The sequence below is a fragment of the Heptranchias perlo genome, chromosome 29 (assembly GCF_035084215.1).
Source record: "Heptranchias perlo isolate sHepPer1 chromosome 29, sHepPer1.hap1, whole genome shotgun sequence".
Taxonomy (NCBI): domain Eukaryota; kingdom Metazoa; phylum Chordata; class Chondrichthyes; order Hexanchiformes; family Hexanchidae; genus Heptranchias; species Heptranchias perlo.
The window spans coordinates 37,740,572-37,803,234 of NC_090353.1; the positions used below are offsets into that span (position 1 = coordinate 37,740,572).

Consider the following 62,663-nt stretch of genomic DNA (forward strand, 5'->3'; position numbering starts at 1 on the left):
CACTGGGGTACGGGGTTCCACGGGCACTGACTCTCACTGGGGTACGGGTTCCACGGACACTGACTCTCACTGGGGTACGGGTTCCACGGGCACTGTCTCCCACTGGGGTACGGGTTCCATGGGCACTGACTCTCACTGGTCGGGTTCCAGCTGCCCTCTGGTACCTCAGGAATGGAAATCCTGGCTGATTTTTCCCTCCTAACTAAAGGGGAATAGCAAATGTACCAAAGATCAGTTGATGCACAGACTGAGTATCGAACTTGCTGCTCTGTGTGGGTCGGTAACCGACTGCATTCTCCAATGTGGAGGAATCTAGCTGGCTGATCTGAGTCAGCGATTTTGGCAGAGCAGAGCAGGGCCTGATGGTGCTCGATGTGGTCCAACCAGCTCTGGCGATGAATGGCTAAACCAGTTTTGCACCAGATTCGCTCACGTCTGTGCCCTTAACTTGAGGGAGTGAAGATGGGACCGTACCAGGGAGAATGACTAGGGGGGGGGAGAGAGTAATGGTTTCACTGGGGACAAGAGCATTAAAGGTGAAGGTGGGGGAATGATTGAGCAGATCGACAGCTGTAGAAGTATCGTGACGAATGGAGGGCCAAAGGCTAGACGGTTGGTTGCTTGAAAATGGCTTTGCAAGTGACTTTGGGGAGAGATTTTCCCAGGGATGGATGCAGAAAAGAGTGGGATTGGGAGGGGGAAGGGGTATGTGAGTGGGGAGGGATACAAGGAAGTGATCAAAGATGGCCTTATCAGTGATTGACACAATGGGAGTAGAGAGGCCACGTGAGTTGGCAAGGTCGAGGGGGCGGCTGTGACTATGCGTAGGGGAGTTTATATAGAGTGAGAGATTAAGGAAGGATAGGAGGGCAGTGAACTCAGAGGAGAGAGAACATGATGAGTTGCGATGGAGGTTGAAATCACTGAGGATGAGAAGTCGCTCGGCGCAGAGGCTGAGGGAGGAAAGCAGAGAAAATATCGCGGTGAGAAGCTTGGCGTGGTACTTGGGTGGGCGGTGGAGAACGAGGATTTTAAAGGAGAGGTGAGAGGGGTGGAACAAGGCGAGATGCTCAAAGGAGGAGAAGGTGCCAGAGGAGTAGGGGGACAGACCAAGGTGTGGTTTGGTGATAAGGGCCACACCGTCACCGCGGCGGGCTGGGCGGGGCAAACGGTGGAAGATATAGCCAGGCGGGGAGGGTTCATTAAGGGGGAAGGTGCCACTAACCGTGAGCCAAGTATCTGCCAAAGCCAAGAGGTTAATGCAATCATCTAGAATAAGATCATGGACAATACGGGTCTTATTCACCACGGCGGCCCCAGGCTCGATACCTGATTGGTGCTGAGTTGTAGCAACATTAAACTTTGAAAGCCACATTTGGTCAGACAATTCTGGGTCAGGGAGCGGGGGAAGAATCAGCTGGGGTCCCCCCTCTGGTCACTGTTCAGTGACCCACGCACCCAGTGTGTGTGCATACTGAGTAAGGACGGGCTGGGGAGCAGCTCTGCTGTCTCAGGTCCAATAACCACTGACACTGTTATTGACCAGGCAAAGACAGGTCAGATTATGGTGTTCTGCCTGAGGGTGTTGTATAAATGCAAACCCTTCTTTCACCTGAACTAGAACCTTTTCTCTTTCCAGCTACTGACGTACCAGCATTTTCTGTTTTTTATTCCAGGTTCTCGTCGGTGCAGGAAGGGCTCGTGTGTCCTCAGGCTGAAGTTTTATACAAAGTGCAACGAATATTGTAACAGCTGCTTGGCAGAGAGTGGACCACGTGTGATAGTTTAACGCCTCAGTGCGAGATGTTACTACAGGAGCTGGAACCATCCTGAGCACAGCAAACCGGGCCTGACCCCAGGGGACTGAGCGTAGGCAGACTGAGCATCTCCCAGATCACTCAGGGTGAGCACCATTTCTCCTTGTCTTGTTGCATTTTCCTTTTCTTTGTCTCCCCTCCTCTCCTGACGACATTAACTCCTTGCTGGGATACGGGCTCCGCACAATTGGCTGTTCTGCACATTGTGCCTAGGCAGTGAGCTTCAGTGGTTATTTGACTGTAGGAGGCATCACATCGGAGCCCGATCCTGTCCTCAACTAACGCACACACACACACCCCCACACACACCCCCACACACACCTACACACACACCCCCACACACACATACACACACCTACACACACACCTACACACACACATACACACACCCCCACACACCCCCACACACACATACACACACCCCCACACACACATACACACACACCTACACACACACCCCCACACACACATACACACACCTACACACACACCTACACACACACATACACACACACCTACACACACATACACACACCCCCACACACACATACACACACCTACACACACACCTACACACACACATACACACACACCCCCACACACACATACACACACCCCCACACACACATACACACACACCTACACACACACATACACACACACCTACACACACACACCCCCACACACACATACACACACACCTACACACACACATACACACACACCTACACACACACACCCCCACACACCCCCACACACACATACACACACACCTACACACACACCCCAACACACACCTACACACACACCCCCACACACACATGCACATACACCCCCCCCCCCCCTACACCGACACCCACCCCCCACACACACACACACACCAACCCCCCCACACACACACACAATCGCATATACACACACCCAAACACACACACCTACCCAGGAGTTCTGAAATTCACCCCAGGTTCCTATCATTGTGTAATAGTGAAAGAAAAATGGGAAAAGGAACAAAGGAGAAGTTTTGAAGGTAAACAACGTGTGGCCCTGTTCTGCTTGCCTGAAGCAAAGTAGCAGGTGTTTATCTAATCCTTTATTGTGACTGACTCACCAACAACATTTACAGCCGGTACAGAGTTTAGTTTATATTGTGAGAAAGAAGGTTAACTCTTAATATACTGTTAATTAACAGTCACTTTTTATTCAGCAGGGTAAGGGTCACTCACTGTGTAACTGTACAGAGTCACTGTTTATTCAGGGTGAGGGTCACTCACTGTGTAACTGTACAGGGTCACTGTTTATTCAGGGTAAGGGTCACTCACTGTGTAACTGTACAGAGTTACTGTTTATTCAGGGTAAGGGTCACTCACTGTGTAACTGTACAGAGTCCCTGTTTATTCAGGGTAAGGGTCACTCACTGTGTAACTGTACAGGGTCACTGTTTATTCAGGGTAAGGGTCACTCACTGTGTAACTGTACAGAGTCACTGTTTATTCAGGGTAAGGGTCACTCACTGTGTAACTGTACAGATGTAAACAATTTTACAACACCAAGTTATAGTCCAGCAATTTTATTTTAAATTCACAAGCTTTCGGAGATTTTCTCCTTCCTCAGGCAAATGTTCCACATCATAACTGTACAGAGTCACTGTTTATTCTCCTGGCCGGCCTCCCATTTTCTGCCCAACTGAACCAATGTCCAGACCAGGCAGCCAGTCGCCACTGAGAGGCCACCAGCTTATACCAAGGTGTCCGGCAAACAGGGAACCCTGGAAAACTAGATATTATAATACAGGCCCTGTGAGTGGAACAAACAATCTGATGCAGCATGAGATTCCAAAACACATCCCTTTTGTTAGAGTGCAGACTGCTCCTCAATATCGCATGTACAATATGCAGCAAAATCCCTGTGGAGGGGGTGAAACCGCTGGTTACTGAGCAATCTGAATGATATACGGTCACTTGTGTACCTGAGTGAGTTGTGCTGGCACCAAAAGCCATCACTAATTTCTGTACTGGAACCAAAGCCAGAATATTCAAGTTACAGGTACTGACCGAGACCCAGCCCACTGTCCTTGAAATCTCTGACTATTAACAGAAACAGTTTCATCATAGACATGGAGACTGACCAGTGACAACAAATGTGTAACCGTCAGAAAATGTGGAATTATTTTGTCCTGAAATGCTACATGTCACTCATCCTCATTGGAGTAACAATGTAAACAAGGCAAGACCATAGGGCAGAGAGAACCCTAACCCTGAATAAACAGGGACTCTGTACAGTTACACAGTGAGTGACCCTTACCTTGAATAAATAGTCATGATGTGGAGATGCCGGTGATGGACTGGGGTTAACAATTGTAAACAATTTTACAACACCAAGTTATAGTCCAACGATTTTATTTTTAATCCCACAAGCTTTCGGGGGCTTTCCCCTTCCTCAGGCGGTGTGGAAGTGACAATTTCGAATCCTTCGCATTTTAAGATCACATAACAAAGCCTGGTGATTACTGCCCGTTGCCAAGGCAATCACAGTGAGCAGACAGAAAGGTGTCATCTAAAAGGCCACTGAATATACAACCCCCCAAAAAAAAAGGGAAAAAAAAGGAAAAAAAGAGAAAAAAGAAAAAAAAAGAGACAGAACGAAGACAGTCAATGACCCGTTATATTAAAAACAGATAACATTTGTTCGCTGGTGGGGTTACGTGTAGTGTGACATGAACCCAAGATCCCGGTTGAGGCCGTCCTCATGGGTGCGGAACTTGGCTATTAATTTCTGCTCGACGATTTTGCGTTGCCGTGTGTCTCGAAGGCCGCCTTGGAGTATGTTTACCCGAAGGTCGGTGGCTGAATGTCCATCACTGCTGAAGTGTTCCCCGACAGGGAGAGAACCCTCCAGCGACGCTGCGACAACGGATGAACGGACACCGCGCAACAATCGCCAAACAGGAGGGTTCTCTCCCTGTCGGGGAACACTTCAGCAGTCATGGACATTCAGCCACCGACCTTCGGGTAAACATACTCCAAGGCGGCCTTCGAGACACACGGCAACGCAAAATCGTCGAGCAGAAATTAATAGCCAAGTTCCGCACCCATGAGGACGGCCTCAACCGGGATCTTGGGTTCATGTCACACTACACGTAACCCCACCAGCGAACAAATGTTATCTGTTTTTAATATAACGGGTCATTGACTGTCTTCGTTCTGTCTCTTTTTTTTTCTTTTTTCTCTTTTTTTCCTTTTTTTTCCCTTTTTTTTTGGGGGGTTGTATATTCAGTGGCCTTTTAGATGACACCTTTCTGTCTGCTCACTGTGATTGCCTTGGCAACGGGCAGTAATCACCAGGCTTTGTTATGTGATCTTAAAATGCGAAGGATTCGAAATTGTCACTTCCACACCGCCTGAGGAAGGGGAAAGCCCCCGAAAGCTTGTGGGATTAAAAATAAAATCGTTGGACTATAACTTGGTGTTGTAAAATTGTTTACAATTGAATAAATAGTGACACTGTACAGTTACACAGTGAGTGACCCTTACCCTGAATAAACAGGGACTCTGTACAGTTATGCAGTGAGTGACCCTTACCTTGAATAAATAGTGACACTGTACAGTTACACAGTGAGTGACCCTTACCTTGAATAAACAGTGACTCTGTACAGTTACACAGTGAGTGACCCTTACCTTGAATAAACAGTGACTCTGTACAGTTACACAGTGAGTAACCCTCACCCTGAATAAATAGTGACACTGTACAGTTACACAGTGAGTGACCCAACAACAACTTGCATTTATTCAGCATCTTTAACTTAGTAAAATGTCCAAGGCACTACACTGGAGCGATTATGAAATAAAATTTAACACCGAGCCACATAAGGAGATATTAGGACAGGTGACCAAAAGCTTGGTCAAAGAGGTAGGTTTTAAGGAGCGTCTCAAAGGAGGAGAGAGAGGCGGAGAGGTTTAGGGAGGGAATTCCAGAGCTTAGGGCCGAGGCAGCTGAAGGCACGGCCGCCAATGGTGGGGTGATTAAAATCGGGGATGCGCAAGAGGCCGGAATTGGAGGAGCGCAGAGATCTCGGAGGGTTGTAGGGCTGGAGGAGGTTACAGAGATAGGGAGGGGCGAGGCCATGGAGGGATTTGAAAACAAGGATGAGAATTTTAAAATTGAGGTATTGCTGGACTGGGAGTCAATGTAGGTCAGTGAACACAAGGTGATGGGTGAACAGGACTTGGTGTGAGTTAGGATATGGGCAGCAGAGTTTTGGATGAGCTGAAGTTTACAGAGAGTGGAAGATGGGAGACCGGCCAGGAGAGCATTGGAATAGTCGAGTCTGGAGGTAGCAAAGGCACGGATGAGGGTTTCAGATGAGCTGAGGCCGGGGCGGAGACGGGCAATGTTACTGTTACACTCCCACTGTTTGCTCCTCTCTCCAATAAAAAGCCTCTATATTACACCTGTGTGTTGGCTGTAACTGGGCTCGTGTGCAGGCCCTGTTTACTGTCATTGGAAATTGCACAGGAGCTGATTGCTTCAGCCAGCAGTCTGTGGGAGAGAGAATCAGGATCAAACAGTCAGTGCAGCAGGTATCTGATCTGTGACCCGAGTGAGAGGAAGCTGCTTGTTTTGTGAGTGGGTCAGGCTGAAGCTTTGGCTCGTTCTGGTGGTCATCTCGAGATTGCCGTTTGTTTTTGGGGCTTGCGTGATGTCATTGTGCTAAGCTGACATGAGGAAGCACTTGCTGAAAGTTCACCTGAAGCCAAGCGAGGTCAGTGGAAGTGACCCTGCCCAACACTGACCACCTGTCAGGACACTCCCTCAGGACCCGGTCATTGGCTGCTCATCCCTCACCCCTCACCCCTCACTCTCAAAACTGCCCTTTAATGTGCTGCTACTAACCCAGCATCTTAGTCTTCGGAATGTCGGCTGTGGCTCAGTGGGTCGCACTCTCGTCTCTGAGTGAGAAGGTCCTGGGTTCGAGCCCCACTCCAGAGACTTGAGCCTCATAATCCAGGCTGACACTCCCAGTGCAGTACTGAGAGAGTGCTGCACAGTCGGAGGGTCAGTACTGAGGGAGCGCTGCACAGTCGGAGGGTCAGTACTGAGGGAGCGCTGCACTGTCAGAGGGTCAGTACTGAGGGAGCGCTGCACTGTCGGAGGGTCAGTACTGAGGGAGCGCTGCACAGTTGGAGGGTCAGTACTGAGGGAGCGCTGCACAGTCGGAGGGTCAGTACTGAGGGAGCGCTGCACAGTCGGAGGGTCAGTACTGAGGGAGCGCTGCAAAGTTGGAGGGTCAGTACTGAGGGAGCGCTGCACTGTCAGAGGGTCAGTACTGAGGGAGTGCTGCACAGTTGGAGGGTCAGTACTGAGGGAGCGCTGCACAGTTGGAGGGTCAGTACTGAGGGAGCGCTGCACTGTCGGAGGGTCAGTACTGAGAGAGTGCTGCACTGTTGGAGGGTCAGTACTGAGGGAGCGCTGCACTGTCGGAGGGTCAGTACTGAGAGAGCGCTGCACTGTCGGAGGGTCAGTACTGAGGGAGCGTTGCACTCTCGGAGGGTCAGTACTGAGAGAGTGCTGCACTGTCGGAGGGTCAGTACTGAGGGAGTGCTGCACTGTCGGAGGGTCAGTACTGAGGGAGCGCTGCACTGTCAGAGGGTCAGTACTGAGGGAGCGCTGCACTGTCAGAGGGTCAGTACTGAGGGAGCGCTGCACTGTCGGAGGGTCAGTACTGAGGGAGCGCTGCACTGTCAGAGGGTCAGTACTGAGGGAGCGCTGCACTGTCGGAAGTACCATTTGGATGAGGCGTTAAACCGAGGCCCCGTCTGCCTCTCGGGTGGATGTAAAAGATCCCACGGCCACTGTTTCGAAGAAGAGCAGTGGGGGGGGGAGTTCTCCCCGGTGTCCTGGGGCTAATATTTATCCCTCAACCAACATCACTAAAAAACAGATTATCTGGTCATTATCACATTGCTGTTTGTGGGATCTTGCTGTGCCCATTGTGGCTGCCATGATTCCTACATTACAACAGCGACCACACTTCAAATTCATTGACTGGGAAGCACTTTGGGACGTTGTGAGGCCATGTAAGAATGGCCACTGGGGTGAGGGACTGGAGGACACCTGGGAGAGATAAAACCCACCCCTCAGTGAGAGTTGTTGCCTGCGGTGAGGCGGTTGGGGTGAGACTGGCGTCTGACACAGGGTCTGAATGGCTTGGCTTTCTGCTGAGGTTGCCCTCTCCCTATTCGTTTAACTTCTGACTTAATCCTATCTGCTCAGGCCATAGGTTTACGTTGTCAGTTTTTTCTCCTGCTTTCCTGAAGCTCCTGACTGTCACTGGGTTCAGGCTTCCACAGGCGGCAGGATATTCCACCACAGAGGCAGCACAGTCCAACTCAATCTTGCCCTGACCTGGTGTCCACACACACTTCCCAGCAGGGACTGCTGAGTGACCACTGAGCGTTCAGGGTGGTAGAAGGCGAACTCGATGGACCTTGGTGATAGCAATTCCTATGTTTCTATTCTTCCCCTCTCCCTCACACTCCAACTTCCGTAAGAACTCCCCGGTTTGAGAAACTCATTGAGTGAGCTATGAAGTGTTAAACCCTGCTAGCCCAAGCCTTTAAATCCCTGACCCCGGAAATATCTCCTATCCAGTGACACATTTAGCCAGAGTCCCAGCTGTGCTCCCAGGGAACAGTCTCCGATTATGGTGACAGTGTCGACTATCACAACTCACAGGAGGGGCGCTGGGCCACAGCACATAGTGACAGAACCATTAGGAGCCCCTTACTGGAAGATATCAAATCAGTGGGGTCCCGGCCTCATGAAACATTTAACAGCAGATTCACTCCCTCCTTAGAATCATAGAATGTTACAGCACAGAAGGAGACCATTTGGCCCATCGTGCCTGTGCCGGCTCTTTGAAAGAGCTATCCAATTAGTCTCATTCCCCTGATCTTTCCCTGTAGCCCTGCAAATTTTCTCCTTTTCAAGTATTTATCCAATTCCCTTTTGAAAGTTATTATTGAATCTGCTTCCACCGCCCTTTCAGGCAGTGAATTCCAGATCAGAACAACTCGCTCCCTTCTCCTTCATCCCCATTAGTTGTCTCCCCTCCTCCCTCGAAATGCCGACTGTCGCTAGGAGACTGGTCCCCTTGGTGGGGACTGTCGCTGGGGGAGGGGTCCCCTGGGTGGGGACTGTCGCTGGGGGAGGGGTCCCCTGGGTGGGGACTGTCGCTGGGGGAGGAGTCCCCTGGCTTCTTGGTGCCCTCCACTATTTTGCCCAAGTGGCCATGGACAGTGAGCAGGATATTCTAACCTGGGAGCAGCATCAGAGCCGGCACAGAGGCCACCTGTATCACCCCGACCTCTGAACCCGCTCAGATTAACAAACTCAGCCCAGGCCTGGGATTGATCGGTTACACACTGCCTTTACACACTGCCTTTACACTCTCAGCAATCCTGAGAGAGATTGGGTCCAGATAACCTCACTTAGGGACTACGGATTGTTCTCTTGTTCATTACCCCCCCTTGCCCCTCGCCCCTTCCCCTTCCCCTATGTTCCTCCCCCTCCCCTCTCACCCCTCGCTTCTCACTTCTTGGCCCTTGGCCGTTCCCCCTCGCCCCTTCCCCCACACCCCTCACTCCTCGCTCCTCACCCCTCGCCCCACCAAGACGGTTCAGAGAGACATAATCATGGACACTGAATCAAAGGAGGGGATTTTAGGAGGAGTGAGCAGAAGTTTGGTCAAAGGGCTGGGTTTTTAGGAGGGTTTAAAAGGAGAAGAGAGAGTCAGAGAGGCGGAGAGGTTTAGGGAGGGAATTCTAGAGCGTGGGGCCTAGGCAGCTGAAGGCATGGCCGCCAATGGTGGGGCGAAGGGAGTGGGAGATGCAGAAGAAGCCAAAGTCAAACAAATGGAGCATTTGGGAGGGTTGTAAAGATCTCCGAAGGTTGTAGGGCTGGAGGAGGTTACAGAGATAGGGGGGGGCGAGGCCATGGAGGGATTTGAAAACAAGGATGAGAATTTTAAAATCGAGGCGTTCCCGGACTGGGAGCCAATGTAGGTCATCGAGCACGGTGGGGGGTGATGGGTGAACGGGACTTGGTGCGAGTTAGAATACGGGGCAGCAGAGTTTTGGATGAGCTGAAGTTTACAGAGGGTGGAAGATGAGAGGCCGGCCAGGAGAGTACTGGAATAGTCAATTCTGGAGGTAACAAAGGCCTGGTTTCAGCAACAGTTAGGACTGAGATAGGGGCAGAGACGGGCAATGTTATGGAGCTGGGAGTGGGCGGTCTGCAAAGCACCGGGGACTTGAAGCAGATATCAATCAAATTGGTGACAGTTTGTCGGCTGAAGGAAACCATTGACCATTAACTCAATAAAATACCCAGAGAAAACAGGTATAAATGGATAATTCTTCAAGATACGGAAGCAGTTTTGGTTTTCAAGTGTCATTTAATGAGATTATTATGGGGGGCCTGCTGGTAACCTGTTCACACTCACTCAGCCTGCTGACTCCGAATTTGTACGATAATCAGAGGATGATCTTTGTCTGATCCTGAGGCTTCAGATAGGGATTGTGTTTTGGGGAGAGGGAAACTCACCTCGAGAGGGTCAGGCCTTTCAGGGGAGAGTCTGTGATGCATTATTTTTTAGAAATAGCGTGCAGTGAGTACACGGCGCTGTGTGCGGTGGGCGCATGGCGCTGTGTGCAGTGGGCGCATTGTGCTGTGAGCGCATGGCGCTGTGTGCGGTGGGCGCATGGCGCTGTGTGCTGTGAGCGCATGGCGCTGTGAGCGCATGGCGCTGTGTGCGGTGGGCGCATTGTGCTGTGAGCGCATGGCGCTGTGTGCGGTGGGCGCATGGCGCTGTGAGCGCATGGCGCTGTGTGCGGTGGGCGCATGGCGCTGTGTGCGGTGAGCGCATGGCGCTGTGTGCGGTGGGTGCATGGCGCTGTGTGCGCATGGCGCTGTGTGCGGTGAGCGCATGGTGCTGTGTGCGGTGGGCGCATGGCGCTGTGTGCGGTGAGCGCATGGCGCTGTGAGCGCATGGCGCTGTGTGCGGTGGGCGCATGGCGCTGTGTGCTGTGAGCGCATGGCGCTGTGTGCGGTGGGCGCATGGCGCTGTGTGCGGTGGGCGCATGGCGCTGTGTGTGGTGGGTGCATGGTGCTGTGTGCGGTGGGCGCATGGCGCTGTGTGTGGTGGGCGCATGGCGCTGTGTGCGGTGGGCGCATGGCACGGTGGGCGCATGGCGCTGTGTGCGGTGGGCGCATGGCGCTGTGTGCGGTGGGCGCATGGCGCTGTGTGCAGTGAAGGAAAAAAAGAACTTGCATTTATTTAGCACCTTTCACAACCTCAGGATGTCCCAAAGCGCTTTACAGCCAATTAAGTAGTTTTGAAGTGTAGTCACTGATACGGCCACAGCTGGAGTATTGTGTCCGATTCTGGGCACTGCACTTTAGAAAAGATGTGAAGGCCTTAGAGAGGGTGCAGAAGAGATTTACTAGAATGGTTTCAGGGATGAGGGACTTCAGTTATGTGGATAGACTGGAGAAACTGGGGTTAATCTCCTTAGAGCAGAGAAGGTTAAGATGAGATTTGATAGAGGTGTTCAAAATCATGACGGGGTTTAGATAAAATAAATAAAGAGAAACTGTTCCCATTGGCGGAAGGGTCGAGAACCAGAGGACACAGATTTAAGGTGATTGGCAAAAGAACCAAAGGCGACATGAGGAAAAACTTTTTTACGCAGCGAGTGGTTAGGATCTGGAATGCACTGCCCGAGGGGGTGGTGGAGGCAGATTCAATCATGGCCTTCAAAAGGGAACTGGATAAGTACTTGAAAGAGAAAAAATTTGCAGGGCTACGGGGAAAGGATTAACTGGATTGCTCTTACAAAGAGCCGGTATGGGCTCGATGGGGCGAAGGGGCCTCCTCCTGTGCTGTAACCACTCAATGATCCTAAGTGTTGTCACTGTTGTAATGTAGGAAACGCAGCAGCCAATTTACACATAGCAAGCTCCCAAAAAGAGCACTGTGATAATGACCAACCTGTTTTAGTGATGTTGCTACTGGGATAAATATTGGCCAGGACACTGGGGAGAGTTCCTCTGTTCTTCGAAATAGTGCCATGGGATCTTTTAAGTCCACCTGATGGGGCCTTGGTTTAAAGTCTCATCGAAAGACAGCACCTCCGACAATGCGGCATTCCCTCAGTACTGACCCTCCGACAGTGCAGCGCTCCCTCAGTACCGACCCTCCGACATTGCAGCGCTCCCTCAGTACTGACCCTCCAACAGGGCAAGCTCCCTCAGTACTGACCCTCCGACAGGGCAAGCTCCCTCAGTACTGACCCTCCGACAGGGCAAGCTCCCTCAGTACTGACCCTCCGACAGGGCAAGCTCCCTCAGTACTGACCCTCCGACAGGGCAAGCTCCCTCAGTACTGACCCTCCGACAGGGCAAGCTCCCTCAGTACTGACCCTCCGACAGGGCAAGCTCCCTCAGTACTGACCCTCCGACAGGGCAAGCTCCCTCAGTTCTGCACTGAAGGGTCAGCCTGGATTATGGGCTAATTCCCTGGAGAGGCGAGAGTGCCAACACTGAGCCACGGCTGATGCTTATAACCCCAGTTGTTAAAACCTTAGTTCCACAGCGTTTCAAACCCAGTGTGAGTGTAGTAGATGGGAGGCTGTTTAGCACTGACAGATACACATGCACAGCTGTACAGACGGTTACGTACAGCTCTGTAGCTCGATATGGTAATGTGCCCAGCTGTTGTAGGACTATCGGGGGTAGAGAGATGGGAGGTCGAATTTCACACACTAATTCCCCACTTGTTGAAAAATATCCCCCCCAAAACTGCTTGCACCAGTTACGTGAATCTTAACCCCCCCCCCCGCTCTCGCAGCCAATCGCCAGCTTAAACAGCGAAGGCGGGCAGACTGTGAGCATTCTCATTGAACTACTTTAAGCGAGGGGTGGGCAGGAGTTGTCCCTTCTGTGCGGTGCCCACAGCTGTTTCAGATTTCACGACCAGAAATGAGTGTCTTGAAACTGCAGCTGTCTGAGACAGATGTCTGAGACAGAGCAGATGTGAAATTCCACCCGTGATGTAAGCAGCAGGAGTGAGAGGAGATAAGAGTCCAAAACACTTCAGAGACTCAATGTGACAAGTTAGAAATCCGGCACTGTGATCATAGCAGGGGGCAACTTTAAAATGATTTAAGGATTTGATCGGGTCAATAGAGAGAAACTATTTCCTCTGGTGGGGGGAGTCTAGAACAAGGGGGGCTCTCCGATCCGCAGTTACACCGACTGATGGATCAGGACAAGCAAATGAAAACAGAGACAAATAATAATGACAGCTTGCCTTTAATTCCTGATTAGTGCAACAGGACAACGCACACATTAAGTGTCTGCTCCAGATCATTTGCACCCTCCTCCTCCCCCTCTTCTCCTCCCCTCCCCCCTCCTTCCCCTCCCCCCTCCTTCCCCTCCCCCCTCCTCCCCCCCCCTCCCCCCCCCCTCCCCCCTCCTCCCCCCCCTTCCCCTCCCCCCTCCTTCCCCCGTCCCTCTCCTTCCCTCTCCTCTCTCCATCCCTTCCTTCTCTCCCTCTCCCTCTCTCTCTCCTTCTCTCTCCCTTCCTTCCTTCCCTCTCTCTCTCCCTCCCCCCCGGCCTCGGACTCTTTCGGTTGCCTGTCTGCTGGTTAATGGATGACTTAATTCCCCAAATGACATCAGCGGCTGTGGGAGAGCTGAGTTGAGCGGAGAGAATCAATCGAAGCACTTTAGGGAGCCCGGGCCAGGAGGACTTTGCTGATGAAGCCCAAGTATGACCGATTCAGGAGCGATTCGGTGACACCAGGAGCCGAGCTGGTGCAGAGCCTGACGATGAGCGGCAAGGTCGGAGCAACGCCGGTCGGCGCGGCCCCCTCGGTCGAAGAGCTGGAGGACCCCACCACTTTCTGCACGCTCATCCCCAAAATTCCCCACTGGAAATTCTCGCCCTCCTCCTCCGGCTTCCTGGGCGGCCGGAGCCCGGCCAAGGAGCTGTCTCCCCCGAGGGCAGCCCCTCCTGCCCCTCCTGCCGGCCTGGCCGCTGTCCTGGGATCCTGTGACTCGCTGTGCCCCGCTCCCTGTTCCCCACAGGCCACGGACAGACTGCGCGGAGGGGCCGGGAGGAAGGTCCGAGTGGACGGGGTCAGACTGGCCGGAGAGGAGTGGAATCGCAAAGGAAGTTTCATCAACAAACCCTCCCAGGGGTGGCTGCACCCGGAGGGGGACATTCTGGGATCCGGAATCTCCTACATCGTCCGGGTGAGTGCATCAAACCTCTGCTTACACCCTTAACCCTCTCCTGTCTCCAGCACAGTTCACCTGTCAGTCTGAAAATAGCCATCAGGTTACACGCTGCTCACTGAGCCTGAACATCCCCCGGTAGAGAGTGTGCCTCCCCTCCAGGACACCACACTCTGCAGCCTCTCACACTTTATACACTCCTTCCAGTCACTGTTACACACAACAAGCTGCATTATAGAATCTTACAGCACAGAAGGAGGCCATTAGGCCCGTCGTGCCTGTGCCAGCTCTTTCAAACAGCTGTCCAATTTAGTCCCACTCCCCAGTTTTTTCCCCCCATAACCTGCAAATTAATCCACTTCGAGTACTTGTCCAGTTGCGTTTTGAAAGTTCCTGTGGAATCTGCTTCCACCGCCCTTTCAGGAAGTGGGTTCCAGATCTTAACAAGCTTCTGTGTGGAAAAAATTTCTCCTAATTTCCCCTGTGGTTTTTTTGCCAATTATTTTAAATCTGTGTCCTCTGGTTACCGACCCAATTGCCTGTGGAAACACTTTCTCCCTACTTGCTCTATCAAAACCCCTCATGATTTTGAACACCTCTATTAAATCTCCCCTTAACCGTCTCTGCTCTAAGGAAAACAACCCCAGCTTCTCCAGTCTCTCCACATAACTGAAGTCCCTCATCCCTGGTACCGTTCTAGTAAATCTCCTCTGCACTCTCTCTAAGGCCTTCACATCCTTCCTAAAGTGCAGTGCCCAGAATTGGACACAATACTCCAGCTGAGGCCAGTGATTTGTAAAGGTTCAGCATAACTTCCTTGCTTTTGTATTCAATGGCTCTGTTTACAATCCCAAGTATCCCATACGCTTTCTTAATCACCTTATCAACCTGCCTTGCCACCTTCAATGATTTGTGAATATGCTCCCCCAGGTCCCTCTGCTCTTGCACCCCCTCAAAATACTACCATTTACATTATACGGCCTCTCCATGTTGCCCCTCCGAAAGTGCATCACTTCACACTTATCCACATTAAATTTCATCTGCCAAGTGTCTGCCAATTTCACCAGTCTGTCTATCTCCTCCTGAAGTCTGTTACTATCCTCCTCACTATTTACTACATTGCCAAGTTTTGTATCATCTGCAAACTTCGAAATTGTGCTCCCTGTACCCAAATCCAGGTCATTTATATATAACAAGAAAAGCAATGGTCCTAATACTGACCCCTGGGTGACCCCACTGCATACTTCACTCCAATCAGAAAAACATCCGTTCACCACTACTCTCTGCCTCCTATCCCTTAGCCAATTATGTTCCCTGTCCCTTTAATCCTATGTGCTTCTATTTTCCGAATAAGTCTGTTATGTGGCACTTTATCAAATACCTTTTGAAAGTCCATATATACAACATCTACTGCACTACCCTCATCAACCCTCTCTGATACTTCATCAAAGAACTCAATCAGGTTAGTCAGACACAATTTGCCTTTAACAAATCCGTGCTGGCTGTCCCTTAGTGTCCCAAGTAATAATTAATTTTGTCATTGACAATCGCCTCTAGTAGTTTTCCCACCACTGACGTTAGACTGATTGGCCTGTAGTTACCAGGTTAATCCCTCTCCCCTTTCTTGAACAGAGGTGTAACATTTGCAGTCCTCCAGTCCTCTGACACCATATCCAAGGAGGATTGAAAGATTGTGGTCAGAGCTTCTGCTATTTCCACCCTTGCTTCCCTCAGCAACCTCGGATGCATCCCACCTGGACTGGGTGACTTGTTAACTTGAATGATGCCAACCTATTTGGCACCTCCTTTCTATCTATTTTTATCCTATCCAATATCTCTACTCCCTCCTCCTCTTTTACTGTGACATTAACTTCATCCTCTTTAGTGAAGACAGATGCAAAGTCCTCATTCAGTCCCTCAGTCATGCCCTCTGCCTCCACGTGATTTCCTTTTTTATCCCTAATTGGCCCCACCATTCCTTTAACTATCCTTTTACTTTTCATATGTTTTAAAAACATTTTTGGGTACCCTTTTCTGTTACCCGCTAATCTTTTCTCAAATTCTCTCTCTGTCCTTCTTATATCTTTTTTCAATTTCCCCCTGCACTCTCTGTATTCTGCCTTGTTTTCGACTGTATTCTGTACCTGACATTTGTCATAAATCTCCCTTTTTAGTTTTATTTTAACCTCTATTTCCTATGTCCAGGGAGCTCTAACTTTGAATGCCCCATCTTTCCTCCTTTTGGGAATATATTTGGTTTGTACCCGAACAATCTCTGCCTTGAAGGCCCGCCATTGCTCAGATTTACTCCTCGTTCTCCTTCTCACTATTTGGGGGTCTGTAGTGAACACCCAGCAATGTAACAGCTCCTTTTCTGTTCCTTAACTCTAACCAAATAGATTCAGTCTTTGAACCTTCTTGTATATCATCCCTCTGTAGAACTGTAATATTATCCTTGATCAATACTACCCCCCTTATTCATGATCGATACTGCCCCCCCCCTTATTCATGATCAATACTGCCCCCCTTATTCTTGATCAATACTGCCCCCCTTATTCTTGATCAATACTGCCCCCCTTATTCTTGATCAATACTGCCCCCCTTATTCTTGATCAATACTGCCCCCCTTATTCTTGATCAATACTGCCCCCCTTATTCTTGATCAATACTGCCCCCCTTATTCTTGATCAATACTGCCCCCCTTATTCTTGATCAATACTGCCCCCCTTATTCTTGATCAATACTGCCCCCCTTATTCTTGATCAATACTGCCCCCCTTATTCTTGATCAATACTGCCCCCCTTATTCTTGATCAATACTGCCCCCCTTATTCTTGATCAATACTGCCCCCCTTATTCTTGATCAATACTGCCCCCTTATTCTTGATCAATACTGCCCCCCCCTTATTCTTGATCAATACTGCCCCCCCTTATTCTTGATCAATACTGCCCCCCCCTTATTCTTGATCAATACTGGCCCCCTTATTCATGATCAATACTGGTCCCCTTATTCATGATCAATACTGGCCCCCTTATTCATGATCAATACTGGCCCCCTTATTCATGATCAATACTGGCCCCCTTATTCATGATCAATACTGGCCCCCTTATTCTTGATCAATACTGGCCCCCTTATTCTTGATCAATACTGGCCCCCTTATTCTTGATCAATACTGGCCCCCTTATTCTTGATCAATACTGGCCCCCTTATTCTTGATCAATACTGGCCCCCTTATTCTTGATCAATACTGGCCCCCTTATTCTTGATCAATACTGGCCCCCTTATTCTTGATCAATACTGCCCCCCTTATTCATGATCAATACTGCCCCCCTTATTCTTGATCAATACTGCCCCCTTATTCTTGATCAATACTGCCCCCTTATTCTTGATCAATACTGCCCTCCTTATTCATGATCAATACTGCCCCCCTTATTCATGATCAATACTGGCCCCCTTATTCATGATCAATACTGGCCCCCTTATTCTTGATCAATACTGCCCCCCTTATTCTTGATCAATACTGCCCCCCTTATTCTTGATCAATACTGCCCCCTTATTCTTGATCAATACTGCCCCCCTTATTCTTGATTAATACTGCCCCCCTTATTCTTGATCAATACTGCCCCCCTTATTCTTGATCAATACTGCCCCCCTTATTCTTGATCAATACTGCCCTCCTTATTCATGATCAATACTGCCCTCCTTATTCATGATCAATACTGCCCCCCTTATTCTTGATCAATACTGCCCCCCTTATTCTTGATCAATACTGCCCCCCTTATTCATGATCAATACTGCCCCCCTTATTCTTGATCAATACTGGCCCCCTTATTCTTGATCAATACTGCCCCCCTTAATTCTTGATCAATACTGCCCCCCTTAATTCTTGATCAATACTGCCCCCCTTATTCTTGATCAATACTGCCCCCCCTTATTCTTGATCAATACTGCCCCCCCTTATTCTTGATCAATACTGCCCCCCTTATTCTTGATCAATACTGCCCCCCTTATTCTTGATCAATACTGCCCCCCTTATTCTTGATCAATACTGACCCCCTTATTCTTGATCAATACTGCCCCCCTTATCCCTGATCATTACTGCCCCCCCTTATCCCTGATCATTACTGCCCCCCTTATCCCTGATCATTACTGCCCCCCCTTATCCCTGATCATTACTGCCTCCCCTTATCCCTGATCATTACTGCCCCCCCTTATCCCTGATCATTACTGCCCCCCCTTATCCCTGATCATTACTGGCCCCCCTTATCCCTGATCATTACTGGCCCCCCTTATCCCTGATCATTACTGGCCCCCCTTATCCCTGTTCATTACTGCCCCCCCTTATCCCTGTTCATTACTGCCCCCCCTTATCCCTGATCATTACTGCCCCCCCTTATCCCTGATCATTACTGCCCCCCCTTATCCCTGATCATTACTGCCCCCCCTTATCCCTGATCATTACTGCCCCCCCTTATCCCTGATCATTACTGCCCCCCCTTATCCCTGATCATTACTGGCCCCCCTTATCCCTGATCATTACTGGCCCCCCTTATCCCTGATCATTACTGGCCCCCCTTATCCCTGATCATTACTGGCCCCCCTTATCCCTGATCATTACTGGCCCCCCTTATCCCTGATCATTACTGGCCCCCCTTATCCCTGATCATTACTGGCCCCCCTTATCCCTGATCATTACTGGCCCCCCTTATCCCTGATCATTACTGGCCCCCCTTATCCCTGATCATTACTGGCCCCCCTTATCCCTGATCATTACTGGCCCCCCTTATCCCTGATCATTACTGCCCCCCCTTATCCCTGATCATTACTGCCCCCCCTTATCCCTGATCATTACTGGCCCCCCTTATCCCTGATCATTACTGGCCCCCCTTATCCCTGATCATTACTGGCCCCCCTTATCCCTGATCATTACTGGCCCCCCTTATCCCTGATCATTACTGGCCCCCCTTATCCCTGATCATTACTGGCCCCCCTTATCCCTGATCATTACTGGCCCCCCTTATCCCTGATAATTACTGCCCCCCCTTATCCCTGATCATTACTGGCCCCCCTTATCCCTGATCATTACTGGCCCCCTGATCCCTGATCATTACTGGCCCGCCCACCTTGCTTATTTCCTTCCCTATTCCTCCTGGATATTGAAGCCAGGAATGTTTAGTTCCCATTCCTGCCCGTGTTTAAGCCCGGTTTCCGTTATTGCTGCTTTATCATTCACCGTGTGGCAACTTGTGCCTGTAGCTCACCAACCTTATGTGTAACACTCCTCGCATTAACACACATGCATTCCAACACCATGCAAGTCGGCTTTGCTTTTCTCCTTCACCTAATTCCTGCTCTTTCTACACTATTCTTTATTCTGTTGCTGTTTGTCCCTGCTTGTTTTCTATGCACCTTGTCTCTCCTCTCTGCTGCTGCATCCTGGAGCCGCTCCCCCTGACCAGTTAGTTTAAACCGTCCCCCATAGCACCAGTTAACCTTCCCGTGAGGACATTGGTCCCAGCCCTGTTCAGAAGCAACCCGTCCGGCTTGTACAGATCCCCCCTGCCCCAGAACTGGTCCCAGTGCCCCAGGAATCTGAAGCCCTCCCTCCACCATTTCTCCAGCCACGCATTCACCTGCATTATCTTGCTGTTCCTACACTCACTAGCACGTGGCACAGGGAATAATCCAGAGATTACCATCTTTGAGGTCCTGTTTTTCAATCTTTGTCCTAGCTCTTGAAATTCTGCCTGTAAGACCTCAGCACTTTTCCTATCTGTCATTGGTTCCAACATGGACCACACCTTCTGGCTGTTTCCCTTCCCGTTGCAGAATGACCTGTACCCATTCCGTAATATCCTTTATGTTGGAAACTGGGTTTATCAGAGTTAAACTGACTCATATTCATTCAAAAGGGCTTTAGAGGCTATTTGAGTTTGAGGAAAGTTTTTGTGAGAGATCTGCGACACAGACTGTATTACGGTGAGGGGTGTGCGACACAGACTGTATTACGGTGAGGGGTGTGCGACACAGACTGTATTACAATATATATCAATGACTTGGATGAAGGAACAGAGTGTCTTGTGGCCAAATTTGCTAATGATACAAAGATAGGTGGAAAAGCAAGTTGTGATGAGGACACAAAGTGTCTGCAAAGGGATATTGACAGGTTAAGCGAATGGGCAAAAATTTGGCAGATGAAATATAATGTGGGAAAATGTGAAGTCATCCACTTTGGGAGGAAAAATAAAAAAGCAAAATATTATTTGAATGGAGAAATACTACAAAATGCTGCGGTACAGAGGGATCTGGGTGTCCCCGTACATGAAACACAAAAAGTCAACATACAGGTGCAGCAGGTAATCCGGAAGGCAAACGGAATATTGGCCTTTATTTCTAGGGGGATGGAGTATAAAAGCAGGGAAGTCATGCTCCAACTGTACAGGGTGCTGGTGAGACCACACCTGGAGTACTGCGTACAGTTCTGGTGCCCTTATTTAAGGAAGGACATACTTGCATTGGAGGCAGTTCAGAGAAGGTTCACTCAGTTGATTCTGGGTATGGAAGGGTTGTCTTATGAGGAGAGATTGAACAGGTTGGGTCTATACTCATTGGAGTTTAGAAGAATGAGAGGAGATCTTATTGAAACATACAAGATTCTGAGGGGACTCGAAAGGGTAGATGCTGAGAGGATGTTACCCCTCATGGGGGAATCTAAAACTAGGGGGCATAGTCTCAGAATAAGGGGTCGCCCGTTTAAGACGGAAATGAGGAGGAATTTCTTCTCCCAGAGGGTCGTGAATCTTTGGAATTCTTTACCCCAAAAAACTGTGGAGGCTGAGTCATTGAATACACTCAAGGCTGAGTTAGACAAATTTTTGATCAGCAAGGGAATCAAAGGATATGGGGAAAGGGCGGGAATGTGGAGTTGAGGTAAAAATCAGATCAGCCATGATCTCATTAAATGGCGGAGCAGGCTCGAGGGGCCGAATGGCCTACTCCTGCTCCTATCTCTTATGGTCTTATGGTCTTATTACGGTGAGGGGTTGTAACACAGAGACCGTCTTGCGGTGGGGAGCATTGTGTGTCGGACAGTGTTCTATCAGGGACCTCTCTATCTCTCTCTCTGTTTGTTGCTGCGGAGAAATTAAATAAAAAAGAACAGTCCCAGTGATGGAACCGTATCCCTCCACGACATAAGACCAGGGAGCAGAGAGGAGATGAAATGAATGGGGGAATTGGGGGAACTGGGGTGGAACGATTCCTTCCTGTACTGGCAGAGTGCAGTTACACTAAAACTTCATCTCAGCAAAGTCTGCACAAAAACTAAACAAACAGAAGGAGCTGCATAAATTGGGCCACCTTTTAAAGTTCATTTCACTCAATCATTTTTTTGCCGATATTCTCACTCCCCCCAAGGGCGCTCCCACCCTCCCCCTGATATTCTCACTTCCCCCCCCCCGCCGATATTCTCACTCCCCCCCCCCCCCCCCCCGATATTCTCACTTCCCCCCCCCCCCGATATTCTCACTTCCCCCCCCCCCCCGATATTCTCACTTCCCCCCCCCCCCCGATATTCTCACTTCCCCCCCCCCCCCGATATTCTCACTTCCCCCCCTCCCCCGATATTCTCACTTCCCCCCCCCCCCCGATATTCTCACTTCCCCCCCCCCCCCCCGATATTCTCACTTCCCCCCCCGATATTCTCACTTCCCCCCCCACCCCGATATTCTCACTTCCCCCCCCACCCCGATATTCTCACTTCCCCCCCCACCCCGATATTCTCACTTCCCCCCCCACCCCGATATTCTCACTTCCCCCCCCCCCCGATATTCTCACTTCCCCCCCCCCCCCGATATTCTCACTCCCCCCCCCCCCCCCCCCGATATTCTCACTCCCCCCCCCCCCCCCGATATTCTCACTCCCCCCCCCCCCCCGATATTCTCACTCCCCCCCCCCCCCCGATATTCTCACTCCCCCCCCCCCCCCCCGATATTCTCACTCCCCCCCCCCCCCCCCCGATATTCTCACTCCCCCCCCCCCCCCGATATTCTCACTCCCCCCCCCCCCCCCGATATTCTCACTCCCCCCCCCCGATATTCTCACTCCCCCCCCCCGATATTCTCACTCCCCCCCCCCGATATTCTCACTCCCCCCCCCCGATATTCTCACTCCCCCCCCCCGATATTCTCACTCCCCCCCCCCGATATTCTCACTCCCCCCCCCCGATATTCTCACTCCCCCCCCCCGATATTCTCACTCCCCCCCCCCGATATTCTCACTCCCCCCCCCCGATATTCTCACTCCCCCCCCCCGATATTCTCACTCCCCCCCCCCCCCGATATTCTCACTCCCCCCCCCCCCCCGATATTCTCACTTCCCCCCCCGATATTCTCACTTCCCCCCCCGATATTCTCACTTCCCCCCCCGATATTCTCACTTCCCCCCCCGATATTCTCACTTCCCCCCCCGATATTCTCACTTCCCCCCCCGATATTCTCACTTCCCCCCCCCGATATTCTCACTTCCCCCCCCCCCGATATTCTCACTCCCCCCCCCCCCCCCCGATATTCTCACTCCCCCCCCCCCCCCGATATTCTCACTCCCCCCCCCCCCCCGATATTCTCACTCCCCCCCCCCCCCCGATATTCTCACTCCCCCCCCCCCCGATATTCTCACTCCCCCCCCCCCGATATTCTCACTTCCCCCCCCCCCCCGATATTCTCACTTCCCCCCCCCCCCCGATATTCTCACTTCCCCCCCCCCCCCGATATTCTCACTTCCCCCCCCCCCCCGATATTCTCACTTCCCCCCCCCCCCCGATATTCTCACTTCCCCCCCCGATATTCTCACTTCCCCCCCCGATATTCTCACTTCCCCCCCCGATATTCTCACTTCCCCCCCCGATATTCTCACTTCCCCCCCCGATATTCTCACTTCCCCCCCCGATATTCTCACTTCCCCCCCCGATATTCTCACTTCCCCCCCCGATATTCTCACTTCCCCCCCCGATATTCTCACTTCCCCCCCCGATATTCTCACTTCCCCCCCCGATATTCTCACTTCCCCCCCCGATATTCTCACTTCCCCCCCCGATATTCTCACTTCCCCCCCCGATATTCTCACTTCCCCCCCCGATATTCTCACTTCCCCCCCCGATATTCTCACTTCCCCCCCCGATATTCTCACTTCCCCCCCCGATATTCTCACTTCCCCCCCCGATATTCTCACTTCCCCCCCCGATATTCTCACTTCCCCCCCCGATATTCTCACTTCCCCCCCCGATATTCTCACTTCCCCCCCCGATATTCTCACTTCCCCCCCCGATATTCTCACTTCCCCCCCCGATATTCTCACTTCCCCCCCCCCGATATTCTCACTTCCCCCCCCCGATATTCTCACTTCCCCCCCCGATATTCTCACTTCCCCCCCCGATATTCTCACTTCCCCCCCCGATATTCTCACTTCCCCCCCCGATATTCTCACTTCCCCCCCCGATATTCTCACTTCCCCCCCCCGATATTCTCACTTCCCCCCCCCGATATTCTCACTTCCCCCCCCGATATTCTCACTTCCCCCCCCGATATTCTCACTTCCCCCCCCCCCGATATTCTCACTTCCCCCCCCCCCGATATTCTCACTTCCCCCCCCCCCGATATTCTCACTTCCCCCCCCCCCGATATTCTCACTTCCCCCCCCCCCGATATTCTCACTTCCCCCCCCCCCCGATATTCTCACTTCCCCCCCCCCCCCCCGATATTCTCACATCCCCCCCCGATATTCTCACATCCCCCCCCGATATTCTCACATCCCCCCCCGATATTCTCACATCCCCCCCCGATATTCTCACATCCCCCCCCGATATTCTCACATCCCCCCCCGATATTCTCACATCCCCCCCCGATATTCTCACTTCCCCCCCGATATTCTCACTTCCCCCCCCGATATTCTCACTTCCCCCCCCGATATTCTCACTTCCCCCCCCGATATTCTCACTTCCCCCCCCCGATATTCTCACTTCCCCCCCCCGATATTCTCACTTCCCCCCCCGATATTCTCACTTCCCCCCCCGATATTCTCACTTCCCCCCCCGATATTCTCACTTCCCCCCCCGATATTCTCACTTCCCCCCCCGATATTCTCACTTCCCCCCCCGATATTCTCACTTCCCCCCCCCGATATTCTCACTTCCCCCCCCGATATTCTCACTTCCCCCCCCCGATATTCTCACTTCCCCCCCCGATATTCTCACTTCCCCCCCCGATATTCTCACTTCCCCCCCCGATATTCTCACTTCCCCCCCCGATATTCTCACTCCCCCCCCCCCCCCCCCCCCTGATATTCTCACTCCCCCCCCCCCCCGATATTCTCACTCCTCCCCTCCCCCTCCCCGGGGATATAGGCTCATGGCCATCTGTTATGTTTACGCCGAGATGATGATCGTCAGCAGCCTATTTGACTAGGGAGGGCGTCGCAGTCGGTCCTGACCCAATGCACTCCCTGCTCGCACCTTCCGGTCAGAGTCACTGGACGGTGATCAAGAGCAGGAATCTTCTCCTTGCTAACACCACAGGCTGGGACTGAAAGTTATTCATAAAGAGAATATTTGATGTTGCAGCAGATCGACACGGCGCATGTGTCCCATAACCATGGCGCCAGGTATTCCCTACTCATACAGAGTCAGCATGACTACCCACTACATACAGTGCTGGTCTTGCACTTCTACAGAGAGTAAACGTGGTGAGATCAGTCTCCGGGGGATTGAGAAGTGAGAGCTGGAGCAGCTGGGGGGCAATGGGCAGAATCCTAAATGACTCAGCACTATCTCCCTTCCACTTCCCGGCATTAATGTGCCCTTAGTGACCTTGCCTGCTCGTGTGGTGCAGTGGGAGCTGTGATGAGCCACTTAAGAGACCAAAATGTAATTTAAGCAGCTGCGAAACTCTGTAACCAACCCTCCCCCAGCCAGGACACGTCCTCTCCTCAAGCCTCTCAGTCAGTGGGGATCAGTTATCCATAGCATTAACACTGGGAGATCTCCTCCCAGACACAGCCCCTCAGTGTTTGTGTGAAATGTGTCAGCTCTGTCTGTACAATGTATGTGTGGGTGTGTGTGTTTGTATTTATGTATGTGTGTGTATTTGCATATATGTGTACTAGTAATGTGGATTTGTGTGAGTGAGAGTATGTAGGAGTATAGAATCATAGAAAGGTTACAGCACGGAAGGATGCCATTCGGCCCATCGAGTCCGCGTGGCTCTATACATGAGCAATCCGGCTAGTCCCACTCCGCCGCCCTATCCCCGTAGCCCTGTAAATTTTTTCCTTTCAAGTACTTGTCCGTGTGTGTGTGAGGGTGGGTGTGTGTGAGGGTGGGTGTGTGTGAGGGTGGGTGTGTGTGAGGGTGGGTGTGTGTGAGGGTGGGTGTGTGAGGGTGGGTGTGTGTGGGTGGGTGTGTGTGAGGGTGGGTGTGTGTGAGGGTGGGTGTGTGTGAGGGTGGGTGTGTGTGAGGGTGGGTGTGTGTGAGGGTGGGTGTGTGTGAGGGTGTGTGTGTGTGAGGGTGGGTGTGTGTGTGTGAGGGTGGGTGTGTGTGTGTGAGGGTGGGTGTGTGTGTGTGAGGGTGGGTGTGTGTGTGTGAGGGTGGGTGTGTGTGTGTGAGGGTGGGTGTGTGTGTGTGAGGGTGGGTGTGTGTGTGTGAGGGTGGGTGTGTGTGTGTGAGGGTGGGTGTGTGTGTGTGAGGGTGGGTGTGTGTGTGTGAGGGTGGGTGTGTGTGTGTGAGGGTGGGTGTGTGTGTGTGAGGGTGGGTGTGTGTGTGTGAGGGTGGGTGTGTGTGTGTGAGGGTGGGTGTGTGTGTGTGAGGGTGGGTGTGTGTGTGTGAGGGTGGGTGTGTGTGTGTGAGGGTGGGTGTGTGTGTGTGAGGGTGGGTGTGTGTGTGTGAGGGTGGGTGTGTGTGTGTGAGGGTGGGTGTGTGTGTGTGAGGGTGGGTGTGTGTGTGTGAGGGTGTGTGTGTGTGAGGGTGAGGGTGTGTGTGAGGGTGAGGGTGTGTGTGTGTGTGAGGGTGTGTGTGAGGGTGAGGGTGTGTGTGAGGGTGTGTGTGTGTGTGAGGGTGTGTGTGAGGGTGAGGGTGTGTGTGTGAGGGTGAGGGTGTGTGTGAGGGTGAGGGTGTGTGTGTGAGGGTGAGGGTGTGTGTGTGAGGGTGAGGGTGTGTGTGTGAGGGTGAGGGTGTGTGTGTGAGGGTGAGGGTGTGTGTGTGAGGGTGAGGGTGTGTGTGTGAGGGTGAGGGTGTGTGTGTGAGGGTGTGTGTGTGAGGGTGTGTGTGTGTGTGTGAGGGTGTGTGTGTGTGTGTGAGGGTGAGGGTGTGTGTGTGAGGGTGAGGGTGTGTGTGTGAGGGTGAGGGTGTGTGTGTGAGGGTGTGAGGGTGTGAGGGTGTGAGGGTGTGAGGGTGTGAGGGTGTGAGGGTGTGAGGGTGTGAGGGTGTGAGGGTGTGAGGGTGTGAGGGTGTGAGGGTGTGAGTGTGTATATGTGTGCCCCCGTCCACTGTCTGAGGCGGAACCAGACTGTTCGCAACCTTGGCGTTCTATCTGACCCTGAGCTTCTGACCACATATCCTCTCCATCACCAAGACCGCCTACTTCCACCTCCATTACATCTCCCGACTCCGCCCCGGCCTCAGCTCATTTGCTGCTGAAACCCTCATCCGTGCCTTTGTTACCTCCAGACTCGACTATTCCAATGCTCTCCTGGCCGGTCTCCCACCTTCCACCCTCTGTAAACTTGAGCTCATCCAAAACTCTGCTGCCCCGTATCCTAACTCGCACCAAGTCCCGTTCACCCATCACCCCCTGTGCTCGCTGACCCACATTGGCTCCCGGTCCAGCAACTCTACGATTTTAAAATTCTCATCCTGGTTTTCAAATCCCTCCGTGGCCTCGCCCCTCCCTATCTCTGTAACCTCCTCCAGCCCTACAACCCTCCGAGATCTCTGCACTCTGGCCTCTTGCGCATCCCCGATTTTAATCGTTCCACCATTGGCGGCCGTGCCTTCAGCTGCCTGGGCCCTAAGCTCTGGAATTCCCTCCCTAAACCTCTCCGCCTCTCTCTCCTCCTTTAAGACGCTCCTTAAAACCTACCTCTGTGACCAAGGAGTCAAAGTTGGTGTTTTAATCACTCCTGTGAAGCACCTTGGGACATTTTACTACGTGAAGGCGCTATATAAATGGGCGTGTGTGTGTGTGTGTGTGTGTGTGTGTGTGTGTGTCGGCGGATGTATATTGTTTATTGACAGATATCGGGCTAGTTGAAATGGTTTAGTCACTTCCAGTTTGAAGAAAAAATACTTTCTTTATTTGTGTTTTTAATTTTTTTCTCTCCTGAAGACTCACTAAACCACACCCTTGATCAGTGACCCCACACACCCTAACCCAGGGGTCACTGGACAGTGATCAGGAGCAGGAACACTGGCTGATTTCCCCCTCTCTCTAACCCAGGGGTCACTGGACAGTGATCAGGAGCAGGAACACTGGCTGGTTTCCCCTCTCTCTAACCCAGGGGTCACTGGACAGTGATCAGGAGCAGGAACCCTGGCTGGTTTCCCCTCTCTCTAACCCAGGGGTCACTGGACAGTGATCGGGAGCAGGAACCCTGGCTGATTTCCCCCTCTCTCTAACCCAGGGGTCACTGGACAGTGATCAGGAGCAGGAACACTGGCTGGTTTCCCCTCTCTCTAACCCAGGGGTCACTGGACAGTGATCGGGAGCAGGAACCCTGGCTGGTTTCCCCTCTCTCTAACCCAGGGGTCACTGGACAGTGATCGGGAGCAGGAACCCTGGCTGATTTCCCCCTCCCTCTAACCCAGCACAAGAGAAGCTGGACATTAGTGCTTGGCACGGCTGTGACGCTGTCCATTGTCCATTGTCCAGTGTCCAGCTGACACACACTCTGTTTGCTCACAAGCAAAGTCAGGTACAGCTGGTGAACTTGGAACCCGTTTCCCAGCAACAGCCACCAACGCTGTCAGACGAGGGGGGATCGGCAGAAAATGGAGGGAGAGAGAAAATCGGTGAGGAAAGAGAGTTTGAGTACAATAGAGTGAAGTTAAAGGACATTTGGAATGGGAAAGAAAAGAGACTGATGAAGGGGATAAGCACAGAGCAAGTGTAGCGTTTTTCACTTAATTGTAAAATTATTTTTTAATTTATTCTAGTCGATCTCCCGGGTTCAAGGAAATCAAGTTCAAGGGTTGAGGTGAAGCGGAGATAGTGAGTGGAGGATAATTGGTCCCACCCCCGACCCCTCCTCTCCCGCCCCCGACCCCTCCTCTCCCGCCCCCGACCCCTCCTCTCCCGCCCCCGACCCCTCCTCTCCCGCCCCCGACCCCTCCTCTCCCGCCCCCGACCCCTCCTCTCCCGCCCCCGACCCCTCCTCTCCCGCCCCCGACCCCTCCTCTCCCGCTCCCGCCCCCGACCCCTCCTCTCCCGCCCCCGACCCCTCCTCTCCCGCCCCCGACCCCTCCTCTCCCGCCCCCGACCCCTCCTCTCCCGCCCCCGACCCCTCCTCTCCCGCCCCCGACCCCTCCTCTCCCGCCCCCGACCCCTCCTCTCCCGCCCCCGACCCCTTTCTTTAGGCCTACACATATAAGAGACAAGAGAGCCCTGCACAGATTAGTTCTTTATGTGAGGCTTTTCCTGTGTATGGATGTGACTGTGTGAATACAGGCAAGTGATTAATCTTGTTTGTTGCTTTGTTTGACCCTTTGTTCCAGTACATGGGCTGTATCGAAGTGGTAAAATCGATGAGATCCCTCGACTTCAACACTAGGACACAGGTCACAAGGTAAGATGAGGTCCTCCATTGTCTGTAACTTGCAGTGTCTCCTCCTTATAAACCTTGGACAGGATAAGCCACTTCATGGGGCTTAACCTGCACAAGGTCATTGACCTGTTACTTGATTAAAGAAGCTTGGAAAGAAACTGGTAGAAATGTAAATATAATCAATATGCAAATTTCACCCTCGTTTAGATGTCGTTCCTCAAAGATATTGTCCGCTTATTATTTCATTGGGTCAGAGAATCATTCCCACAATTCAGTCGTTCTCTGCAAATATCGACCTTTCCAGACACAACCTAGAAATATGACACAGATACGGAACCCCCCACTGAGGTGGGTGTGGAGTGGGACATTCGCTTTCTGTCTTTCTTTCTTTCTTTCTTTTTTTCTCACTCTCTCTTGGCTCAGAAGATCAAGATGTCAAATCAATTTGGGTGGAGGTAAGAAATAGCAAGTGAAAGAAATCAGTGGGAGTAGTATATAGGCCCCCTAACAGTAGCTACACTGTAGGGCAAAATATTAATCAGGAAATAAGGGGGGCTTGTAAAAAAGGTAATGCAATAATCATGGGCGATTTTAACTTTCACAGAGATTGGACAAATCAAATTGGCAAAAATAGCCCTGAGGAGGAGTTCATAGAGTGTATTAGGGACTGTTTCTTAGACCAATACGTCGGGGAACCAACCAGGGAACAGGCTATTTTGGATCTGGTAATGGGTAACGAAACACGATTAATTAATGATCTCAAAGTAAAGGATCCCTTGAGAAACAGTGATCATAACATGATAGAATTTCACATCCTGTTTGAGAGCGAGGATCTTGGGTCTGAAACTATTGTATTAAACTTAAATAAGGGCAATTATAAAGGAATGAGGGCGGAATTGGCTAAAGTGGACTGGGTAAACAGATTAGATGGGATGATGGTGGATAAGCAATGGCAAACATTTAAAAAGATATTTTATGACTCGCAACAAAAATATATCCCTGTGAGGAGGAAAGACTCCACAAAAAGGGTGAACCAACCATGGCTAACTAAGGAAGTCAAGGATGGTATCAGGTTAAAAGAAAAAACATACAACATGGCAAAGATTACTGGTAAGCCCGAAGATTGGGAAAACTTTAAAAACCAGCAAAGGATGACTAAAAGAATAATAATTGTAAACAATTTTACAACACCAAGTTATAGTCCAGCAATTTTATTTTAAATTCACAAGCTTTCGGAGGCTTCCTCCTTCCTCAGGTGAATGTTGTGGAAGGAGGAAGGAGGAAGCCTCCGAAAGCTTGTGAATTTAAAATAAAATTGCTGGACTATAACTTGGTGTTGTAAAATTGTTTACAATTGTCAACCCCAGTCCATCACCGGCATCTCCACATAAAAGAATAATAAAGAGGGAGAAAATAAATTATGAGAGTAAACTAGCAAGAAATATAAAAACTGACAGTAAAAGCTTCTACAAGTATATAAAAAGGAAGAGGGTAGCTAAAGTAAACATTGGTCCCTTGAGGATGAGACTGGGGAAATAATAATGGAAAACAAGGAAATGGCAGAGGAATTGAACAGATATTTTGTATCTGTCTTCACAGTAGAAGACACTAATAACATACTAATAATAGTAGAAAATCAAGGGGCAAAGGGGAGGGAGGAACTAAAAACAATCACTATCACTCGAGAAAAAGTACTGGGTAAACTAATGGGTCTAAAGGCTGACAAGTCCCCTGGACCTGATGGCTTGCATCCGAGGGTCTTAAAGGAAGTGGCTACAGAGATAGTGGATGCATTGGTTGTAATCTTCCAGAATTCACCAGATTCTGGAAAGGTCCCAGCGGATTGGAAAACCGCAAACGTAACACCCCTATTCAAGAAGAGAGTGAGACAGAAAGCAGGTAACTATAGACCAGTTAGCCTAACATCATTGGGAAAATGCTAGAATCCATTATTAAGGAAGTAGTAGCAGGACATTTGGAGACTCATAATACAATCCAGGAGAGTCAACATGGTTTTATGAAGGGGAAATCATGTCTGACAAATTTATTAGAGTTCTTTGAGGAAGTAACGGGCAGGGTGGATAAAGGGGAACCAATGGATGCAGTATATCTGGATTTCCAAAAGGCATTCGATAAGGTGCCACATAAAAGATTACTGCACAAGATAAGAGCTCATGGTGTTGGGGGTAATATACTGGCATGGATAGAGGATTGGCTAACAAACAGAAAACAAAGAGTTGGGATAAAAGGGTCATTTTCAAAATGGCAATCTGTAACTAGTGGGGTGCCGCAGGGCTCAGTGCTGGGGCCTCAACTATTTACAATATATATCAATGACTTGGATGAAGGAACAGAGTGTCTTGTGGCCAAATTTGCTAATGATGCAAAGTTAGGTGGAAAAGCAAGTTGTGATGAGGACACAAAGTGTCTGCAAAGGGATATTGACAGGTTAAGCGAATGGGCAAAAATTTGGCAGATGGAATATAATGTGGGAAAATGTGAAGTCATCCACTTTGGGAGGAAAAATAAAAAAGCAAAATATTATTTGAATGGAGAAATACTACAAAATGCTGCGGTACAGAGGGATCTGGGTGTCCTCGTACATGAAACACAAAAAGTCAACATACAGGTGCAGCAGGTAATCCGGAAGGCAAACAGAATATTGGCCTTTATTTCTAGGGGGATGGAGTATAAAAGCAGGGAAGTCATGCTCCAACTGTACAGGATGCTGGTGAGACCACACCTGGAGTACTGCGTACAGTTCTGGTGACTTTATTTAAGGAAGGACATGCATTGGAGGCAGTTCAGAGAAGGTTCACTAGGTTGATTCCAGGTATGGAAGGGTTGATTTATGAGGAAAGATTGAACAGGTTGGGTCTATACTCATTGGAGTTTAGAAGATTGAGAGGAGATCTTATTGAAACATGCAAGATTCTGAGGGGACCTGATAGGGTAGCTGCTGAGAGGATGTTACCCCTCATGGGGGAATCTGAAACTAGGGGACATAGTCTCAGAATAAGGGAAATGAGGATGAATTTCTTCTCCCAGAGGGTTGTGAATCTTTGGAATTCTTTACCCCAAAAAGCTGTGGAGGCTGAGTCATTGAATACATTCAAGGCTGAGTTAGACACATTTTTGATCAGCGAGGGAGTCAAAGGATATGGGGAAAAGGCGGGAAAGTTGAGTTGAGGTAAAAATCAGATCAGCGATGATCTCATTAAATGGCGGAGCAGACTCGAGGGGCCGAATGGCCTACTCCTGCTCCTATCTCTTATGGTCTTATGGTCTCTCTCTTTATTTCTCTCTCTTTCTCTCTCTACTTACTTTCTTTCTTTTTCTGATTTCTCTCTCCTTGTGTCTCAAGAATAAGGAGTTTACTGCAAGTGATTGGTGTTTGTGAGATGACTGCAGACAGGGCAGCCTCCTATGTGCTGACAGTGTTATATTTAATGGTTGCTTAGCTCCTCTGCAGTGATGTACACAGTAAAGAGTGTGGTGCTGAGAGTGGGGGTAGAAATAGCAGCACAGATCAATAGGGTAAAGTGAGGGCTGATTACAGCTCGAATCCATTATTGATGGTTCTCCTTAAAGAGCCAATCAAGTTCCTGTAAATCTGAGAATGTCCAGGGCTGGAAACAAAACACAGAGCAACTCACAACTGATCAATAAAATTTGCTGTGAAGTGAGGTCCTTGTCTTCTGAATTCTGAACAGGGGCTCGAATTATTTGTCGGGAAGAGAATAGTGAGGGGTGCAGCCCGGTACTTTGTGTCGAAACCCGAGGGTGTGTGGCCAATCTTCTCACTAGTCTCACTGTCTGTTAATTCTCTCCTCTCCTGAAGGTGCTGACTCTCACTGGGGTACAGGTCCCCCCCTCTCCTGAAGGTGCTGACTCTCCCTGGGGTACAGGTCCCCCCCTCTTCTGAAGGTGCTGACTCTCCCTGGGGTACAGGTCCCCTCCTCTCCTGAAGGTGCTGACTCTCCCTGGGGTACAGGTCCCTTCCTCTCCTGAAGGTGCTGACTCTCCCTGGGGTTCGGGTCCCCTCCTCTCCTGAAGGTGCTGACTCTCCCTGGGGTACAGGTCCCCTCCTCTCCTGAAGGTGCTGACTCTCACTGGGGTACAGGTCCCCTCCTCTCCTGAAGGTGCTGACTCTCACTGGGGGACAGGTCCCTTCCTCTCCTGAAGGTGCTGACTCTCCCTGGGGTACAGGTCCCCTCCTCTCCTGAAGGTGCTGACTCTCCCTGGGGTACAGGTCGCCCCCTCTCCTGAAGGTGCTGACTCTCACTGGGGTTCAGGTCCCCTCCTCTCCTGAAGGTGCTGACTCTCACTGGGGTACGGGTCCCCCCCTCTCCTGAAGGTGCTGACTCTCCCTGGGGTACAGGTCCCCCCCTCTCCTGAAGGTGCTGACTCTCCCTGGGGTACAGGTCCCCTCCTCTCCTGAAGGTGCTGACTCTCCCTGGGGTACAGGTCCCTTCCTCTCCTGAAGGTGCTGACTCTCCCTGGGGTACAGGTCCCCTCCTCTCCTGAAGGTGCTGACTCTCCCTGGGGTACAGGTCCCCCCCTCTCCTGAAGGTGCTGACTCTCCCTGGGGTACAGGTCCCCCCCTCTCCTGAAGGTGCTGACTCTCTTTGGGGAATGACTGCCTCACAGTACCTTACCCAAGTGGCCCCTTCTTCACCTGTGAGCTTGGACAGTGGGCGTTAGCAGGCTATGCTACCCTGGAGGGCATGGCAGCGAAACCCAATCTGTCCTCACTCAATGACCACACAGACATTGATTCCAGGACAGTTTTCAGGATGATAATCTGGCTGATGTTTCTCCTCTGAAAGCCAGGGCACTGAAGGCCAATTGGAGTGTTCTTACTGCTAGCTCAAGTGAGATGAGTTAACTCTGCAAACACCGGGGTGGGGTGTTCAGCTGCTGACTGGGTAAACTGGTTGGGGTATAGTAGTGTAGTGAGACTCGTAATCCAGAGAACGGGAGTTCAAATCCTACCCTGGCAGTTTGAGAATTGGAATTCAGTTTTTTTTAAATCTGGAAATAAAAAGCTGACATCAGTGAAGCTGTCGGATTGTCATAAAAACAAAGTGGATAAATTGAATCCTCCCAGGGTTAGAAACATTCCCGTTCCTCCAGCAGGATTCAGGTGATCCTGAATTATTTGTCAGTGTATTCCACTGATCTGGGTGTGTGTGTGGTGGGTTGGGGATCAGGCGAAGTAGCCGTGAGATGGCTCGACAGCATGAATCCACCGCGAGACTCGGTAACTGGTCACCTCTCACGGACTGCGATGGTTTAACTAGTCTCACGGCCCTTGGTGTCTTTATCCTCCAAGCCCCTGACTCCCGATTGGGGCCGGTTTTTGCTCAAGTACCCGCTCTTCACGTGTGAGATAGTCAGAGTCCAGGTCCTCAGCAACCCAGAGAGAGGATTGTAAACAAAATATTAAATTGTTTTGGACAAAGTAAATCCTGAACATTGCTTTAAAATAAAGTCGGCTAGTGCAGTCAGAGGTGAGAAATAGGAATGAATGAAAAAGGAATTTAGATCAGACACCAGGTTCAGTGGGTCGCACGCCCGCCTCTGAGTTTTTAAAAATTTGTTCACGGGATGTGGGCATCGCTGGCGAGGCCAGCATTTATTGCCCATCCCTAATTGCCCTTGAGAAGGTGGTGGTGAGCCGCCTTCTTGAACCGCTGCAGTCTGTGTGGTGACCGTTCTCCCACAGTGCTGTTAGGAAGGTTGTGGCTTCAAGTCCCCACTCCAGATCCAAGGACTTGAGCCCATAATCCAGGCCGACACTCTCGGGGCAGTGCTGAGGGAGCGCAACTGCCGGAGGGGCCGTCTTTCGGATGAGACTTTAAACTGAGGCCCAGTCTGCCCTCTCAGCTGGACATTATTTTGAAGAAGAGCAGGGGAGTTCTTCCTGGTGTCCTGGCCAATATTTATCCCTTAACTAACATCATCAAAACAGATGATCTGGTCATTATCACATTGCTGTTTGTGGGATCTTGCTGTGTGCAAATTGGTTGCTGCGTTTCCTACATTGCAACAGTGAGCACACTGTAAAAGTACTTCATTGGCTGTGAAGTGCTTTCGGACATCCTGAGCATGAAAGGCGCGATAGAAATGCAAGCTCGTTCTTTCTTAGTTGGGGATAATCAGCAAAGGAGCAGAAACAACAGTTTTTTGAACGAGTTAAAGCACAATTGGATGGTGGGCTGGAAGAATGAGAACATTAGAGGGATGATGGGCTGAATAGCCTTTCCTCACCCTACACCAACTCCTTCAATGGAGTGGTGACGATCTGCAGGGCAACACTGGGGGCAGTTACAGTGGGGCTCAGTACCCCAGGGCCACAGATGTTAATTGTATCCATATGATTTATATCAGTTAGTGTTAATTGTATTCAGGTGGTGCGTATCAATCGGGGACTCTCTTGTATCCGTTTATATGAGCACTGATCTAGTGTGTGGAGGGGGGGTAATGTGGAGCTCTGTGAATAGAGGCTTGGAAGCAACTGAAGATCAGGCTCTAGTATTCTATCCCTCACCACCGGGCGATCCAATTTATTATAAACAGAGGGGAAATTAGCCAGACAGGCATCTATTATTCTGGACTTATAACTCGAGTTTCTTTTCCTTTGTAGGGAAGCCATTAATCGGCTGCATGAAGTAGTGCCAGGAGTGAAAGGGGATTGGAAAAAGAAGGTACAAAACTATAAAGAGTGAGCTGGGATGGTGTTGGATTTATTTTACTTGGGGTCGGCTGCACTGTTTAGCTTCTGTACATTGACAAGGTGAAGAGGGGTTCTTCTACCTGCTGGGGTCCCGGGGGAATGGGAATGGGAATGGCGATCTCACTCCGCGCGATGCCCTCCCGTTTATTTTACCCGTTGTTAGCTGGAGATGCACGATTCCCATTGGTACGAGCAAGGGAATCTCGCATCGAAACCCACATCGATTCACCAAACCCAGTCTCTGTTTCTGTCAGTACTCTGATCGCAGCTAGGAATCAGTTTCAAATCAGAATTGTACTGATGGGTCAGTGAGGAGCCGTCTGGGGTACGGGTTCCACAGACACTGACTCTCACTGGGGTACGGGTCCCACACACACTGACTCTCCCTGGGGTACGGATCCCACACACACTGACTCTCGCTGGGGTACAGTTCCATTGGCACTGACTCTCCCTGGGGTACGGGTCCCACAGACACTGACTCTCGCTGGGGTACGGGTTCCACGGGCACTGACTCTCACTGGGGTACGGGTTCCATGGGCACTGACTCTCACTGGGGTACGGGTCCCACAGGCACTGACTCTCACTGGGGTACGGGTTCCATGGGCACTGACTCTCCCTGGGGTACGGGTCCCACAGACACTGACTCTCGCTGGGGTACGGGTTCCATGGGCACTGACTCTCACTGGGGTACGGGTCCCACAGACACTGACTCTCGCTGGGGTACGGGTTCCATGGGTACTGACTCTCCCTGGGGTACGGGTTCCATGGACACTGACTCTCCCTGGGGTACGGGTTCCACGGGCACTGACTCTCCCTGGGGTACGGGTTCCACGGACACTGACTCTCCCTGGGGTACGGGTTCCATGGACACTGACTATCACTGGGTTACCGGTTTACATGGGCACTGACTCTCCCTTGGGTACGGGTTCCATGGACACTGACTCTCCTTGGGGTACGGGTTCCATGGACACTGACTCTCCCTGGGGTACGGGTCCCACAGACACTGACTCTCGCTGGGGTACGGGTTCCATGGACACTGACTCTCCCTGGGGTACGGGTTCCATGGACACTGACTCTCCCTGGGGTACGGGTTCCATGGGCACTGACTCTCCCTGGGGTACGGGTTCCATGGACACTGACTCTCCCTGGGGTACGGGTCCCACGGGCACTGACTCTCCCTGGGGTACGGGTTATAAGGGCACTGACTCTCACTGGGGTACGGGTTATAAGGGCACTGACTCTCGCTGGGGTACGGGTTCCATGGACACTGACTCTCCCTGGGGTACGGGTTCCATGGACACTGACTCTCCCTGGGGTACGGGTTCCACGGGCACTGACTCTCACTGGGGTACGGGTTCCACGGGCACTGACTCTCCCTGGGGTACGGGTTCCACAGACACTGACTCTCACTGGGGTACGGGTTCCACGGGCACTGACTCTCACTGGGGTACGGGTTCCAAGGGCACATACGGTTTCCAGTAGGGGTTTATTCCTCATGGTGACCCCCGAGGAGACTGTGCCTACTGCTGCCCTGATCGAGATCGACTAACTCTGCGCAGACTGGAGACGGGGCCTGGGGCTCCCATTGTCTGTGGCTCGGTCATACGATGAATATTACCCCACATTTGGGACTGTATGATTTATTTCCATGTGTGTCTTTTAGCCCACGAACCAATCCCTGCAGGCCGTGCTTGGCAGGAGCAACCTGAGGTTTGCTGGGATGAGGATCACGGTCAATATCTCCATCGAAGGATTAAATCTGGCACTCCCGACCACGAGACAGGTAAAGAGACATCAGGGAGAGGGAGGGGTGGGGAGGGCAGGGAGAGGGAGGGGTGGTGGACGGGCAGGTAACGGGAGGGGTGGGGGACGGGCAGGTAACGGGAGGGGTGGGGAGGGCAGGTAAAGAGACACCAGTGGGGGGGGGTTACAGGAGGGGTTAGGGGGACAGACACTGTCCTCAAACAAAAACAGGAAATGCTGGAAGCACTCAGCAGGTCAGTCAGACTCTTCATCAGAACAGGAATAAATTACAGATGAACAGCATTTAAAAAGGGTGAAAACAAAGAGAAAGGGGAGAGACAGGCGGGCACGCTCGCGCTCTCGTGCAGAGGCTCGCGCTCTCGTGCAGAGGCTCGCGCTCTCGTGCACACACGGACACACATGCCTTGATGTGTTTGTTCTTCCCATGGGGCTGAGAGTTTGGGGAATGTGGCTTTTAGAGATTTTTTTGTGCTGTCCGTTCAGTGAACCGTTTTGTGCGATTCATTCACAGATTATCGCGAATCATCACATGCAGTCTATCTCCTTCGCGTCAGGTGGGGATACGGTAAGGAGCCCCTCGGCCTGACACACACTCCTTCTCCACCAACTTCTCTCTCCTCAGCTGCTCATCACTACAGTGGCTAAAGATAAAAGGCAGAGCCCCTCTGCTTTAAATCGACCCATTCTAGTGGGTAGTCCCCCAGATCTGGGGCCTCTAGTAACCGTTCTCACCCTCCCTGAGAGGCTCCATCCGTGGATTGTGCTGTTAGCCGATCCCACCTGATGTGGGACTGGGCCCCACACACAGGACGGTCTGTGCTCGCTGCTGACAAACCTACTTACCCAACGTCAGATTGAAAAGGACTGATTATGAAGCACATAAGAAAGACTTGTATCTGTACCAGATCTTACCACATCTCTCAGCAATGACCCAAAGAACTTCACGTTCAATGAGTTACTTTGAAATGCAGCCACTGTTATTATGTAGGCAAATGCCGTCAGCAAGATCCTACAAACGGCAGTGAGATGACTGAGTTAACCAGCGCAGGTCAGGGACAGGGGCACACTGTACTCTCGAGGAGTCCCGCGATGCAGCGCCCCGTCGGAATGCGCTGTGTACCCGTGATTTCCTGAACCCCGGATTGCGGAATTACCCCTATTGTGCAAACATTAACCTGGGAATAATTAACGTGTTGGTATGAAATTCCTCAGGCTGCTATTTTAATGGAGGTGTTAACCCGTTAACCCATTAACTATTTACCCGTTAACCCATTAACTGTTAACCTGTCATTTTAAGCAGGTTCGTTCCTCCATTAAAATAGCAGAGAAATGCATTTTACAGAAATGTATCAGTCACTGAACTCCTTCCACTCTCAGTCGCCCGTTTAATCCCTCGGACTTTTATATAAAAAAAAGGACCAGGACACGTTTACCAAGTTCCTGCAACGTTCGACCCCCTGAAACACCTAGTTGCATGTCCCTCCTTAGTTTCCAGTCTGGCTATAAACCAGTTACTAATTGGATCTCTTCCTGTGTAGGATACCGCAGATTACGTTGCTTACGTAGCAAAGGATCCAGTGAACCAGAGAGGTGAGTGGTCCTGACAACAACAGCTTGCATTTATATAGCGCCTTTAACATAGTAAAACGTCCCAAGGTGCTTCACTGGGGTGATTATCCAACAAAATTTGACACCAAGCCATGTATATGGCAATAAAACTAAATGGTACAATTATAAAGCGGGTCCAGGAACAGAGAGAGCTGGGAGTGTACGTACACAAATCTTTGAAGGTGGCAGGACAAGTTGAGAAGGCTGTTTTAAAAAAGTGTACAGGACCCTGGGCTTTATTATTAGAGGCATAGAATACAAAATCAAGGAAAGGCTTAATTTATCCTTTTTGAACTTGAGTTTTTTGTTTTCCACCTTCTCCTCCTGCACACTTTGATAATGACCCCCTCTTCCTACCATAGCGGTGACTCGCTGTATTCCAGTATAGACTTTCAGAGGTTCTCTCTTCATTGTCGAAACTGACTGTTAAAATTTTGTTTGCTTTTGCAGTGTTAGCAAACAGTAGGATGTCACTCTGATAGTCACATGCTTCCACCTCCGCCTCACAGATAACAGCCAGTGTATTTAACGTGTGGCAATACAAGAAGTTACATTTTAATTTCACCGTTACATCATGATTAATGCACTCAAATTTCCTGCCGAAGATTTCATGGAATGCTAATGAGGAGATAAAAACACACTGTCTAGAATCCAAGCCCCACAGTTCCAGTTTACTACCTAGTTCACAAAAAGTATATAATTCACACGCAGATCAAACGAGGTCTGTGGCTGTGAGACGAACAAACGAGGGTAGAAATTGAAACGTATTTTGCCCATTTTCTGAGTCCAAAATGGGTGCCTCGAAGTTGAATTTTGTAGCGCACCATCCTGCGTCAGGACGGCACCAGAAGTGCACCCGACGCCATATTGGTTTGGGCGCTCATTTGGTGTCCCTAGCGGACGCTTGAAACAAACACAGGGATCACTAAAATATGTCAATAAAGTTCAATTAGGACCCTTTTGAGAAATCGGCATCCGTGCCTGAGAAACTTCTGAAACCTGCCCGGCAAATCATGGCGGGAACAGTCGGGCAGCAGCCTTCACAAGCTCGGTATAAAGGGATCCTTACCTTAATGGACCGCCATGCTCTCCGACATTGTGCGCAGAGTGCAGGGAGCATCGCCACATGCACAGCCCTCTAGTCTTTCCTCTGAACTACACATGGCACCAGTCTCTGATCTGGTGTCTCAAAGTGTAAGGTCGAGAGACGATTCCTTTTCTGCAGTGCTGTCTTCATCTTCCTCTGCTTCCTCAGGGCTTTGTGGCGCTTCTGGTCCTGAAATGGAAGAAAGGGACAAGGGTTAGCGTTTATTGGCATGGGTAAACAAAGACAGATGAGTGGCTTCTGAAAGCAGCAATAATTTGTCAAGCGTAATGTGTGAGGGTGAGATTTAAGTGAGACGGGAACGAGGGTAAGATGGTGGAAAAACCTGCAGGTGTTGTCCTCCCGCCTTTCCAGGCACGCCTCCTGTCCACGATGTAACCGGAGGACACAGGTTTAAGGTGATTAGCAAAAGAATCAGAGGCGACATGAGGAAAAACACTTTTTACGCAGCGAGTTATGATCTGGAATGCGCTGCCTGAAAGGGCGGTGGAAGCAGATTCAATAATAACTTTCAAAAGGGAATTGGATAAATACTTGAAGGGGAAAATTTACATGGCTATGGGGGAAGAGCAGGGGAGTGGGACTAATTGAATAGCTCTACCATAGAGCTGGCACAGGCACGATGGCTGAATGGCCTCCTTCAGTGCTGTATCGTTCTATGATTCTATGACAAGGAGATATTGGGACTGGTGACCAAAAGTTTGGTCAAAGAGGTAGGTTTTAAGAAGCGACTTAAAGGAGGAGAGAGAGTCGGAGAGGTTTAGGGAGGGAATTCCAGAGCTTAGGGCCCAGGCAGCTGAAGGCACAGCCGCCAATGGTGGGGTGAAGGAAATCGGGGATGTGTAAGAGGCCAGAATTGGAGGAGCGCAGAGATCTCGGAGGGTTGTAGGGCTGGAGGAGATTACAGAGATAGGGAGGGGCGAGGCCATGGAGGGATTTCAACAGAAGGATGAGAATTTTAAAATCGAGACATTCCTGGACCGGGAGCTAATGTAGGTCAGCGAGCACAGGGGATGACGGGTGAATGGGACTTGGTGCGAGTTAGGATACAGCCAGCAGAGTTTTGACACACAAATGATGTTGCATTATGATGTGGGTCCAAGCCCCACTCCTGGGACTTGAACACAAAATCCAGGCTGACACTGCAGTGCAGTACTGAGGGAGTGCTGCACTGTCAGAGGTGCTGTTTTTGGGATGAGACATAAAACTGAGGCCCCGTCTGCCCTCTCAGATGGACGTAAAAGATCCCACAGCACTATTTTGGAGAAGAGTCAGGGAGTTCTCCCCGGTGTCTGGTCAATATTTATCCCTGAACCAACACCTCAAAAACAGATTATCTGGTCATTATCACATTGCTGTTTGTGGGCTCTTGCTGTGTGCAAATTGGCTGCCATGTTTCCCTGCATTACAACAGTGACAACACATCAAAAGAACTTCATTGGCTGTAAATTGCTTTGGGACGTTCTGAGGATGTGAAAGGTGCTATATAATTGCAAGTCTTTCTATCTATCTCTCCTATCTATTTATCTATCTATCTATCTGGATACAAATGAGCGCGGTCCCAGACACGAAGTTGAGAAATAGGCTGTAATCCGTGTGCGCAGCAAGTGCTGTGGAGCACGTGTGACACGATCGCACGCTCTCAATTTCACGCTCGTCTGTTGCACATTTTATGGCTTGCAAACCAGGAAATGATGTCATACGGACGGACTCTACATAAAAATCTGACAGCAGGAGGGTCGGGTTCAGAACGGGGGAGGGGCGGGGCCCGGGAATGAGGGGGCGGGGCCCGGGAATGAGGGGGCGGGGCCCGGGAATGAGGGGGAGGGGCCCGGGAATGAGGGGGAGGGGCCCGGGAATGAGGGGGAGGGGCCCGGGAATGAGGGGGAGGGGCCCGGGAATGAGGGGGAGGGGCCCGGGAATGAGGGGGAGGGGCCCGGGAATGAGGGGGAGGGGCCCGGGAGTGAGGGGGAGGGGCCCGGGAGTGAGGGGGAGGGGCCCGGGAGTGAGGGGGAGGGGCCCGGGAGTGAGGGGGAGGGGCCCGGGAGTGAGGGGGAGGGGCCCGGGAGTGAGGGGGAGGGGCCCGGGAGTGAGGGGGAGGGGCCCGGGAGTGAGGGGGAGGGGCCCGGGAGTGAGGGGGAGGGGCCCGGGAGTGAGGGGGAGGGGCCCGGGAGTGAGGGGGAGGGGCCCGGGAGTGAGGGGGAGGGGCCTGGGAATGAGGGGGAGGGGCTGGGTTACTTGCTGGGCGAATGCCACAGTGACACCAGTGGTGGGAGGCCTGCAACTACACCGTGACAGCTCAGTTTTGATTCTAAATATTGACAGAAGATTTGCCAAAAATCGTACGACAGGAAATTGGACAAGACGAACACGTCACATGTGAGAGTTTTAATAAATTATATTGAGATTGTGTGGTTTTGGGATGTTTGCCTGGACACTACGATGCTCTCAGACTGATGGAGCCTTGTGTTAATGTCCTGTAGCCTGCCACATTCTGGAATGCTGTGAGGGCTTAGCACAGACGGTCATCAGCACCATTGGACAGGCCTTCGAACTGAGGTTCAAACAGTATCTCCACAGCCCCCCGAAGCTGGTCGCCCCTCTCGACAGGTGAGATTTCTCAGCACTGACTCTTTGTGCCCGTGTGTGACAGTCCTGAGCAGTGGAAGTGTTCGTGATTCAGTCCACGTACAGTCAAAAGTCAAAATAATGAAACTGATCTTTATACTTGCAGCTGCCAGTTTTGCCCCAGCCCCTCTCCTCCGCTGAAGCTGCTGACTCTCCCTGGGGTGCAGTTCCCCGGGCGCTGACTGTCCCCTGGGGTGCAGTTCCCCGAGCGCTGACTGTCCCCTGGGGTGCAGTTCCCCGAGCGCTGACTCCCTGGGGTGCAGTTCCCCCGGTGCTCACTCTCCCTGGGGTGCAGTTCCCCGAGCGCTGACTGTCCCCTGGGGTGCAGTTCCCCGAGCGCTGACTCCCTGGGGTGCAGTTCCCCCGGTGCTCACTCTCCCTGGGGTGCAGTTCCCCGGGCGCTGACTCTCCCTGGGGTGCAGTTCCCCGGGCGCTGACTGTCCCCTGGGGTGCAGTTCCCCGGGTGCTGACTGTCCCCTGGGGTGCAGTTCCCCGGGTGCTGACTGTCCCCTGGGGTGCAGTTCCCCGGGTGCTGACTGTCCCCTGGGGTGCAGTTCCCCGGGTGCTGACTGTCCCCTGGGGTGCAGTTCCCCGGGTGCTGACTCTCCCCGGGGTGCAGTTCCCCGGGCGCTGACTCTCCCCGGGGTGCAGTTCCCCGGGCGCTGACTCTCCCCGGGGTACAGTTCCCCGGGCGCTGACTGTCCCCTGGGGTGCAGTTCCCCGGGCGCTGACTCTCCCTGGGGTGCAGTTCCCCGGACGCTGACTGTCCCCGGGGTGCAGTTCCCCGGGCGCTGACTCTCCCTGGGGTACAGCGTGACTGATTGGCGAACAGCCTTGCTCTGTGAACTCTCTCTCATCCAGTTGGTAATAAATCGCATCCACCAACTGAAGTTGTACGATCGTGATTGGTCGTAACTCAAGAAGGAAGTGGATTTGGAGCAGTGATATTTACGGTGCTCTGTTAGGCTCCGGGTCCTTCTCCCGAGACCCTGCGCCGTCTTTGCTTCGTCTCTCTCGACCTCTGCCCATGTCTGGCTGTGAGGTGCTGACTGAGATGATTCAGGGCTGTCTCCTCTCAAGAGTGAGGGAATCACAGACACAGACCCCCGTCCCATCACCGTGTGGGGGGGAATCACAGACACAGACCCCCGTCCCATCACCGTGTGAGGGAATCACAGACACAGACCCCCGTCCCATCACCGTGTGGGGGGGAATCACAGACACAGACCCCCGTCCCATCACCGTGTGAGGGAATCACAGACACAGACCCCCATCCCATCACCGTGTGAGGGAATCACAGACACAGACCCCCATCCCATCACCGTGTGAGGGAATCACAGACACAGACCCCCATCCCATCACCGTGTGAGGGAATCACAGACACAGACCCCCCGTCCCATCACCGTGTGAGGGAATCACAGACACAGACCCCCGTCCCATCACCGTGTGAGGGAATCACAGACACAGACCCCCGTCCCATCACCGTGTGAGGGAATCACAGACACAGACCCCCATCCCATCACCGTGTGGGGGAATCACAGACACAGACCCCCGTCCCATCACCGTGTGGGGGAATCACAGACACAGACCCCCGTCCCATCACCGTGTGGGGGAATCACAGACACAGACCCCCGTCCCATCACCGTGTGGGGGAATCACAGACACAGACCCCCGTCCCATCACCGTGTGGGGGAATCACAGACACAGACCCCCGTCCCATCACCGTGGGGGGGAATCACAGACACAGACCCCCCCCTCCCATCACCGTGGGGGGGAATCACAGACACAGACCCCCGTCCCATCACCGTGTGGGGGAATCACAGACACAGACCCCCGTCCCATCACCGTGTGGTGCTCGTGAGATTAATCTGTGAAGAGTACACTGGTTGGGATTGTGAATAAACCTAGACATTAACCATCTGTCATGTGCGAGGATATCAGAAATTACCGTCATAAATATTTAGGATGAATATTTTGCACTGTGGCTGATATTTATTTTTTTGCCCTGGCTGATTAAGAATGACCAACTGTGCAGAGTCTGCTTGGGGAGAAGAGGAGACATCAGACCGCGATTATTATAACAGCATTCCAGGAAAGGAGCCTCCTTTAGGGGGCATTGTGGACACCAGGAGCAGACAGTGGCTCGTTCAGACCCAGCTGCTTTGCCCCACTGGCACCGTGCAGGTCAGTGCACGCAGTCCTCACAGTGTAACTCAGTTCTACAGATAACAGGCTTCTAACCCCATATTTATGCAATTACCTCTTTCATCCTCTTGCTTCGTTCCCTGTTCTGAAGGCACTGACTCTCAGGTTCCATCAGTGTTGGTCGGCCCCTGATAACGTGCCGAAGGTGATATTCTTCACATTGAGCCTAGACGGTCAATGTCAGCAAGGAGAGGCTTCACAGCCGAACCCAGTCCTGCCCCTAACCCGGTCTCCGTACACGTGGAATTGTATCTTGTGGTAACAGGCTGGTCAACTTCGAGCAGTTCAGCCAAGAGATGTTTGTGACTAATTCAAATGATCTTTGTTTCTCAGTGTTGTGGGACTGAACTCCCTGAGAGTCACGGTGTTTACTGCCAGCTTTAAACAGACTCTCAGCTCCAGTAATATAGGAGGCAGTAATATTGGATGGTGTAATTACCGGGCTGGTATGTTCTAGTAATAGTGTGTTCAGTAATAATGTAGTCTAGTGATTGTGTGTTCAGTAATAATGTGATCTAGTAATGGTACGTTCAGTAATAATGTGGTCTAGTAATGGTATGTTCAGTAATAATGTGGTTTGGTAATGGTGCGTTCAGTAATAATGTAGTCTAGTGATTGCGTGTTCAGTAATAATGTGGTCTAGTAATGGTGCGTTCAGTAATAATGTGCTCTAATAATGGTGTGTTCAGTAATAATGTGGTACGGTAATAGCGTGTTCAGTAATAATGTTGTCCGCTATTAGCGTGTTCAGTAATAATGTTGTCCGCTATTAGCGTGTTCAGTAATAATGTTGTCCGGTAATAGCGTGTTCAGTAATAATGTTGTCCAGTATTAGCGTGTTCAGTAATAATGCGGAACGGTAATAGCGTGTTCAGTAATAATGCGGTACGGTAATAGCGTGTTCAGTAATAATGCGGTACGGTAATAGCGTGTTCAGTAATAATGTTGTCCGCTATTAGCGTGTTCAGTAATAATGTTGTCCGCTATTAGCGTGTTCAGTAATAATGTTGTCCGGTAATAGCGTGTTCAGTAATAATGTTGTCCGGTATTAGCGTGTTCAGTAATAATGTTGTCCGGTATTAGCGTGTTCAGTAATAATGTTGTCCGGTATTAGCGTGTTCAGTAATAATGCGGAACGGTATTAGCGTGTTCAGTAATAATGTTGTCCGGTATTAGCGTGTTCAGTAATAATGTTGTCCGGTATTAGCGTGTTCAGTAATAATGCGGAATGGTACTAGCGTGTTCAGTAATAATGCGGAACGGTAATAATGTGGTCTGGTAATAGTGGGGTAGTTTTTGATTTTTGGTCATTCACCCGTTCTGGCAGCGTGGGCCGCGCCCCCCGGATTTTCAAGCTTCGACCTTATTTAAATTTATCAGGCGAGCTGCGGCAAACAAGCTCGTCAGATTGAAGGCTGAACATCGGCCAGAGTACCGCCAGTGGGGTGAGGGGCGAGACGAGTTGCGAGGTGAGGGGCTGGGGGGGGCAGAGGGGAGGCGAGGGGCGGGGCCGGGGGGCAGGTTGAGGCGGAGGGGAGGCGAGGGCCGGGGCTGGGGGGGGGGGGGCGCGAGGCGAGGGGCGGAGCTGGGGGGGGCGAGGTGAGGGGCGGGGCCGGGTGAGGCGGAGGGCGGGGTGAGGCGGGGCCGGGGGGCAGGGTGAGGCGGAGGGGAGGCGAGGGGCCGGGGCTGGGGGCGGGGCGAGGGGCGGAGCCGGGGGCGGGGCGAGTCGAGGGGCGGAGCCGGGGGCGGGGCGAGTCGAGGGGCGGAGCCGGGGGCGGGGCGAGTCGAGGGGCGGAGCCGGGGCGAGGCGAGGGGCGGAGCCGGGGGCGGGGCGAGTCGAGGGGCGGAGCCGGGGCGAGTCGAGGGGCGGAGCCGGGGGCGGGGCGAGTCGAGGGGCGGGGTTCCCAGGGAGTCATTCACTAAACACTTTCACTATAAACACTCTTCTCGCTGCAGCTCGGTGATTTCTCAGGACGGGAGACGGGTCCAAATCCACAGCATGACTTGGACAGTGAGGGTCAGAGGCAATCCACGACAGGTCAGATATCATCCATTCTCACAACCTCGGTACCTCTGGGAGTTGCCTGAATTGGGCCTCTCTGACCAGGTGAAGGGAACGTATGCCCGAGTCACCGTATCGAAGGAACATTACTTCCTTTTGTTGCCCGTTTCCCTTCCTCCTCCCGAAGGCACGGACCCCTCCTGGGTGCAGCTGTTACCGATACACTCCACTATCTTGCCCAGGTGGCCACTCTCCCCACTTTGAGCTCAGACCGTATCGCTGGGATAGTTAAACGTAGACACGTTCGCTGCCCTCATTCGGAGCTTCACACACCTGCACAGTCCAGCAGGGGTCAGTGGGCCGTGTCCAGTGGGGGAACGGAGGTGTATTTTCCCCCCTCTCACCGACCCGGGGCTCTGAGGCTCATTATAGAATCCCAACCTTCACCCTGGGACCTCCCTACTCCGTGAGGCTCAGAGCGACATTGAGTGCCCGTGGCACCTGAGCCTGGAACAGAGGGCCCAGGAAGTTATTTTGAACAATTTGCGTAACATTCAGATTGATATCAATCAGAATCAGCACTAACAGAGACATTTACCCCTCACAGAGTTATGCCAGTGTAGACCCCCCTCGCCCGGTTATGCCAGTGTAGATCCCACTCACCAGGTTATGCCAGTGTAGACCCCCCTCACCCGGTTATGCCAGTGTAGACCCCCCTCACCCGGTTATGCCAGTGTAGACCCCCTCACACGGTTATGCCAGTGTAGACCCCCCTCACAGAGTTATGCCAGTGTAGACCCCCCTCACAGAGTTATGCCAGTGTAAACCCCCTTGCCCGGTTATGCCAGTGTAGACCCCCCCTCACCCGGTTATGCCAGTGTAGACCCCCCCTCACCCGGTTATGCCAGTGTAGACCCCCCTCACCCAGTTATGCCAGTGTAGACCCCCCCTCACCTGGTTATGCCAGTGTAGACCCCCCTCACCCGGTTATGCCAGTGTAGACCCCCTCGCCCGGTTATGCCAGTGTAGACCCCCTCGCCCGGTTATGCCAGTGTAGACCCCCCTCGCCCGGTTATGCCAGTGTAGAGCCCCCTCGCCCGGTTATGCCAGTGTAGAGCCCCCTCGCCCAGTTATGCCAGTGTAGAGCCCCCTCGCCCAGTTATGCCAGTGTAGAGCCCCCTCGCCCAGTTATGCCAGTGTAGAGCCCCCTCGCCCGGTTATGCCAGTGTAGAGCCCCCTCGCCCGGTTATGCCAGTGTAGAGCCCCCTCGCCCGGTTATGCCAGTGTAGACCCCCCTCGCCCGGTTATGCCAGTGTAGACCCCCCTCGCCCGGTTATGCCAGTTGTACCATTACACACCCTGTGCATCAACCTCCACAATTATCTCAGTGCTGATAACAAACCTGGGAATTGTAAATTTGCAGGTGTGACGAGTGAGTGTTATGTTCGGCCCTGTGCGAAAGCCTCGTGTGAAGTGCACATGTACGTTAATACACAGTGCCTCGATCACCGAGACTGGACCAGCGAGGAGATGAGTGCAACGCTGAACAGGGCATCAGGAGATGTGAAGGACAGCCCAGAGAAGGACATGTTTGACATGAGTAAGTGTTTCTACAACTCGCGACCTGCACTGCAACAAAGCTACAGGCAGCAGACTGGGCTCATAAAGTGCAATAAAAAGAGAGAAATGCTGGAAATACTCAACAATCCGAGCACACCTGTGGAGAAAGAAACAGAGTTAACGTTCCAGGTCGATGACCTTTCATCAGAACTGGAAAAAGTTGTAGGTTTAACAGTTTTTAAGCAAATACAGAGTCAGGGAAAGGGGGGGGGGAGGGACAAAAGGGAGGGTCTGTGATAGGGTGGAGGGCAGGAGTGAATAAATGACAAAAGGGATGATGGTGCGAGGCAGGGAGGGAGGGAATGGGACAGGTCAAGAAACAAAAGATGGGTCTAGAGGAGCTGTAAATGGCAGCAGCAGAACCGTTACCAGCAGCTGCTGACCGAAAAAATGGGAGCAGTGATTCTGGTCTGAAATTATTGAAATCGGTGTTGAGTCGGGAAGGTTGTAAAATGTCTAATCGAAGGATGAGGAGCTGTTCAGACCAGAATCACTGTTCCCATTTTTTCGGTCAGCAGCTGCTGGTAACGGTTCTGCTGCTGCCATTTACAGCTCCTCTAGACCCATCTTTTGTTTCTTGACCTGTCCCATTCCCTCCCTCCCTGTCTCGCACCATCATCCCTTTTGTCATTTACTCACTCCTGCCCTCCACCCTATCACAGACCTTCCCTTTTGTCTCCCCCCACCGCTTTCCCTGACTTTGTATTTGCTTAAAAACAGTTTAATCTACAACTTTTTCCAGTTCTGACGAAAGGTCACCGACCTGGAACGTTAACTCTGTTTCTCTCTCCACAGAAGCTGCCGGAGCTGCTGAGTATTTCCAACATTTTCTGTTTTTATTTCAGATTTCCAGCATCTGCAGGATTTTTCTTTTCTACATAAATGCAAGTTGTTGTTGTTGTGTTAATGCCTCTGAGACTCCATGTCTGAGTGAACTGTGTCAGCATCTCTTAACAGGAGAGAGTGGGTGTTAATCCACCTGATTTACAAATGCAGGATTAGCACAGTGACGGCCCAGTACGGACAATCCCGGCCTGGACTCACTGGTCAAGTGAAGGAACGTCCACCCGAGTCCCACCCATTTGTCATCTTTTTATTAAAGGGCCATTTGAGGACGCCTTAAAACTGCACGATGCCAAGTCCGGCAAAGGTAGAGGGCGAGGAAACAGGAGCCGGGGGCCAAACCCCGGCACAGGCAGAGCCGTAGAGGAGGAGGAGGAGGAGTTACAGCGAGAATCCTGGTACCACGGCAAGATCAGCCGGAAAGAGGCTGAGCAGCTCCTGGTGCTGGACGGGGACTTCCTGGTGAGGGACAGCATCACCAACCCTGGGCAATACGTCCTGACTGGAATGCACAATGGACAATCAAAGCACCTTCTGCTCGTGGACCCTGAAGGAGTGGTGAGCAAAGTGGGGTCTCGTTATCCAAACACAGGGGCTGCTGGCTGCGGCCGTCGGGGGGCCCCCGGGCTGCGGCCGTCGGGGGGCCCCCGGGCTGCGGCCGTCGGGGGGCCCCCGGGCTGCGGCCGTCGGGGGGCCCCCGGGCTGCGGCCGTCGGGGGGCCCCCGGGCTGCGGCCGTCGGGGGGCCCCCGGGCTGCGGCCGTCAGGTTGGGGGCAGTGGTGCTACAATTAGTGCCGGTGGGTTAGGGAGGGGAACAGGGTTCCTGCTCCTGATGGCTGTCTACTGACCCCTGCTGGAACGTGTGTGTGTGTGTGTGTGTGTGTGTGTCAGGATCCAGCTTGGCTGTGATGAACCCTGTGGTCGAATAGATTGCTGACATTCACTTCCAGGCTCCTCTATAAAGAACAGCTGCTCATTCACCGGCCCCCCTGACTGCCCCTCTATTTAACCCTGCCCCTGCCCCTTCCTTCCAGGTACGGACTAAGGATCTGCTGTTTGAAAACATAAATCACCTGATCAATTACCACTTTGAGAGTGAGATTCCAATCGTGGCGGCTGAGAGTGAAGTTTGCCTGAAACAGGCGATCAAGAGGAAGCAGTGAGCCCGTCTGTAAGTGTCAGTGCTGCTGTGTCGGTCTTTATCAGAGAGCTGATGGAACAGGCTCCGACTGGGCCACATACTGTGGACTGAGAACGAGAGCCAGGGTGAGGGGCCAGAATGTCTCTGCATTTAGAATTTTGCTAGAAATAGAAATATGAGGTTTACATTATTACAGGACACGCCCTGGCCACAGGTGGAAGTTGTGTAGATGAGTGTAAAGTGTTGCTCGCATGGAGGATAAACAGAGACAGGTGGCCCATGACTGGCCTATCAGTACAGGAGGCTCGGAACCGGGCAAGTGTCTCCAGTGCTGGAGAATGGAGGGAGGGGAGCAGTGCGATTGTCCGAGGGGTGCCGAGAGCTCAGAGGCAACAACACACTGTGCAACCTCAGAGAGGAAAGGGGGTGTGGGGGAGGTCGATCGAGGGGACGGATGAGCAGAGAGTGGGTTCTCATGAGTAAGTGGCTGATAACTGAAAGGGCATTGGACAGTGCGTGAGGGAAGGGAACTGTTAACAATGTGAACTAGCGTGGGGGGGGGAGACAGCTGAAGGCACGGCCGCCAATGGTGGAGTGAAGGAAATCGGGGATGCGCAAGAGATCAGAATTGGAGGAGCGCAGAGATCTCGGAGGGTTGTAGGGCTGGAGGAGGCTACAGAGATAGGGAGGGGCGAGGCCATGGAAGGGTTTGCACATGGGGATGCTATCACTATTAACAGTATCACTACTACTATCATTAGTCTCACTATTAGTATCGCTAATCTCATAAATATTAGTATCACTATTATTGCAATCACTATTATCACTATCACTGGTAACACAATGCTAGTAAGCATTGCACATTTCTCCTGTTCACAGGTGACGATTGATACGATTTGAACATTATTCTGAATTCCAGAGATCCGGGGGTTTCGATCCAGGGTGGATGCCCCCGAACAGCACGGTTGCTTTGATGGTGGAATGCAGTCATGGTGTTTACAGAGGGGGTGAGATGTCGGGTGAGGTCCCTCGCACACAGCCAGCTCCATAATTACCTCCCCACTCCAGTTACTTTACTCAGCATGTTGCTTACTGCAGTCAGAGAAATAATCGCACGCCCGGAAATAAAGAAACAGGAAACGACGGAACTTTAAACTAATTGTTACTATTGGTGGAGTGTGCAGGACAACTTGTGATCAAACCACAGAGGATGCACAGTAAGAGGGAACGATTCACTCCCGCCTGGTACTGTACGTCCTGGACGTGTCTCAGTGTCAGCTCCTGTACATGTACAGTACACAGCAGGTAAAAGGAACGATTCACTCCAGTCTGGTACTGTATGCCCCGTGTGTGTCTCAGTGGGAGCCTTGCTCTGTGTACAGGGAGCTTTGCTCCAAGGGGGGAATCTCCAGGGGACTCTGGGCTGTCTGGGGCTGGTTATGTTTGTTGATATGATTGTAAATAAAGTCTTGTGATTATGATTCTTTTTTCAATCTTTGAAATAAAAGTGACGTTTGGAAGGTGTCTGTTTTGTGTTAAAATCACTGCTCCCAGTCACTGTGCATCAAATACATCCCCCCGTCACCTCCCCCCGTCACAGCCTCCCGTCACCTCCTCCCGTCGCCTCCTCCCGTCGCCTCCCCCCGTCGCATCCCCCCGTCGCATCCCCCCGACGCATCCCCCCCGACGCATCCCCCCCGACGCATCCCCCCGTCGCATCCCCCCCGTCGCATCCCCCCCGTCGCATCCCCCCCGTCGCATCCCCCCCGTCGCATCCCCCCCGTCGCATCCCCCCCGTCGCATCCCCCCCGTCGCATCCCCCCCGTCGCATCCCCCCCGTCGCATCCCCCCCGTCGCATCCCCCCCGTCGCATCCCCCCCGTCGCATCCCCCCCGTCGCATCCCCCCCGTCGCATCCCCCCCGTCGCATCCTCCCGACGCATCCCCCCGTCGCATCCTCCTGACACCTCCTTCCGAAACATCTGGCAGCAACGATGTGGAGAATAAACTTTGGGGAAGACCACTGTGCCCAATAAAATTTTCTCGTCACCCTTGGAGCTGCCTCACGCCCAGTTTCTGGCCCATTTTCCCTCCTCTCCCGACAATGCTGGGCACAAGTGATTGCTTTTCTTCTGTAGGCCCAGACAGTGAGTGTTGGCCATGGGTTCCGGAATGTTCCATTGGGCCCGGAACGGCCAGCCTCTGACGCTGTAGCACAGAAACAGGCCATTCGGCCCAACTGGTCTGTGCCGGTGTTTATACTCCACACGAGCCTCCTCCCTCCCTACTTCATCTCACCCTATCACCATATCCTTCTATTCCTTTCTCCCTCATGTGTTTATCGAGCTTCCCCTTAAATGTATCTACATTATTCACCTCAACTACTCCTTGTGGGAGCGAGTTCCACATTCTCACCACTCTCTGGGTAAAGAAATTTCTCCTGAATTCTTTATTGGATTTATTAGTGACGATCTTATATTTATGGCCCCTAGTTCTGGTCTCCCTCTCAAGTGGAAAGATTTTCCCTACATCTACCCTATCAAAACCTTTCATTATCTTAAATACCTTGCTATCCATTCTGCCACCTGTTCCCTGACTCCACATGCTCTGACCTTAGTCATGAGTCTATAATGAAGTACCTTATCGAAGGCCTTTTGAAAATCCCAATATATTACATCTACTACATTACCCTTGTCTACTCTTTCTGTTACTTCTTCAAAAATTCAGTAAGGTTGATCAAGCACGACTGGCTCCCTGTGCTCGCTGACCTACATTGGCTCCTGGTCTGGGAACGCCTCAATTTTAAAATTCTCATTCTTGTGTTCAAATCCCTCCATGGCCTCTCCCCTCCCTATCTCTGTAACCTCCTCCAGCCCTACAACCCTCTGAGATCTCTGCGCTCCTCCAATTCTGGCCTCTTGTGCATCTCCCATTTTAATCGCTCCACCAATGGCAGGCCCTAAGCTCTGGAATTCCCTCCCTAAACCTCTCCGCCTCTCTCTCTCCTCCTTTAAGACGCTCCTTAAAACCTCCCTCTTTGACCTGGCTTTTGGTCACCTGTCCTCATATTTCCTTATTTGGCTTGGTGTCAAATTTTGTTTGATAATCGCTCCTGTGAAGCACCTTGGGACGTTTCACTACATTAAAGGCGCTATATAAATGCAAGTTGTTGAGTTAGGGTTCGAATACACGTGTTTCTGCTCCACGAGGACATGTCGGAGACTACAGTGCCTGATCCTGTCACATTTCCCGGGATTAGGTAATTAGCCAGTATCAGCACTGCTGGGACACCCACTGAATGGCTGAGAGGAGCAGCCAATTGGGGGCAGAACTGGCAGGTGATTGCAGTCCCAATGCAGTTCTGGCCCCTTCTGGGAGAGCTACTTTCAGGAGGCAAAGATCTGCAGGCGTGTGCTATATCGGGGCCATGACCGGCAGATGGTGGTTTAAGTTATCCTGCCTCCATTTCTGGCATCAAAAAAGAAAGACTTGCATTTATTTAGCACCTTTCACGACCTCAGGATGTCCCAAAAAGCTTCGCAGCCAATGAAGTACTTTACAAGTGTAGTCACTGTTTTAATGTGGGAAACACGGCAGCCAATGTTTGCACAGCAAGATCCCACAAATAACAATATGATAATGACCAGATAATCTGTTTTAGTGAGGTTTTCATTAAGGGGAGTATTGGCCCAGGACACCAGAGAGAACTCCCCTGTTCTTCTTCCAATAGTGCTGTGGGATCTTTTATGTCCACAGGCAGATGGGGCCTCAGTTTAATGTCTCATCCAAAAGAAGGCAGGTCCAACAGTGTAGCACTCCCTCAGTACTACACTAGGGAGTATTAGCCTGGATTATGTTTTCAAGTCTCTGGAGTGGAACTTGAACCCAGGACCTTCTAACTCAGAAGTGAGAGTGTTACCCACTGATCCACAGCTCATCAAGCTGCACGGGACCTGACCCAGTGCCCACTGGAGAACCCCGCCTATCATAGAATGGGGCAAATAGAAATTGTAGCTAGGTGGAGTCCAACCTGGCACAAGCACGATGGGCCGAATGACCTCCTGCCATCCCAATTGCATCCATTATAAATGATGGTTTCTAAGCCGAAAAGTAAAGGAGACTGAACAGGTTTGTGGACGCAGTTTTGAAGTAAAACGACCTAAACCTTCTTCATTGAATCTTTCTCATTCGTTTCATTGCACCTTTTTCTTATGGTCAGGAGAATCCCCGGAACCAAAGGTTCCGCTCCCGGTGTCCCGCTCGGACGGTTTTTGAGGTGGGGCCAACCGCCAGTCGGTGCCCCGCAGGTTTGCCCCGAACAAAGATGGCGGCGGCGGCTGTTTCCGGTCCCGCGGCCGATCCGGAGCCGGTCCCGGTGCCGCCTCTCCCCGCCGGCCTCTCACTCACGCTCCGGGAGGCGCTACTGAAGGTCCTGGAGAACAGGCCCGAGGATCCGGTCTCCTTCCTGGGCGAATACTTCGAAAACCTGGCGGCGTCCGAGGGAGCGGAGGAGAAACCGGGCCCGAGACAGCAACAGGTAACCGGGCGGCGGGTTCAGGCCAACCCGGGGCCCTCGGTCTGACCCCCCCCCCCCCTCGGGGCCCTCGGCCTGACCCCCCGCCCCCCCCCGGGGCCCTCGGCCTGACCCCCCGCCCCCCCCCCGGGGCCCTCGGCCTGACCCCCCGCCCCCCCCCCGGGGCCCTCGGCCTGACCCCCCGCCCCCCCCCCGGGGCCCTCGGCCTGACCCCCCCGCCCCCCCCCCGGGGCCCTCGGCCTGACCCCCCGCCCCCCCCCCTCGGCCTGACCCCCCCGGGGCCCTCGGCCTGACCCCCCCGGGGCCCTCGGCCTGACCCCCCCGGGGCCCTCGGCCTGACCCCCCCGGGGCCCTCGGCCTGACCCCCCCGGGGCCCTCGGCCTGACCCCCCCGGGGCCCTCGGCCTGACCCCCCCGGGGCCCTCGGCCTGACCCCCCCGGGGCCCTCGGCCTGACCCCCCCGGGGCCCTCGGCCTGACCCCCCCGGGGCCCTCGGCCTGACCCCCCCGGGGCCCTCGGCCTGACCCCCCCGGGGCCCTCGGCCTGACCCCCCCGGGGCCCTCGGCCTGACCCCCCCGGGGCCCTCGGCCTGACCCCCCCGGGGCCCTCGGCCTGACCCCCCCGGGGCCCTCGGCCTGACCCCCCCGGGGCCCTCGGCCTGACCCCCCCGGGGCCCTCGGCCTGACCCCCCCGGGGCCCTCGGCCTGACCCCCCCGGGGCCCTCGGCCTGACCCCCCCGGGGCCCTCGGCCTGACCCCCCCGGGGCCCTCGGCCTGACCCCCCCGGGGCCCTCGGCCTGACCCCCCCGGGGCCCTCGGCCTGACCCCCCCGGGGCCCTCGGCCTGACCCCCCCGGGGCCCTCGGCCTGACCCCCCCGGGGCCTCGACCACACGAAGCCTGAGGGTCCATCGGCCATTTAGTTATTTTCCGCCCCTCCGCCAGGGTTTATTTGGTGATTCCGGCTCTCGGCTCCTCCACACTTTCCCCATTGAACTGCAGCTGCCCCTTCTCCGCCCACTCGGAACCACAGGGCCAGAATGTGAAGGGAGCGAGTTTTGCTCCAGCTGCAGAGCCCCGGTGAGCCCACATCTGGATCACTGTGCCCGGTCCTGGGCTCCGCACCTTATAAACAATATATTGGCCTCGGAGGGAGTGCAGCACAGATTCACCAGAATATTACCAGGGCTCTAAGGGTTAGATTATGAGGAGAGATTCCATAAACTAGGCTTGTATTCCCTGGAATAAAGAAGGTTAAAGGGGGATTTGATTGCGGTTTTTAGGATTTTGAAAGGAATTGATAGGGTGGATAGAGAGAAACTGTTTCCGCTGGTGAGGGAGTCTGGGACAAGGGGACGTAACCTTAAAATCAGAGCCAGGACTTTCAGGAGAAAAGTCAGGAAACACTTCTTCACACAAAGGGTGGTAGCAGTGTGGAACTCTCTCCCACAAAAAGCAATTGCTGCCATCTCAATTAATAATTTTAAATCTGAGACTGATGGATTTTTGTTAACCGAGGGTATTAAGTGATGTGGAGATAGGATACAGGTCAGCCATGGTCTCGTTGAATGACGAACAGGCTCGAGGGGCTGAATGGCCTCCTCCTGTTCCTATCAGTGACCCTTTGCAACTTGTCTGCTCCATCTACCACCATTTACTGTCCCTTAATCTTCCTCTTCTCCCTTCCACTCCCCCCCCCCCCCCTTCACTTCCCCCCCCCCCCCCCTTCACTTCCCCCCCCCCCCTTCACTTCCCCCCCCCCCCCCCCCTTCACTTCCCCCCCCCCCCCCCTTCACTTCCCCCCCCCCTTCACTTCCCCCCCCCACTTCACTTCCCCCCCCCCCCACTTCACTTCCCCCCCCCCCACTTCACTTCCCCTCCCCCCCCCCCACTTCACTTCCCCCCCCCCCCACTTCACTTCCCCCCCCCCACTTCACTTCCCCCCCCCCACTTCACTTCCCCCCCCCCCCACTTCACTTCCCCCCCCCACTTCACTTCCCCCCCCCTTCACTCCCCCCCCCCCCCACCCCTTCACTCCCCCCCCCCACCCCTTCACTCCCCCCCCCCCACCCCTTCACTCCCCCCCCCCACCCCTTCACTCCCCCCCCCCACCCCTTCACTTCCCCTCCCCCCCCCCACCCCTTCACTTCCCCCCCCCCCCACCCCTTCACTTCCCCCCCCCCCCCACCCCTTCACTTCCCCCCCCCCCCCACCCCTTCACTTCCCCCCCCCCCCACCCCTTCACTTCCCCCCCCCCCCCACCCCTTCACTTCCCCCCCCCCCCACCCCTTCACTTCCCCCCCCCCCCCCACTTCACTTCCCCCCCCCCCCACTTCACTTCCCCCCCCCCCACCACCCCTTCACTTGCCCCCCCCACCCCAAATCCCTCTGCTTTGCCCATTTTTCACCTTCAAAAGCCTCCAGTGAGTATCGGTGAGCAGACTCTGTGTCCACCCCACCTCTCTACTGCACCAGGACATTTACTACATTAAAGAGGTGAGATAATTATAAGTACCCAAGGGTTATGGGAGGGAGCAACCCACCAGGGCTCCTGCTCCTAAACGCTGCCTGGTGACCCCTACTGGGAAGTGGCTGTGTGGGGATGAAGGCTGAGGACTGGATTGGGCTGGGATATGATGACTTCCACAGTGGAATAGCTGATTAACACTAAGTGTCTTGCTTCAGCCACGAAGTGTGGGTGCATGGGGAGGTCTCAGAGGGTCCCTGGTACCCGAGGGAGACTCGGCACCTTTAGGAGCAGGTAAGGGACCGGGGGGTGGGAGTGGGGGACTACGTGTGTAAGTAACCAAACTTTCTTTTCTTTGCTCTTTCTGTAGGAGCAGATCCCTGGAGCCTTGAAGCAGCTGCTGCTCTGCCATTACAGCAGACCTGCCTTCAGCAGGAACCTGGCTTCAGCTTTCCAGATCCTCAGTTGCCCCACTGGCAAGAGGAAGAAGCCTGGTCTCAATGGCAAAGCCTACACCGAGCTCCTGAGACAAATCTGCGGAGGCAAAGATGTCTCGTCCTCCTCTCTAATCCAGAAACTCCAGTGCTGGGACCACGAGGCTGTCCCCTTCAACATCTTCAGGTACGGGGTGCTGAGCTGCTTTGTCTTCCTGGAGTTTGTGAAGATTTCGGCAGGGCTGTTTGAGGTGGTGGCAGAGTCTGGTGAAGCCGACCCGGACGGTGTGCCAGACTCTGTTCGAGGCTCTGAGAGAGGCTGTGAGCGTCACCAACTCCTCCAATCCCACCGGTTACCTGGACGCTGGCTCGAAGCTGGACCCGATCGGCTCGGACAGGCCGTGGAACGAGCGCTGCGGCTCCAGAAAAACGAATCAGCCATGGCGATGACACAGGAAGAGTTCATGCTGCTCACAGCTCCTCTCTTCATTCAGAAAGTAAAATCCATCTGTTGACTGTGAATGTACAAAGGCAGACCACACTGAGCAGCAGCTGTTCCAGGAGTAGAATGACTCTCACCCACAAACAAACGCAGCCTAATCCTCCACAACCGACTGACTGGGGAGGGTCCTGCCACCTTCCCCCGCAGCCCATGTCGCATGGTGCTGGCTGACGTTACCTGGCTGAACACACCCAGCACACTGACCCTGCTGCTTCTGTGCTGCTTGCTGCACCTCCACTGGCTCGCTTGCCTCAGTCTCTGTCCCCGTACTCTGTCTCCGTGACATGCATGATCTATCGACCCTGTCAGTTCCGTGTCCTCCCTTGTCTCCTTCTGTATAGGTCTCTTTCCCACTCCACAGCCTGGTAGCTGCAGCTCATTGCCGCTCACGGTGAGTGCAGCAGAAAGACCCCTCCCTCGGCAGTCCGTTCCCCCCCTCCCCCCCAGGCCACCCTGCCTGTTTTAGCTTTGTTCACTTTTTTCAATGTGTTTTTTGAGTTTGATGCTGACCTCGTGCTTTTTATGCAGGGTTTTATTCAGTGTTCCTGTTCTGCCCGTGTGGCTTGGTGGCTCTCTCTCCCCCCCCCCATCAGCCGGGGCTACTGCCAGAGTCTCGGGGTTAACACTGCGGTTTCTCCCAGTTCCAGGCTTCAGCACCAGATGATGCATTTTTTTCCCTTCTTGCCCCGTTTGATGTTCCTTGGCCCTGTGGGGCAGTTGATGCTGCTTATTGTGTATCTCCTCTGTTAATTCTTTGTGTTCAATTCCTCAGGCACCTGATTTGCTCTTCTCCCTGTGTGAGTGTAGGCAGTAAGGATTGGCTAGGGATCAGGAGCAGAAACCCTCCCCTAACCCATCTCCCCAGCCCATTCCAGGGGCACAGCCCATGATCATGCCCTTGGTGCTGCCTCCCTGAGTTATCACAGCTCAGTCCAGGGATTGAAGCTGGGTCTGTACCACAGTGGGTAGCGAGCCATTGATGCTGAGTGCACAGCTTGTTAGTCTGATTGGGGCTGTATTATTGGGGATTGACAGAAAACTGGTCTGTTTTGTATCAGTATTGGATATAGGACTCTGTGTTTAGCAAAACGTTAAATTAAACAAGACCTGACTCCAGCCTGTGTTGCTGATGTACTCATGTTTCTTGTTATCATTCAGTTCTGTTCCCTTTCTCTGTATCCAGTTCTGTTCCTGCCCCCCAGTATGTTGATTCTGGCTCTTGTATAAAGACATTCTCTCCGCACCCTTGTTGGGTGTGGGATTCTTAAATGGCCGCCTGTACCCCATCCAAGGGCACGTCTTCATGTGTAAACCTAGACCGTGAGTGCGGGCAGGATAATTGACCATGGGAGGCATCGCCATTGAGGCGGCTCCTTTCCTCTCTCACACACTTTCCAGCAGCAGTCATTGGGGGACCCATTAGGAGCCACACTCGGACTGATTTTGTATGAGAGAGTGTTCTTGGTGAAATTCAGTGATGTTACTGGAGGAGGAGAGGTTCTGCGTGTAACAGACGTTAAGTTATGGTGTGGTGGATGATGACCACCTTTGTCACAGGTGTCTAAAAGCAAGATCAGCAACAATAACCTGCATTTATATAGGGCCTTTAATGTAGTGAAATGTCCCAAGGGGCTTCAAATGCCATCAACCTGTCACCAGAGAAATCTTCTGTATCAAAACTACAATTGAGTCAAAGAATTCAGAACCTTTTCTTAATCCACAATAAAAAAAACGTTTTATTTAGGATGTGTACCAAGGATGGGGGGAGGTAAATAAGTCGGCATTTGGAGTGTCCTGATGTTCCAGCACAGAATGTCGCAGTTGCTGCCTTGCTGATCTGCAGAGGGAGCTCAGATTGAGGTCTATTTTTTTATTTCAAAAATCCATATATATATTAAAATAAGATATACTGAGTGGCTGAGGGCGAAGACCAGCCTCCAGGGACTCTCACGTTGCTCAAGATTTGGCCTTCAGATTTGTCAAATCTTTCTGAACACTTTGGTGGAATTACAGACCTTGTAACCAACTCTGACCCAATTGGGGATGGGGGGGGATTGACTTATTTATGCCTCTCCAACATCTCATCAAACCAGCGTTTCACCCGGTCCTTCCCTGCCCGCCTAAATACTCTCCGTTGCTCGTTGTCCCCACGTGTCCGATGCCACCTGGTGCGATGAGGCGTCCTGGGGTCGAGTCCTCTCCTAACGTGAGCTGTTAATGGAGGCCCATGGCGTCCTGCGTGCCTGTGCTGCTTTGAACGGATCAGGCTCAGCCAGCTGGAGATTTCTGTCCAGGTAATTGTGACTTTCTGTGCTACGTACAGTCTCGCCTCCCCAGAAGCTCTGCGACTCGGTGCTACCTGTGTTTGCACGATCCATTCGTTTCTGCCAGGCGGGTACTGGAAAACTGACTCTTCAAACTTGCCAAGATTGTCTGGATCATCCATGTCCAGGCCCAAGGAAGCAAGAATCCTGTCCCCAGCCCACTCCCACAAGGTCAAGAACATATCAGCAACCCACTCCCTCCAGTGTGGGAACAGCAGTGTTATTAGATCCCATATAGCCATTCTATATGTTCACCTCCCATCCAACTGAGATCCTCTGGTCCATCACACCTCATTTAAAGACCAAACACAAATGAGTTGAAATGAGCTGAGTTTGATTAAGGATCATTTGCTGCGGTCATAATGTTGGTGTGATGTCGTACTGGATTAAATCACCGGAGGGGAGGGCAGCACAAACTGAAATTTTGATTTAAAAACCTTGAAGCTGATTTGGAAACTTGGGGGAACAGAATGTTCGGGAAACTCAGCGGAACTCAGAACAGCAACGTGAGGGCACTGGTTCCTGACTCTACAACTCAGCTGGAATACTTCGCAGTCCCAAGTTGGATTATACACAAAAGGCAGAGGGAGAGCAAGAAACTAACACAAACCCCTCGATTAGATTCCAGTCTGTACTCACTCCTGGGTATCTGTTATTCTATATATAAACCCCCCGAACCCCTCGATTAGATTCCAGTCTGTAACTCACCTCCCGGGTATCTGTTATTCTATATATATATAAACCCCCCCCGAACCCCTCAATTAGATTCCAGTCTGTAACTCACTCCTGGGTATCTGTTATTCTATATATAAACCCCCCCCTGAAACCCCTCGATTAGATTCCAGTCTGTAACTCACCCCCAGGGTACACAAGGGGTCACAACCAACAGATCAGATCAAAGCTCTGCAGTCCGGCCACATCTAGTCGTGAATGGTGGTGGACAATTAAACAACCAACAGGAGGGGGAGGCTCTGCAAACATCCCCATCCTCAATGATGGCAGAGTAGGGCTGATAAGTGACAAGTAACATTTGTGCCAGACAAGTGCCAGGCAATGACAACTGACCAGAAACTTAACTGGACCAGCCATATAAATACTGTGGCTGCAAGAGCAGGTCAGAGGCTGGGTATTCTGCGGTGAGTGACTCACCTCCTGACTCCCCAAAGCCTTTTCCACCATCTACAAGGCACAAGTCAGGAGTGTGATGGAATACTCTCCACTTGCCTGGATGAGTGCAGCTCCAACAACACTCAAGAAGCTCGACAACCATCCAGGACAAAGCAGCCCGCTTGATTGGCACCCCATCCACCACCCTAAACATTCACTCCCTTCACCACCGGTGCACTGTGGCTGCAGTGTGTACCATCCACAGGATGCACTGCAGCAACTCGCCAAGGCTTCTCCGACAGCACCTCCCAAACCCGCGACCTCTACCACCTAGAAGGACAAGAGCAGCAGGCACATGGGAACAACACCACCTGCACGTTCCCTCCAAGTCACACACCATCCCGAATTAGAAATATATCGGCCGTTCCTTCATCGTCGCTGGGTCAAAATCCTGGAACTCCCTCCTAACAGCACTGTGGGAAAACCATCACCTCACGGACTGCAGCGGTTCAAGAAGGCGGCTCACCACCACCTTCTCAAGGGCAATTAGGGATGGGCAATAAATGCCGGCCTCGCCAGCAACGCCCACATCCCAAATAATAAAACAGGAATCGGTTATTCTTTATAAACCGCCTTCATTGTCTGTATTTAGTGGATAAATATTTGAGGCAGTGGGCGGGGCTGATTGGGGCGGGGCGTGCGGTGGTCGGGGCTGATTGGGGGA

The 62,663-nt window shown here is 52.4% G+C and overlaps 2 protein-coding genes across 4 annotated transcripts; both read left to right on the forward strand.

Moving 5' to 3' along the window:
- Positions 1 to 13,376: 13,376 nt before the first annotated feature.
- Positions 13,377 to 52,100, forward strand: shc2 (SHC (Src homology 2 domain containing) transforming protein 2). 3 transcript variants are annotated; one of them, XM_067968589.1, is made up of 13 exons: positions 13,377 to 14,132; positions 28,873 to 28,943; positions 35,572 to 35,632; positions 37,325 to 37,444; positions 37,937 to 37,990; positions 38,964 to 39,015; positions 42,622 to 42,748; positions 44,785 to 44,950; positions 46,928 to 47,009; positions 48,397 to 48,573; positions 49,696 to 49,994; positions 50,470 to 50,606; positions 51,456 to 52,100. In XM_067968589.1, the coding sequence occupies exons 1-12, from the start codon at positions 13,635 to 13,637 to the stop codon at positions 50,596 to 50,598; spliced, it is 1,836 nt and encodes a 611-aa protein (XP_067824690.1). In that variant the 5' UTR covers positions 13,377 to 13,634; the 3' UTR covers positions 50,599 to 50,606; positions 51,456 to 52,100. The 3 variants fall into 3 exon arrangements, with proteins under 3 accessions (XP_067824690.1, XP_067824691.1, XP_067824692.1); XM_067968590.1 differs by having other exon boundaries at positions 51,496 to 52,100; XM_067968591.1 differs by lacking the exon at positions 37,937 to 37,990.
- A 2,756-nt stretch (positions 52,101 to 54,856) lies between these two features.
- Positions 54,857 to 59,642, forward strand: tpgs1 (tubulin polyglutamylase complex subunit 1). The gene is given in 4 exon segments (XM_067968603.1): positions 54,857 to 55,112; positions 57,943 to 58,284; positions 58,286 to 58,382; positions 58,385 to 59,642. Coding segments are annotated over 4 exon segments (789 nt in total). The 5' UTR covers positions 54,857 to 54,899; the 3' UTR covers positions 58,522 to 59,642.
- The last annotated feature ends 3,021 nt before the right edge of the window (positions 59,643 to 62,663 follow it).

Excerpts from the sequence above, each read along its gene's own strand:
- shc2 (XM_067968589.1), top strand. The coding sequence starts at position 13,635 with ATGAAGCCCAAGTATGACCGATTCAGGAGCGATTCGGTGACACCAGGA. Across the intron at positions 48,574-49,695 it reads GAAGGACATGTTTGACATGA|GGCCATTTGAGGACGCCTTA; the intron begins GTAAGTGTTTCT and ends TTTTTATTAAAG. Across the intron at positions 49,995-50,469 it reads TCGTGGACCCTGAAGGAGTG|GTACGGACTAAGGATCTGCT; the intron begins GTGAGCAAAGTG and ends CCTTCCTTCCAG.